General features: G+C 49.0%; 3 protein-coding genes, 1 long non-coding RNA gene and 1 other non-coding gene across 10 annotated transcripts; 3 read left to right on the top strand and 2 right to left on the bottom strand.

The window, feature by feature from the left end:
* Window positions 1–5,086: 5,086 nt before the first annotated feature.
* LOC141567433 (uncharacterized) lies at window positions 5,087–10,184 on the bottom strand. Its single transcript, XR_012490016.1, has 4 exons — window positions 9,694–10,184; window positions 9,558–9,611; window positions 7,590–7,805; window positions 5,087–5,989 (listed from the first exon to the last, which is right to left on the bottom strand). It is a non-coding gene; the product is annotated as an uncharacterized LOC141567433 (long non-coding RNA).
* A 13,924-nt stretch (window positions 10,185–24,108) lies between these two features.
* Window positions 24,109–26,796, top strand: LOC109459900 (optic atrophy 3 protein). Its single transcript, XM_074315880.1, has 2 exons — window positions 24,109–24,178; window positions 26,375–26,796. The coding sequence occupies exons 1-2, from the start codon at window positions 24,109–24,111 to the stop codon at window positions 26,794–26,796; spliced, it is 492 nt and encodes a 163-aa protein (XP_074171981.1).
* Window positions 26,797–28,925: 2,129 nt separating this feature from the next.
* On the bottom strand, window positions 28,926–41,370 carry VASP (vasodilator stimulated phosphoprotein). 4 transcript variants are annotated; one of them, XM_074314140.1, is made up of 13 exons: window positions 41,019–41,370; window positions 34,331–34,502; window positions 34,077–34,242; window positions 32,919–33,024; window positions 32,379–32,422; window positions 32,016–32,254; window positions 31,777–31,874; window positions 31,201–31,252; window positions 31,008–31,041; window positions 30,751–30,796; window positions 30,516–30,606; window positions 29,906–29,963; window positions 28,926–29,780 (listed from the first exon to the last, which is right to left on the bottom strand). In XM_074314140.1, exons 1-13 carry the CDS (start codon window positions 41,021–41,023, stop codon window positions 29,743–29,745), a joined length of 1,149 nt encoding a protein of 382 aa, XP_074170241.1. In that variant the 5' UTR covers window positions 41,024–41,370; the 3' UTR covers window positions 28,926–29,742. The 4 variants fall into 4 exon arrangements, with proteins under 4 accessions (XP_074170241.1, XP_074170240.1, XP_074170239.1 ...); XM_074314139.1 differs by having other exon boundaries at window positions 31,008–31,044; XM_074314138.1 differs by having other exon boundaries at window positions 31,777–31,877; window positions 41,019–41,369.
* A 7,306-nt stretch (window positions 41,371–48,676) lies between these two features.
* Window positions 48,677–56,832, top strand: RTN2 (reticulon 2). Of its 3 annotated transcripts, none has more exons than XM_019754850.2 (10): window positions 48,677–48,955; window positions 50,562–50,606; window positions 50,730–51,194; window positions 51,300–51,557; window positions 53,768–53,975; window positions 54,312–54,450; window positions 54,589–54,658; window positions 54,784–54,830; window positions 56,003–56,061; window positions 56,337–56,832. In XM_019754850.2, the coding sequence occupies exons 1-10, from the start codon at window positions 48,922–48,924 to the stop codon at window positions 56,416–56,418; spliced, it is 1,407 nt and encodes a 468-aa protein (XP_019610409.2). In that variant the 5' UTR covers window positions 48,677–48,921; the 3' UTR covers window positions 56,419–56,832. The 3 variants fall into 3 exon arrangements, with proteins under 3 accessions (XP_019610409.2, XP_019610407.2, XP_074170238.1); XM_019754848.2 differs by lacking the exon at window positions 48,677–48,955 and adding an exon at window positions 50,024–50,112; XM_074314137.1 differs by lacking the exons at window positions 48,677–48,955; window positions 50,562–50,606; window positions 50,730–51,194; window positions 51,300–51,557 and adding an exon at window positions 52,139–52,260.
* A 2,855-nt stretch (window positions 56,833–59,687) lies between these two features.
* Window positions 59,688–59,774, top strand: TRNASTOP-UCA (transfer RNA opal suppressor (anticodon UCA)). Its single transcript has one exon. It is a non-coding gene; the product is annotated as a tRNA-Sec (tRNA).
* Window positions 59,775–60,948: the final 1,174 nt, after the last annotated feature.

Below are 60,948 nucleotides of genomic sequence, written 5' to 3' on the forward strand. Positions count from 1 at the left end.
GCTGGTGCTCGGCTCGTCGTGCACAGAGCAGGGACAGTGGTAGGGGGTGAAGGCTCTGCTCTCTGCAGCTCCTAAATTACGTTCCCACTGTGTAATAGCACAGGCATGCGGGGTCCTTGAGAAAAGTGAGAAGATTTCAGGTGAGGATGAAGTCCCTCAGCGGGCCCAGCTCCAGCCCCAAGCCCCACCCCCTCGCCACATGTGGTAGCTACTGCTCAGATGACTCCAAACTTGAACAACAATGATAAACGTTCGTTATCTCACACGGTTGCTGAGCTTCGCTGGCTGGTTCTGGCTTGAGGTCTCTCAGGAGGTTTGGGCTGGGGCTGCAGTCATCCAAAGACTTGACAGGGGCTGGAGGGTCTGCTTGCAAGGAGGTTCACTCACATGGCTGGCATGTTGGTTGGGCTGTTGGCCAGGGACCACTCTGTCATGGAGCCTATGTCACTCAGACATGCCTTCATTCGCTGAGTCAGTGAACCCATGACAGTCACAAGTTACTTGGCCAAATCCCAGCCAGCTTGTAGCCTCCAGGCCCTTCCACCCTGTAGCTGGCTGAATGGTGAGTGACCTCCAAAGAGCTCACGTCTTAATCCCTGGCACCTGTGACTGTGGCCTTACATGATAAAAAGTTTTGCAGATGTGATGAAGTTAAAGATCTTGAGATGAAGAGATTTTTCTGCATTATGCAGCTGGGTCCTAAAAGCTGTCACAGTGTGGTCCTGGGGGAGGGAGATTACCCACACACAGGAGAAGGTGATGTGAAGATGGCGGCAGAGATTGGAGTGATGTAGACACCAGCCAAGGAGTGCCAGCAGCCACCAGAAGCTGGAAGAGGCAAGCTGAAAGAAGGGACTTTCCCTTGAGCTCTTGGAGGAAGCGTGGCCCAGCTGACACCTTGGTTTTGGCCCAACAATGCTGATTTTGGACTTCTGTCCTCCAAAACTATGAGAGGATAGCTTTCTGTGATTTTAAGCCATCAAGTTCATGGTAATATGTTACAGTAGGTACAGGAAACTAACACACTCCCACAATCTCTCTGATGGCTTATCTTGAGTAACTGTGATCTCCCAGTTAAAGAAAGGACAAAACTGGGATGGCCAGTTAGCTCAGTTGGTTAGAGTGTGTGCTAATAACACCAAGGTTGCCAGTTTGATCTGATCCCCACATGGGGCACTATGAGCTGTGCCCTCCTTAAAAAAAAAAAAAAAAAAAAAAAAGAAAGGCCAAACCTACTTCACTTTGCTGGGGGTGTGGAGGGCCTGGATTTTCCAGAGACTTCTCGTGGCTTTCTGCAATGTTGCCTGGGGAAAAAAAGTAATTTCTCGGGGCTGGCCGGGTGGCTCAGGCGGTTAGAGCTCCATGCTCCTAACTCCGAAGGCTGCCGGTTCGATTCCCACATGGGCCAGTGGGCTCTCAACCACAAGGTTGCCGGTTCAACTCCTCGAGTCCCACAAGGGATGGTGGGCTCTGCCCCCTGCAACTAAGATTGAACACAGCACCTTGAGCTGAGCTGCCTCCTGGATGGCTCAGTTGGTTGGAGCCTGTCCTCTCAACCACAAGGTTGCTGGTTCCACTCCCACAAGGGATGGTGGGTTGTGCCCCCTGCAACTAGCAACAGCAACTGGACCTGGAGCTGAGCTGTGCCCTCCACAACTAAGACTGAGAGGACAACAACTTGACTTGAAAAAAAAGAGGCCTGGAAGTGCACACTGCTCCCCAATAAAGTCCTTTTCCCCTTCCCCAATTAAAAAAAAAAAGTAATTTCTCAATTCTGGACGTGGGTATTTTGACAGAACGTTTAAGTAGTTTGTGTCCAAAGAGTAATCACACCTTTACTAGTTCACATTTTATTAAGCAATTTATTTTTTCCAGATTGTTAAAGCTGTTTCTCACCTTGAGTCATTTTCCTTATTGGATATTTCCTTTTTCTTCTAATTTTTTTTTCTTGATTGGGATAAAACAGACATACAGTGAAGTACCTAAACTGAATGAATTCTCACAGAGGGGCATGCACATGTAACCAACGCCTAGATCCAGACAGACAACATTCCAGGGCTCCAGAAGTCTCCCTCCTGCTTCTTCCCAGGCAGCACCCCTCCCAGGTAAACTGCTATTCTGAAATCTATCTCTGTAGATTGGATTTGCCTGTTCCTGGACTTAGTATCACTGGACTCGTATGCAATGTTGTTTTGGACCTGGCTTCTTTTGCTCAGCATAAGATCTGAGAGATCCATCTGTGCTGTTCTGTTCTCTTTTGTTGCCGTGTAATGTTCCATTGTCGACTGTAACACACTTTGTTTACCAATTAACTGATCAAGCAATACTAGCTTGTCTCCAGGCTTTGGCTGTTGTGAGCAAAGCTGCTGGGACGACCCTGGTGCAAGGCTTTGGTGGGCACTGTGTGCATTTCTCTTGGGACTATCTAGGTGTGGCATTGCTGGGTCATGGGAAGAGGGTATGTTTACCCTTAGGAGAAACTGCCGGTGTTTTTTGAAGTGACTGTGCCACATGACACTCTCCTCCCGCTCCCTCCCTCGCCCCCAACCCCACTGGTGTGAAAGTTCCACCAGTTCTGCATCCCTGACACTGCTCCGTATTGACAGTCTTCTCTTTTCTCTCTCTTTTCTTTTGAATTGTAACCATTCTGGTAAGTAGGTAGTGGTATCTTATTGTGGGTTTAATTTGTCTCTCTCTGATAAATAATGACGCCCAGCATCTTATAAGTGCTTATTGGTCATCCTTCTTACCTTCTTTTGTGAAGATAATAATTGCATCTGTTCAAGTCTTTTTGTCCATTGTATTAGTTTCCTGTGGCTGATGTAACAAATGACCCCCAACTTGGTGGCTGAACAACAATACATTTATTCTCTTAACAGTTCCAGCGGCCAGAAAACTGAAGTCAGTGTCACTGGGCTGAAATCCACGCGTGGGCAGGGCCGGCTCCCTCTGACTGCTCTAGGGGATGGTCCTTCCTGCCTCTCCCAGCTCACTGTCATCTGTGCCTCCCGCTTCACATGGCCTCTCTGTGTCGGTGTCTTCTCCTCTTCTGTCTCTTATAAAGACACTGTCGCTGGATCCAGGGCCTACCTGGGTAATGTAGGGTGATCTCATCTTGAGATCCTTAAATGAATGACATCTGCAAAGACCCTTTTGCCAAATAAGGCAACACTCAATATGGTCTAGGGATTTATTTGGGTGTGGACATTTCTTCTTCCTTGCCACCTGTCAACTGAAAAAATAATATCGTCTAGGTAGTCTGTCACCAAAAGTTTTATTCGGGAAAAGGAATAAGAAAAAGGAAAAAGCGCTGGCACTCAGCACCTGCACGTGCAGATCTGACAAACTATGTGCACACATTGGCCTGTGTCAGGGAGTCAGGAACCATAGAGTTTTATGAAAAGGAAGTTAGGACCATAGAGTTGGGCTAGGTGGGCTCATGAACTTCCATGAGCTCAGCTCCACCTGAGCCCTCCCAGCCTGATCAGTTTCCTTAAAGTCCCACTTCGTCTTTATGACACCCTTCTACCTACTACAGTAATCAAGTCTCGCCCTGGCCGCCCTGCCTCCCTCTACTGAGGACACTTTAGGTTGCATTTAGGACCCACCTCGATAATCCAAGACAATCTCCCCATCTCCAGATCCTTAATTTAATCACATCTGCAAAGACCCTTTTGCCGTGTAAAGTGAGATTCACGGGTGCTGGGGACTGGGATGTGGACATATTTGGGGCCCACTGTGTAATGTATCACATCCACTTTTTTTCAGGGTGTTCAGTCTTTCTCCCAGTGCTTGTAGGTGATCTTTGCAGAATCTGTGTACAGTCCCTTTCTTTGAGGCGGGGATACTTTCTGGGAAGCCTCTCTTTGGAGCCTTGGGGTGAGAAGATTGGCATGGGGGTTGTGGTCTGTGCTTCCCTGGAGGTCCCTAGTCTGCTCAGTGAATTGTCAGCTGTTTGCTGGACGTTTGAATTCCTGTGAGTAAAGCCTGCTTTTCTTGTCCTTAATGCTTGTTTGTGGTGTCTTCTGTCCTACAAAAGTTTTCCCATTTTAACAAACCAGATTTTCCCATCTTTTCCTTTATGGCTCTTACTTTCCCTCACTTGTTCAGGAAGAGCTACTTCACCCCAAGTTATAAGCATCCCCACCCTAAGAGTAGGGTGATTATGATTCCTAGTTTGCAGAGGAGGAAACTGAGGCACAGAGGAAATGAATCGCTTCCATTTCATATTTCTTACGTTCCAGGCACTGTGTGAAGGATTTTACATATCGTTGAGTCCTTGAACCTCCTTGTGTTGCGGAGGGTCCCCCAAACCACCCTCAGGTTCAACAATTTGCTAGAAGAACTCATAGGACTTAGAAAGTCTGATGTGCATATGTCGCATCCAGCACAACATGGGCAGTGAGGGTGCGAGAAGGGGCGGCTTTGGGTTAAGTTTTAAGAAACATACAGAGACTTAGTGCAGTTAAATCTCAGAAGGCCAGGGGTCTCACAGTTCTCAGAGACTGGAGCCCAGAATAAAGCCAACTGGAGGATTTTATTGATAGGGAGTAGTAGTGTTTTTCTGGCATGGTCTGTGAGACTCACTTATCACATTATAGTGTCGGGATGGTTTTTTTCCGGCAGGCCCCCGCTAAGAGCTCCATCCCCCTCCTATAGGAGCTGTCTCCGGCGGGCACTATAGTTAGAGGCCTCCCCGTCAAAACAATGTTGAACAATCACAGCTGTTAGGGACAGACCTCCCGGCACCCTGGTCAGATTTAACCAATCCATAGCGTCGCAATAGCAATAGCGCGTATCCTCCCAAACCCGGAGGCCTAACCCTATAAAACAAAGCACCCGACCCCAGTAAGTCCCCGGAACAATCCCCCTGAGTCCGCCGGCGTAATAAAGCTGTGTTCTCCCTGATCTCTGCGTGCCGCTTGAGTCTCTCGGTCCTCGTCATTTCTCCGCAACAATAGAAACAACCCAAACCAATTTTTTTATTTTATTAGTTTCAGGTGCACAAGACAAAGCAAAACTTAGACATTTATCATTTATATCCCTCACTCTGTGTGAACCCCCCTCCCCCATCCACTATCCCTCTGTACGTTCCCCAAATTAATTTTCAAACCCCCATGACCATCTTGTGAACCCAAACCAATTTTGTTGATCTTCAGACAGCTGAAGCAGAAAGTCCTTGAGGTGAGGTATGCAACTCTTTTAAGGGACATATATCATATGTTGAAATTGTTTCACAGAGCTGAGCAGAGAAAGCTTAATCTTACCACTCTCAAGACTTTTCCCCCAATTAGGTGAGAGGGAAGAAAAGTCAGAGCCAGCAGTAGCTTTTCCCAGGCAGGAGGAAGGGGAGACAAGGGCCCTTCCCAAATCTTTCTAAGGTAGCTCATCGGGGGTCTCCATGGGGTTCCGTCTGTCTTGAGTTGTCCCCCTCGTGGGGAATCTTACTCGTCATTGGCCGCAAACCCTCTTTTGGAGACTAAATAGAGAGAAATATACAGTCCCAGAGATGCACAGTCTCACAGACTCTTCTTTCCTTAAGGAATGACATGGGGGGACAGTCTGCTAGACTGTTGTGTGACAACATGCATATAGTTAAAATTTATCACAGTGAAAGGATACAGATTAAAATCAGCAAAGGGAAAAGGCACATGGAGTGAAGTCCAGGAGAGACCAGGTACAGAGGGGAAAACAGTACATGCAAAGGCCCAGAGATGAGAGTGAGAAGGGTATGTGCAAAAGAAAGAAATTTAACGTCCCAGTACTGGAACATACGGGGGTGACAAGATCACCCAAGGCCTGGGGCCACGGAAAGGAGGGTATGGCCCCAGGTCCCTGCATGACTGACAACTGACGACACCGAACAGCCTGGAGTTGGAGAAGTCAGTATGGAAAGGAATTCCATTCCGATCATTTCTTTGTTTCCCAATCATCGTTTTCTACATATTTCAAGGCAGAGCAGACTCATTACGAGAAAACTCAGCAAACACTGAAAAACATAAAATGGAGTGAAAAAAATCATCTGTAATCCCAGTACCCAGAAATAATCATTGTTACCTTTTAGCTGTTTCATGTCCTAAATGTGTATGTACAGAGAAAGAGTTATGCACTATATATAAGTTACACCTATGTACAAAGCAGGAATCAATCCTCTGATGAAGCATTCTGTATTGGTCTTTTAAGCGATCGATAAGGGGTCTCAGAGAGCTTCGTTTAAGCAGCAGTTCCGGAAGGGAGGTGTCCTAGAAAAGGGCACAGCGTGTGCAAAGACCCCCCTGGCCCAGGAAGTGGTGGGAGTGGTAGGAGCAGAGCAGGAGTGGGGCTAGGATGAGCTGGGGGGTGGGGGGCAGATTTGTGCAGGGCCTGAAGGGCCAGGCTAACGCCCCCTTGAGAGCCCTGGGGAGATGTGGGAGGTTTTTCTTTTGTTTGCTTTGTTAGTGGTGTTTCCTGAAGAGAGTTCAGTGCAGATGGCAGTGTGGGCAGGTGTGGGTAGGGTGAAGGGATCTAGGGAGGGGCGCTGAGGCCCCACCCAGCCCGGGACTGGACACAGCAGAACTGATACCACCCCCAGGTCGCAGAGGGGCACCAGAAGCAGGTCCCAGATGAGCACGTGTAAGAACTGCGTCCTTAGGTCAAGGGTAAGCCCGTTGTGGCTCAGCTAAGGAGGGGGCAGGGGAGACAAGCCCCACCTCTACCTTCTCTCATCCCACCTCTTGCGGGCGCTTCTCTGGAAGGAGATCGCTGTTCTTACTTCTTTCTGCCTGCTCGTTTAAAATATAATCAGCCAATAGGAAAAGAAGGAACAAGAAAGGCCCACATTTCTAGCCTGTTAATGGTACAATTTGCTTTTCATCAAAACCAGATCATAATGTGTGCCTTTCAGTATCATGCTGGTTGCATCTCTGCGTGCGAATGCACACAAATCTAGTCAGCAATTTTCATTTTGTTCTGTAATACATAGAGAAGAAGAAACGAAATACACAGGTCACCACCAACCTAGGTTCAGCCCAGCTTCTCCCAACCTTGCAAATGACCTTGTGAGACCTTTGAAGGGTATGGTGACCCTCGCGTGACTGCCATCTGGTGACTTCTAACCCAGAGAGGAGCCTCTTTCTTTGCTCCCACCCCCAACCCTGCACGTGTTCTTGTGGGATACCTAGGGGACTTCCCATCACACACAGAGATCGGGGCCTAGGAGCGGGTACGGGCTCAGAAGAGGGCAGAATACAAAGGAGCTGCCCCTGATGACTTGCAAAGGGAGAGAACACCCCCTCCCCAGACATGTCACTGTGGGAGCGAGGGGAAGGGACCACAAAACTACAGCCTCCCTCTGGATGAGAACTGTTGTGCATACCCCTCACCTGGTGACAGATAGACTCGGCCCAGAGAGGGCAGGACACTTGTCTGAGGTCACACAGTGGGAAGTTGGGACGAAGCTAAGTTGATGGCACAGAACCCCCTGTCCGGTAGCAGGCCTGCCCCTCCATGGAACTCAGAGCTCCCAGGAAGAAGGGAGAGAAGAACGTGTCTCTGTGGTCCCTGAGCTCAGGTGGACCAGAAGGGGAGCTGCCAGCGGGGCTGGGACCTACCTAGGGTTCCCTAGGTGTATGTCCTGCAGTCTTCAGCCTCTGACTTTTTGGGGTTCATGGGGATGACAAAAAACTTCCCCTTGATTTGGCAGCACCTCTGTGTGGGGCGGTGGAAGGGGTAGAAGTCTCTGCAGCAGCTCCACTTGGAGTCGTTGGGGTCCAGGGCCACACTGCCACACGGTCGCCACCTCTCTTCTCTCAGCACCAACAACTCACCTGGGGCCAGATAGCTCAGCGTGAGGCCTGGACAGTCCTGGGCGGAGAGCCTTCTCCTGTGCCTTATCTCCCTTGCATCCATTCCTCTCTTGTTTTTAATACCTTTCTTAAGCTAGATTTCACATATCAGACAATTAACACATTTATAGTGTACAGTTCAGTCGTTCTTAGTTGAAGGCTTGTGCCATTATCACAGTCAATTCTAGAACATTATCATCCTAAAAAAAAAACCTGTATCCATTAGCAGTCACTCCCCATTTCTCCCAACCTCGCCCCACCCCAGCCCTGGGCAACCACCAATCTACTTACTATGTGTATAGATCTGCCTATTCTGGATACTGACTGCACCATTTTCCATTCCCGCCAGCAGCACATAAGAGTGCTGGTCTTCACCAACATTTGTTATCTGACTTTTTTATTATAACCACCCTATTGTGTGGGAAGTGGTATCTCCTTGTGGTTTTTTATTTCCATTTTCCTTCATCCATTGATCATTGACCCAGAACCTATGTCAGATGTCCGGTTTGCCTAAGTGCCAAAGCAGTCCTGCCCCCTTTCCTCTGGCTGCCTCCTTTCTCACCCACCTTCTTTCTGGCGCAGGGGGTGGGATTTGCACTCAGTTCCCAGGCCCTCAGTGGGCTCCTGACCTTGTGGGCAGCATTACCAACCACTCACCTTGGGCACTGCCCAGGTCACAGCCAAAGAAATGCATATAACCTGTAGTCCTAAAAGGGATCAACCTCACTCAGGTTACCAAATGACAGTGAGTGGGACAGTGAGATGGCCCTGTCTACTACCCATGAGATGGCCAAAATAATCAAGTCGATTCCAGGCCCCAGGAACTGAGGGTGTGGACACCCTCCTGTGACAGAACAGATCAGGGTGTGCAGGCATGAGGTCAAGCATATTTCAGTAGGCAGCGCACATCCGCTGCGGGGGCAGGCGGCAAGCTTCCAGGGCAAGCGGCGAATTCCAGGGCAAGGAGACACTTGTCCCTGCCAATTTCCATTCTTGCTCACACTATCCGAGGTGAATTAGCGTCACCTCCCTCACTTAGAGTTCTCAGCCCCAGGATTTGGAGCTGGTTCACCTCTTCTTGGTTCGTTCTATTCTTTTCATCCCTCACGCCCTCACTGTACTTACCTGGTCCTCGGGCTCCTGTCAGGGCTGAAACTAATCACCTCATGTTAGGAGTTTGCTTCAAAAATTAGAAGACAGAGGACTCCTCAGCTACAGGTAAGAAGAGTTCAAGCTCCTTTCTCCCTCGCCTGTGCTGTGTGGCCTCAGGCAATGAACTTCACCCCTCTGAGCCACACTTTTTCCATCCCTAAAAGGGCCTCTTCTGCTTCATGGGGGTGTCACTCAGCCTGAGGGTGGCTCTAAGGTGGGGGGTACCAAGTGGTGTTGACAGAAGGGAGTTTTAACAGAAACCTTCTCCAGCTGGGCCTACGGTGAGATGGGACTCTTGACTTTGGCTTTTGACTCAGCCAATTACTCCTCCCTCCCAGCCCAGCAGATGCCCCATTTCTGCTCCCTCCCTATGCCCCAGCACCCACATTCAGCACAAGGGGCTGGCACGGGATCCTCACAGGGCCCCCTCCCCCAAATCCCCAGAGGTGGGAAATGAGTCAGAATGCAGCCCTGAGGCTGGCATTTCAGCTGAGCAGGAGCACAGAAGTGGAAGTTTTGCCCCTCACTACTGCCCGGCCACCTCAGAGGCCAGACTTCCCTGTACGCCACACCCATACTCACCTTTGAAGGGATGGGGACTTCCGTGCACCAATGAGAATGGCAGGAGGACGAAAACTGTAGGGGAGAGAGGTGTGAGGGTTGGGGTCCCAGCTGGAGGAGGCGGATGGTGGGAGGCCCCGGGGTGTGGGAGGTGTACCTGACAAGGTAAGGAGTCCGGGTACTCCCTGCTGGCACTGGTCCTGGGCTCTGGCCTGCATCTTGCTGCCTCTGGCTGGCACACGTTTATGAAGGCCACAGTGCCTGGGGAAGACAGTTTATAAATCCTGCAGTATGCTAATGAGGTAACTGCGTGGGATGGGACTGGCAAAAATTTAGACAGGGTTGTGATCAGACTTTCCCAACTCTCTGGGAGGGGAGATATCTGGAGAAAGCATTCAGTCCTGTAGCCAGTGATTTCATTATTCTCACCTGCTTGACACACTCCCTGGCAGGCCGGCACAGTTGAAGGGCCAGAGAATGAAACGGTGGTTTGTTTTATTTTGTTTGACATTAACAGGTGGAAGAAATTTATTCAAATTAAATGTTTTAAGTGAGAGGGCTGAAAATGAGAAGGATAAAAAATAAGTGCCATTTCTGGGGCGGTGGGTTAGCTCAGCTGGTTAGAGCGCGGTGCTCTTAACAACAACGTTGCCGGATCGATCCCCACGTGGGCCAGTGTGAGCTGCACCCTCCACAACTAGATTGAAACAACTATGTGACTTGGAGCTGAGGGGTCCTGGAAAAACACAGATAAATAAATAAATAAAATTTTTAAAAGTGCCATTTCAATATGAGCGACTTAGATGTGTACCCTCAAAAGCTCAGAAGGCTACAGGTGGCTTTCTTCATTTAGTGGATAACTGAGAATAGAACAGATAGAGTGCAACCTACAACCTGCATTTTTAACTAACTACTCTGGGTATTAGACTTAGATGGGAAAAGAGAGCACTAATGAACAAAAACAAGTCTATTAATGGGTTGGGAGGGGGAGCGGGGGATCATGATTTTCTGTTTAAAGCAGTTAAAGCAAAAGTTGACTTATGTGACTTAAAAGGGAAATACTGTAAAACTCTGGCTTCAAGATTTCTCTCTACGTCATCAGATTTTAGATACTTGACTTTCATGACAATTCAAAGGGGATAATTTTTAACAGTAGTTGTGGGGACAGAGTCCCGGACCTCCCAGGCTCTGGGCGGCGGCGTGATAGTGAATGACCGTCAACTGTGATTGGTTTGCCATCAGCTGTAACTGGTTAGCCAATTGGCTACTGATGTAAGTGCCAGGGCTGCGTTGATTGGTTGGTTGGTTGGCAGGCAGAGAAGTGAATGGCGGACTGCGTTCGTCTTGCCCGGCAGTCAGAGAGAATATAGTGGTGTGACTCCCCTATACATGGCTCCGTGAGTGTTTCTTTTTGGCCTAGCCGTGTCCTACGTTCTTACGTGGGGAGCGGGACCAGAGGCCCCACAGGCCTGCCCGCACGACAGTAGTTCTGATTACATTCAGGAAATAATCACATGTGTAAACTTTTAGTCAGTAGCAGCAAAACTGTCCCCTCCCTCATGGGAGACGTGGGTGCAAAGGGACGTGGTCCCTTTCTCAGCTTTCTCTGGAAACGCGTTCTGATTCATACAGAAAGAATAGAATCTCTGTACTCCCTTCTAGACCTCGCCCTCTTGGTAACTTTTATAATGAAACTGTAATAACATTTTCTGGGCATTCTGTGAGTCCTTCTGGCAAATTATTGAACCTGAGGGGGTTGTGGGAGTCCCTGGATTTGTAGCCAGTCTGTCAGAAGTGCATGTGGCCTGGGAGCCCCACTTGTGGCTGCTGTCTGGGATGGGAGGCAGTCTTGTGGGACTAAGCCTTTACCTTGGGGAGTCTGTACCTACTCGGGTGATTATGGTCAGAATTGCATTATAGTACACCCAGTTGGGGGTGAAACAGAGCTATACCTAAGCTAATTTCTCCAAATTAGCTTTTCTTTTTAAATTGTGGCAAGAAATACTTAATATAAATTGATTATTTTAACTATTTTAAGTGTACAGTTCAGTGGCATTTAATACATTCACAATGTTGTGCAACTGTCACCACCATCTATTTCCAGAACTTTTTCATCATCCCAAACAGAAACTCTGACCTCCTTAAACAATCTAGTTACCTTTTTCTGCAATTATTTTTAACCTTTTAAACCGCAATTACTTTTGCACCAACATGATAAAACACTTAGGAAGTGCAATTGGGGTTCTTTGTTCTTTTGATTATGGTTTATTCTAGTGGATGTGAAATGGTATCTCATTGTATTTTTTAAACAAGATTTTTATTAGGGCCGGCCCAGTGGCTTAGGCGGTTGGAGCTCCGTGCTCCTAACTCCGAAGGCTGCCGGTTCAATTCCCACATAGGCCAGTGGGCTCTCAACCACAAGGTTGCTGGTTCAATTCCTGGACTCTGGCAGGGGATGTTGGGCTCCGCCCCCTGCAACTAACAACTGGCAACTGGACCTGGAGCTGAGCTGCACCCTCCACCACTAAGACTGAAAGGACAACAACTTGACTTAGGGGGAAAAAAAGTCCTGGAAGTACACACTGTTCCCCAGTAAAGTCCTGTTCCCCTTCCCCAATTAAATTAAATTAAATTTAAAAAAAAGATTTTTACTAAAATACAGCTAACATACAATATTATATTAGTTTCAGGTGTACATCATAGTTATTCAACAGTACCCACCTGGCACTATACAGTTATTACCACATTACTGATAATATTCCCTGTGCTAAAGTGATCACTATGTTACGTCCAGCAACCACCTGGCACTGTACCCGCTATCACAGTATTATTGACTGTATTTCTATGCTGTATATTACATCTCCAAGACTTACTTGTTTTATATCTGGAACTTTGAACCTCTTATTCTTCTTTGTCTCTTCCCCCTTTTAAATTTTTCAATTAGAGTTGACATTCAATATTATTTTATATTATTTCAGGTATACAGCATAGTGGTTAGACTCGTTGTGGGGTTTTTTTGTTTTGTTTTATTATTGGGGAACAGTGTGTTTCTCCAGGGCCCATCAGCTCCAAGTCATTGTCCTTCAATCTAGTTGTGGAAGGCGCAGCTTAGTTCCAAGTCCAGTTGCCATTTACAATCGTTAGTTGCAGGGGGCACAGCCCACCATCCCATGGGGGAATTGAACCCGCAACCTTGTTGTTGAGAGCTCCTGCTCTAACCAACTGAGCCATCCGGCCACAAGACTCATTGTAATTTTGATTTGCACTTTCCTGATGGCTAATGTGTTGAGCATCTTTTCATGGGCTTATTGACCATTTGTATATCTTCTTTGTTGAAATGTCTATTCAAACCTTCTGCCCATGTTAATTGGGTTATTTATCTTCCTATTGTTGAGTTTTAAGAGCTTTTTGTATGTTATGGTTTCAAGTCCTCTATCAGATACACGATTCACAAATATTTTCTCCCAGTCTGTGGCTTGCTTTCTCAGTTTCTTAATGGTGTAACATTATTTTTCTAAATAACTTTTGAGGTATAATTTACATGCAGTAAACTGTACCTATTTTTGTAAAAAGCTGTACTTATTTTAGGTGTTCAATTTGATAGGTTTTATCAAATCATAGCTTAATTTATAGATTGTGATCACAGGTATACTCCATGAAACCACCACCACTGTCAAGATACAGATATTTTCATCACCCCCCAAATTTCCTTGTGTTCCTTTGCAGCCCATCCCTCCTGCCACCCCTGCACTCAGGGAACCACTGACCTGCTCACTGTGCATTCATCAGAAAAAGTTTTTTCCAAATGGCCAAAAATAATACTCTTTAAAACAATATTTTATGTTGAATTGTGAAATGTTGCAGATATAATATAATGAACACCCATGTATCTACCACTTAGAATTAATAGATATGAACATTTTGCCCTATTTGCTTTGACTTTCTCCCCTTTTTTAGGAGGTAAAGCTAGACACCCCATTCTCCCTCCCTCCCCTCATCTGACCTGAAGTTGCTGAGTATTAGTCCATGTGAAATGTTATACTTTTCCTATATATGTCTATCTATAGTGAATGCATTTTTTTTTGTTTTTATCACCATGTACATATCTTCTGGAACTTGTATTTCTTTACTCCACATTATGTTTTGGGGATTTTTCTGTGTTGAACTACGTAAAACTCACTCATTCTTTTCATTATTTTTCCTTTGCAAACCATGAGATTTATTAGTCAAGAAACATTTCAGAGTTGTTGTCAGTTGGCAAAAGCTTGCCTGTTGGTATGAGACACTGCTGGAGAAGTAAACATGAGTGAGTTCACCATTTTTGCTGTTTTCTTTTAACTATTGTGCTGGACAGTCATAGCTTAATTTATAGATTGTGATACGAAAATCCTCCTCAATTTTAGGCTGACTTTTCCTTTTGAGCCTTGACCTTTAAGGGACTGTTTAGATGTATGGACATAATTGACTTATGGAATTTGACTTTTCAAAAAAAAATATGGTATAAAAACACAGACTATAAAATTGTATTATAAAAATATAAAAGACACTATTAACCATTCATCAAATTTTGTTTTTTGAATAAGAAAGAAATGTGCTGTTGTTGTATCTTTGAGTCTCCTTAACAAGGCCATGGTCGTGCCCCTCCCTCTCCGATTTTGAGTGGGGACTGGACTTTCTCGGGCCTGGATCCTGAATCCATTTATCTTCTGACTGACCCTCAGTGACCTCTTGGAGAGTTGGAATAGAGAGTTCAAGATTCCATCACTTGATGTAAACTGATTTCCATGGAACTTGGATTCATATTTTTTATCTTCATTGGTTTGTTTGTTTTCTCCTTTCTTCTGCTTAAAGAAGTCATTTTAGGGGCCGGCCCGGTGGCTCAGGCGCTTGGAGCGCCTAACTCTGAAAGCTGCTGGTTCGATTCCCACATGGGCCAGTGGGCTCTCAACCACAAGGTTGCTGGCTGGACTCCCACAAGGGATGGTGGGGCTGTGCCCCCTGCAACTAGCAATGGCAACTGGACCTGGAGCTGAGCTGCGGCCTCCACTACTAAGACAACAACTTGACTTGGGAAAAAGTCCTAAAAATACACACTGTTCCCCAATAAAGTTCTGTTCCCCCTCCCCAATAAAATCTTTTTTTAAAAAAAGCTAATAGACCAAAGCTCACATCAACCAATGAAGGCAAGTTTTCTTCAACATCTTCCCCCCAGGGCTAGACAAGCCATGCTGCAGCTGAGCAGTTTTAAAGCTGGCGTGGGGGGAGGTAGGAAGCCTCGTGCCTCCTCATCCCTGGGAGGCAGCAAGGAGCACGTTCTTAGGGCGGCATCCCTGCAAGACAGATAAGCAGTGAGAACAACTTCATGGCGGTTCTTCATAAGCCTCCTGTGCTCTCCTGGCCCAGAGGATAAGCGTGTTCCACCACAACTGACGTTCGCTGCACTTAACTCTTGCTGTGTGTCCCAGGCGGAGACGTGAAAGTACCAGGGAACTTGAAGCATCTCCGTAAACCTACCAAACATAAAAAATAAAAATAGCTCCTGGAACTAATCATTGACTTTGGAAAGACTGTAGGATGCAAACGCAACATGCAAACAATCAAGTGTTTCTTTACACTGACATTAACAATTAGAAATTGAAATTTAAAAGAAGAATCCCATTTACCCCCAGCCCCCATTGAAATACTTAGGGATGAGTCAATAAAACATGTACAGGACGTACATGCAGGAAACTACAATGGATGAGAGAAATCAAAGAGGAAATAAATAAATAAGGAGACTTATTTACATAGTGACTTAAATTGAGGTATAAATATAATTAAAATGTCATTTTTCCCTAAATTGATCTACAGATTTAACATAATTGCCATCAAGATCCCAGCAGGAATTTTTGGTGATTCAGACAAGCTAATTCTAAAATTTTTATTGAAAGGCAAAGCATACTACAATAGCCAAAACAATTTTGGAAAAAAAAAACAATTGGGGGACCCATGCTACCAATTTAAAGAATTACTATAAAGCCACAGTAGTCAAGACAATGTAGTGTTGGCAAATGGATAGACAGATAGATCAGCAGAATGGAATATAGGCTAGAAATAGACCCACACAAATATACACAAAGATGCCAAGGGAATTGGAGAATTAGAGTCTTTTCAATAAATGGAAGTAGAAGCATTAGGCATTCATATATTGGGGGGGGGTGAGAATCTATAATTATACCTCACATTTTATATTAATACAATGTTTAACTCCAAATGGATCCAAATGTAAAATCAAAACTACAAGTATTCTAGAAGAAAATCATGGAGAAAATATTAGTGGTCCTGAGACATGACATCAGAAACAGAATCCATAATGGAAAATATTGATAAATTGCACTTGTCAAAATTTAAAATATTTTGGGGGAAATATTTGCACATCACCTATCTGCCATAGGACTTGTATCCTGAATACGCAAGACTATGAAAAGTAGATATCAGGATATACAAGGACATGAAAAACTCTCAAAAGTAAACAGTAAGAACACAAAGAATGAGCACAGATGGGGAAAGGTGAGCAGCACTTTGCAGAGGATTACAGATGGCAGATGAGCACACGAAAGATGCTCAAGTTCGTTAGCCATCAGGGAACTGCAAGTTAAGACCACAATGAAATGCCTCCTCCCATCTATCAGAATGGTTAAAATTAACAAAATATTGACAATACTAAGTGCTGACAAGGGTGCCGAGACACCGGACCTCTCACACGTTACTGCTGGAAATGCAAAATGGTCCAGCACTCAGAAAAACAGTTCGGCAGTTTCTTATGGTAACTTTTCTAACCATATTGGGGCTTTCCTACCCCGATAAACTTTAATTTAAAAAAATTAAAGATTCACTTATCATATGACTCAGCACTCACACTCCTGGGCACTTATCCCAGGGAAACAAAAACTGATATTCTCACAAAATATTTACATGAATAGTCATCACAGTTTTATTTGTAATAGCCCCAAACTATAAACAACCCAAATGTCCATCAATAGATGAATTGCTAGAGAAGTTGTGAACTATCCATACGATGAAACACTCCTCAGCAATTCAAGGAACGAAATACTGACAACATCCAACACTTGGATCACAAGGTCATTTTCCCTGGTGAAAGAAGCTAGTCTCAAAAGATTATGTGTGGAGTACTTCCATTTATGTAACAATCTGGGAAAGGAGAATCTATAAAGATAGAGAATAGACTGTGGTTGCCAGGGCTTAAGTGAAGATGCGGGGGGGAGGTGTGACCACAAAAAGACCTCATCAGGGTGTGTGTGTGTGTGTGTGTTTGTTTGTTTGTTTGTTTGTTTTTGGGGGGTGAAGGAACTGTTCTGAGGAGAAACGATGTCTATAGAGTCTGACAACCAGAAGGGCTTTGTACACGTGGACTATTGTTATTGCCCGTAGTCGTCACTTTTACCTTCCATCTAGAAACCTCAAATAACCAGTCCATTTATGAAGTTAAATGAATTTCTCTCTCAGTTTACAGGGCACTGGTATTCCTCACTATGTAAATTTATACAATGAATATATTTGATAGACACACTTGACATTGTTGAGCCAAAAGAGATAACGTGAATCACTGTTGTCATGTACAAGCGTGTGAGAGTTTTGAGTTGGGCAGGAGTCCTGGTAGGAGGCTGATGGGTCCTGTGTCAGCTGTTCCTCTGACTGAATTCCGTCTTGGGCTTGTCTATACGTGTGGCGCATTCTGTGTCACCTTCCCTGCACTTCCCTGAGTGGTTAACCCTGCAAGGATCCCAGGGGTGCATCTGTCGTACCTGGTGGCACCAACTGCACACTCGGGTCCAATTTAGAAATAGGTTATGGGCAACTCTAAGTCTCTTACCTAAGTAGCACTATGGGAAGTTACAGTGTTGACCAAAAGAACACACAGGTTTCTCATTAAACTTTTCTTCTGAAGGTTTTACGATGTGTGCAAAAGTCACCTGGATCTTTTCTCATCAACATGTGGGAATTGTCTCCACCCAGAACAAACTCCTAGGAAATGTCTGATTATGCTCATTACTGCACTGCAGAACCAAAATGTTCAATTTTAAAATGTAGTCAGCAAAATAAATAAATAAATAAATAAGAAAAATAACTGAATTGTACACTTTTTCTTTCAACTTCCAAGATCATTTTTCCTAGAATCTGGATACAATTAACTGTAGCAAGACAGTGCTCAATATTCCTTAAACCCCGTTTTAGGTTCTTTGAACTCCCTCAGTATTTGTAAATGTGAAAATCACATTCTAGTAACTGGAAAACTAAAATTTGATATACCAACAAATTTACTTAATATTGATGTAACAATACAAAATTTTATATGCAACACTCAGACTTTAATATTACAGAACCTGGCCTTTGTAAACTACCTTACACATCAACAAAGTTACTCTTTGCTTATCTGTCCTAACTTACGAAGTGCTGCACCAACAGACCCCCTCCCATAGCTTTTTACTGTGTAAACAGATGATTCCTCCCCTCAAGACAAGGAGAAAAAACCCAACGTTCCCACCCAGAAAAAAACGTTAACCCGAAATCATCATATCCTATAGTTTCAGCGGATGTAACACCAGAAATATTACGATGCATTGTAATCATTAACAGTGGGTTGCATTATAGGAGAAGAACCACAAAGTCGGGAAACCCCAATCTTTCTTCATTGTGTTAATTTTACCAACTCAGTCAGTCACTGAGAGACTCTTTGAATTTTCATTTGAAGGCGTCTAGACTAGCACTATCCTCTAGAACTTTCTGCAATGGCCCTTTATCTGCACTGTACAATATGGGAGCCACCAGCCACACGGGGCTACTGAACATTTGAAATGCAGTCAGTGAAACTGAGGCATTTTATTCATTTTATTTAATTTTAATTAATTAAAATAGCCAGTGTGTCCAGTGCCTGCAGTATTGGACAGTATATTAGGAGAGAATCTCAGGGTTCTTGACCAGGCCCCAAGGTCCTCCAAGATCTGCTCACCTGGAAAACAGTTCTGAGCTACGGCTGAAGTCGGCAGGTCCTGGGAGAGCTCTGGGTTCCAGGGACTCATTTGGTTCCAATCTCTCGGGCTCTTCCAAGGTGTATTTTTTCGAAACTTCAGCTGCACCTGTCCCAGGTGATCCAAGCAGTGAGGTGCCCCTGGATCAGACCTCACGACCCCAAAGGCCTCACTAGGTTCCTTCTCCTAAGGGGTGACTACGACCATCACAGACCCGACAGATGGGGCGAGTCCATCCTACAGCTGTAACTTGCCCCATTACATCCAACTCCCCCTGCAGTGCACGATTGTCATACTATTATAAAGCCTTTAAATAGCCCCCAACATTGCAGGGGATTTTTGTGCTAGTCATTTTTTTAAATATGGGCATTTAAAATAAAGCATGATTTTGAAAACTCTTTTTGCCTTGCTTTATTTTTCAATATGCAGCTTCCTTAGAAGACAGAAAAGAGGCAAACACTTCTGGGCTCTGTGAAGTAAACCATATTGCAATGCGGCAATGAGCCTCGATCTCCTCACCTGTAGAAGATGCAGTGACTGTGCTTCTTACTGGTGACCATTCCGTGTGCCATGTTTTGACCTGATTAATAGTCTGGGAAGTAGTTTTAGTATCAGTTAGGAGCCCTGCCTACTGGACCAAGCCTTGGGAAAATTGAAGCAAGTCTTCTGTCAAGTAGTGCCTGGGACGGATGTGTTCCTTGAATGTAAATTGTGCACCATGGAGATGGTGGTGAGATATGTACTTTACGCTACTTAGAAGGAACAAGGGTGTTCAGCCAGTTTACTCTGATAAGCATAGAGCCACCACCTACTGCTCAAGGGCCGAGTGATCTATAATTTCCCACTTACTTCAGAGGATAACCACTGCTGGTGCCAGGTTAAAGTACCTGGTTAAAGTGTGTGTGTATATATATATATATAGTCACAGGATGTGGAGTACAGCATAGGGAATAGAGTCAATGGAATTGTAACAGCTACATATGATTTCAGAGGGGTAGTAGATTGCTGGTAGATTGAGTTATCACTTTGTGTAACTGTCTAACTATTACATAGTTTTGTACGCCTGAAACTAATTTTAAAAAAAAGAGAGACATAAACCATATGGTATTGGCTGGGGACTGGGTGGTGGGCAGACACTGCAAGATCCTACAAGGGACAGTTCATGAAAGTTAGATGGGCCTCAATATGACTCCTGGTGCAAGCTGGGAGGACGGGGGGAAATTATAATGGAAGCTGAGAAAAAGTATATCATATAGTAGCAAAACTTTGGTGGCACTGATTCCTGAGGGAACATTTACAATAGTAAATATACCTAACAAACTGGTAGATTTGAGTTAAGACTATTTCTAGAGAGAATATTGAATGTACCAGTTGGGTATTTTTAGCCACTGTCGACTAAAATATAATATTGACTAGGTGTTTCATCACCAAAGAAGATTTATTCAGGAAAAAGAAAGGTTGCAACCCAGTGCATGCAGACATGGCAAGTCACTATGGCCTGCATTTCAAGATGGAGGGGTATTTATAGAAGAGACATGGAAGTTAGAACCGTAGAGCGTTATTGTAAACAGAGTTCTTCCTGTAGGGCTCTCACGATTTAGTAGAGCTAGAGAACTTCCCTAAGCCCTTCTTCTTCCCATAAACCCTCCGGACTGATTATGTTTGCTTAAAGTTTTAGTTTATCTTTATCACCACATATGATAAGAGTAAATATATGAGATGTAGGGAGAGAGAGAGAGTTCAGTTTTCAAGCAAATTTTAGGTTATGTATCTAGAACTACCAGGACGAACTGAGTTCAAAAATAAAACTGCCTCTTCAAATTGCAAGATTCCCAAATTGAAACCAGATTCCTGGCAAAGATCAAATCCAGGGTGAGGCTGTTATATTCTCTTTAAGACCTCAGAAATATCCATGGTGATGCCACATAAAACCCTCAACAAAACAGAATGCCCTCTAAGTATCTCAAGGTCATACCTCTTGGACCCGGCCAAATAAACTAAAGGGCATTTCTCTTAAGATTCACAGGAGATCTTTGCATGTCCTGAATCTGAGTTCTTGGTCAGATAGGTGATTGCAAGTGGTTTCTCACAATCTAGAACTTGCCTTTTCTTGCTCTTGCTGGTGTCTTTTGAGGAATGAAAGTTCTTAATTTCAGTGTATTCCACTGTGTCAAACTTTTTCTTTATACCTACTCCTTTTTATGTTTTGTTTAACAAATACCACCCAGCTCAAAGTTGTGATGATATTTTTCTCTGTTTTTTTAAATAAAAGTGTTATTTTTGTGCCTCTCACATTTTGATCTGTAATCCCTATGGAATTGACTTTTGTGTAAAATGTGAGGTAAGCGTCAAGATTTATTTATTTTTCTCTATGGAAAAAGGAATTTGCTTAGACTTTGATTGGTATTGTATCAAATCAGTGGATGAATTCAAGGAAAATTGATATTTTTACAACACAGTTGATTCCAATCCACTACAAATTTTTCATGCAGAGATTTAAGAAATTAGCAACACACCCCAACCTGCATTATGAAGCCAGTATCACTATGACACCCAAACCCGACAAGAACTTTGCAAGAATGAAAGTCCAACTCTCTCACGCACAAAGACATAAATGTCCATAATAAAACAAGCAAATCAAATCCAACAATATCCAACAATATATAAAAAAGAAAATATATTATTTCAGAAATCCAAGTGTGTCTTAACATTTTGAAAAATTAGTCCATGTAATTCACTATATTTACAGGAATAAAAAGAAAAAATGACTTATCCTTTAGATAGGTTAAGAAAAGTAATTAATAAAAATCAACACCAATTCATAAAAGTAAAACTAAACTCTCAGAAATCTAGGAATAGATGGGACTTCCTTAATTTGATAAAATTCTAAAGCAATTATCATGCTTTCTTCCTTGATAACAAAAGGAGCCAAGGAATAAAGGGCAAAAGAATTGGGAAGGAAAAAAATGGTTCTAAGTTGCAGCTTATCAGGTATGTACAGTTTAAAGAATCTGTAGACAAATTATAAGAACTAATAAGAATAAGAATTTATCGAGGTCCCCGGATTTAAGGTCAATATATAGAAATCAATTTATTCCTATCATCAGTACCAGTAACAAACAAACAGAAAAAGAAATTTTACAATGATGCCATCAAAATGGTATAAAACAATATCTAATACATGCAAATTAACTGAACTAAATATATACAAAACCTCTATTCAGTGAACTACAAAACATTATTGGGATAAATTTGAAAAGACCTAAATAGAGATACCATGTTCATGGATTTGAAGATTCAATATTATGAAGATGTCAGATCTTACTAAACTGATTTATAGACTCAACTAATCCCAATTATAATCTCAAAAGCTGTGTGTGTATCTGTATGTGTGTATGTGTGAATTAACGAATTGATTATAAAGTTCACATAGATTAAATCTGACTGTGTCCAGGCCACAGTCAGAGGATACCCTGCCTGCTGTTTAATAGTGGCATTTGTTGAACCTTGTGAAACCAGCTCCAGGGTTTTTACCTTGACCTTGATCATGCAGAGCAGCCAGTAGGGCCCCTCCCACCAAAAGTGTTGGAATGAATTCCAACACTTCATTGCCATTTTCACTCAACTAATGGAAGCTTGTCCTGGCCTGCCCTGGAGTAGGGATTTCCCAGTGAACTGACCTCTCTGAAGTCTCCTAGATTAGCATCCTGCCAATGGTTAACGTACCTGCACCAAGGGTGCAGGGGGAAAGGAACCGGCATATACCTCTATCATGAGAGATATCTGATCATTTAAAAATTAAATACAGAGAAAGTCTTTATGAAACAACAGTCTTGGGGGCATGAGGGGAGTTCTTTCCAAGATGAGCCAGGAAAGATGTTCAGAGACCTTAAAAATCATGCTAAGGATTTTGGTCATTCTCCTGAGGGTACTGAGTCATAGCAGGTTCTGAGCAGGGGTAGGTCCTGGTCAGATTTATGCTTTAGAAAGCCTCCTCTGGCTGCCTCATGGGGGCTGGGTTGCGGGGGGAGAGACTGAGGAAGAAATACCATGGAGGAAGCTGGGGCAAGAGTTGGGTGAGAGAGGAGAGGCCTGGATCCGAAAATGAGCTACGGGATGGGAAAGGAGGGAGTAGGAGGCCCCAGGAGAGCTACTTCGTGAGTCAGCCCCTGGTGCCAGTCCAGCCTTGATTTTGGCATTGGCTGGGTGGGGCCTGCCCTCCTGTTCCCTGCACCACAACTTCAAGTGCAGCTGTCAGTTAACATGATGGACCCATATTCTCAGAGTTTTCAGTTTCACTTATCAAGATGTAGATTTGATAAAGCTGAATGGAGATCTAAACTTGTCTCTATGTTTGGATCTTTTAAATACCTTTTTTTTTTTTTTAAATAAAGACTAGGAAAATCACAAATAGGATTCCAAAAAAAATCCAAACTGATAGATGTTATGGAAGGAAAAGTGGATGAAAGTTCCCAGAATATGGAACAAAAAGGAGTGATGAAAGAAACAGGAAAGTCTAGAGACCAGGGCAGGGCAGCTTTCCAGACTGGGAAGTGTTTCATAAGAGTATAAAGATAAAATAGAGAGGAGGAAATGCAGAATGTATACAAATGAAACTGGAGGGCAACTGAGTCCGGGGCTCCTGCTGCCTGCGCCGCTCAGCCAATAGCCCGACACAGGGCTTGGGTCATAGAAGAAGCGTTTATTCTCAGAGCACCGGGGGTCCGAGAAGACAGCGGGTTAACACCTCCAAAAGCTGCCTTAACATTCTCAGACTGGCTTGGGGAATCTAAGGGAAAATCTGGGCATTCCTCCAGAGGCTACTTGATGGTTTTGGGGGTCTGCATGGAGCCTGCCCTTTGGCAATGTGGTTCTCTGGTGGCATCCCCAACCCAGAAAAAATGACGGGAGTAGCCTGGAAAGAATGCTAGACCATAGAGATCATGATCAATACGCCTAAGGGCGTAAGTTAATCATAAGTTTCAGGGTAATTTTGTAAAACTGGGAACTCAGTGCGACAAGGTCCCAAGCTCAAGCCCCAGGGAGATGATCTGTTAAACTATAGGTAGGTCAAGAAAGGTGAGGCTGGGGACATGGTGAGGCCTCTGCTATGGGAGTGCTAACCAGGCCCTGCTTCAAAACTTAGGGGTTTGTCAAGACCATCCTCACTCTGATAACAACTGCGAGTTCCAGGGGCCCCAATTTCAATAATTTGATAGGAGGACTCACAAGACTCACTGATTGTTATAGTCCCAGTTATAGTTTATTACAGAGAGAGGATACAGATTAAAATCAGCCACGGGAAGAGGTACATGGGGCAGAATTCAAGAGAGTGTCAACTAGCTTGTAGTTGTCCTCTCCCAGGGGACAGCCTCAACTTCTCCCAGCAACAGTGAGTGACAAATGCATGGAGTATTGCCAACCAGGGAAGCTCACCTGAGCCATGGTATCTAGGGTTTTTATAATGGGGAGGGGTCATGTAGACAAGGTGTACCGTGTGGCTGATCTTAGTTTCTCGCCCTTCCAGAGGTTGAGCTGATACCATGGGGCTCAAAGCCCTCAACAGAAATCATGTTTCTTGTATAGATTACCTGGCACAGCACAAGGGCCCAGGTAAACAAAGACACTCTTATCAGGCAGGACATTCCAAGGACTTCAACATTTACCTCTCTGGACCTGACGGCAAAGACCACGCCCCTATTTGGGTACACTTAATCCTTTACTGCGCAGACAAGAAAAATTCCCAGGACTAAAGAGAGAAACAAGGTTCAGACAGAAGAGTGTAAAATAATGAAACAAGAAACTCACTCATAAAGCCATCCTGGTGCAATGTGAGAGCCACAGGAATGACAAAAAAACCCCTCTGTCCATTACAAGTAATGGCATCAGGACGCCAAACTGCTGAGGAATATAACTTTGAACCAGTAATTCTGGGCCTAGAAACTATCATCTAGTCTAGTGTGAAAGTGGAAAAAGATATTTCAAATATGCAGAGATTACTTACCTATGGAGCACCCTTTCTGAAAAAAGGTACTTAGGGATATACTTCAGCAAAACTAAAATGGAATTCAACAAAAAAGAGGACGCAGGTTCCTCAAGAGAAAGAACAGTATGAAGGAGGGCAATGTGAAGACACGGTGGGAGGGCAGCCATGCAGCAGCCCAGAAAACAACCAATGGGTCCACGTATTAAGCTGATGACTTAATAAAGAGAATAGGAGCAAAAAAACTGGATGATCTTGGTCATATGGTGAGTTAGCCATTTGTGGGTCACATCTGGCAGGTTGAGGAACACCACTGTAGGGAAAACTGAAAGTTTCATACAGTAAAATCAAGGTCTAAATAGGAGAAAGCTAAAATATGGCATGACATGAAGCAATGTGTAGAGCCGCCAGTTAATATTAATGCTTCAGATAGCATGGGTTTAGTGAAATAAAATGACATCTCCATTATGGATCCACAGTGATTAGTATTTACATAACCTTAATATTATACATGCACTATATTTCATTTCAGACTCAGCCTATGTACAAAGCACAGTGAACACTTATTATAACTCAGGAAAATACCTTCATAATATAAAAATAATAGTATGGTAGACAGACCATTGGAGGTGGAGAGGGTGGAGAGTAAAGTCAGAGTAGGGCAGTTAATATACACGTATACATCAGGAAGTTGAGGCAATAGGCATGTTCTTTACAATTACAAAGTTTACCAAGGAATAGTAGCAAATAAAATAAGAATCACTTGCAAAGATCGAGAGAGGAAAGGACATCGAATGTGTTAAATTCACACAATGGGGGGGGGGTGGCAGTGGAAAATCAAGTCATAATACATATTTTTAATTCAATCTAGTAAATTAAGAAATAGATTTATAAGCTTGTAATTTGGCATCATAGGGTTAATGTGGAAGAAATAAATGTAGAAAAGATTAAAGGTGGTTAACCTTTGAGGAGTAGGAATAAAGCTGCAGGTGGGAAGATGGACTTCCTTTTTCAATATACCCCTTTCTATGTAATCTAAATAATCCCTACCCCCTCATGTGCATGTTATTAACGAAAAGGAAGAAAAGGTAATTAGCTCAGCCTGGGAAGCTGGATAGTTGGAAGGGGTGAAGTATAAAATGTTTTCAGGAATTCATCTCTTAATGAGCCTGAAGAGGCTTATTTTCCCCCATTAATTCATTAATTCATGTGCCTATGCATGAAGATTATTACTTCATGAGTGAGGTTTCAGCATCAACTCTATGTCTGTGTTATATATATAAACAATACAATACTGATAATCCTTATTCACGTGAATAAGTGATTAGGTTAAGAAGTTGTCGTTAGAGCAGCGTTGCTCAAGCCGAGCTCCTTCCAAAGCCCCAAACCGCGTAGTGAACACACTTCAGGAGCTCAGAACTGTCAGCTCCACCTTTTGGGGAGGAGGGAAGGAGCCTTGATGGCCCAGAGCGGGAGGGCGTTAGGATCAGAGGGAGCAAGCTTTACGCCTGCCTTGGACCTGTGACCACCCCAGAGGTGCGGCCCCCACTCAGGACCTCCCGTCCAGGGCAGCATTTCTCATCCTCAATTGCTCTCTACAATCTTCTGGACACTCAAAAGATGCGCTCCTGGCTACCCCAGCCCAGATAACTAATTCCCCATTCCACGTGCGAAGCTCAGCGCGCGCAGGTCTTTATCGCGCCCAATCACAGAGATCCGGGCTGTCGTGTCCCCAAGGCTCTCCCACCAGGACACCGAGGAGTCGAGGGGCGGGGCTGGCAAGGGGCTCCCCAGCAAAAGATCCCTGACCCGTCTCTTCCCCGCAGTGTACCACTGGGTGGAGATGCGGACCAAGATGCGTATCCTGGGCTTCAACGCCGAAGCCGTCAAGCCGCTGAACGAGGAGGTGGCCACCCAGCTGGGCTCCGAGTTGCTGGGCGAGGCCACCATCTTTGTGGTGGCCGGCGGCTGTCTGGTGCTGGAGTACTGGCGCCAAAAGGCGCAGCAGCGTCGCAAGGAGAGGGAGAAGCGCGTCGCCTGGGACTCGATGCGGGACGAGGTGAACCACCTGGAGCTAGCGCTGGAGGCGCTGCAGACGCAAATGCAGGCGGTGGCGCCGCTGAGCGCCCTGGTGGAGCTGCGGGAACAGATACAGGAAGTGCGCGCCCAGCTCTGCGACCCGGACAGGGACGCCTCGGACAGGGATGCGCCGTCGGCGCCCCAGGCGGAGCCCACGCCCGAGGAATAGGAGGCTGCAAGGCCCTGGTCTTGGACGTGACCATTGTCCTGCTTGCGATTCCTCCGACGTAGCCTTCGTTCCACACTGTCCCTTTCTGAACCGGCCTAATACCACCCGGTATTTTTAGGGGCAGAAGGTAGTCTAGACGGGCTGATCCATCAGGCTTTCGGTCACTTCCTGCCACTGGGTGGGCCAGCAGGACACATGGCCCTATCCAACTCTCATTCTGTCACTCACACCTCCACTTACCTGAAGAGTGGCCTTTCCCTGAGGGCCCTCATCCATTACACCAGAATACCCGTTGCCCTTTTTTCATTGGTACAGACCATTGTAATGAGAATGTATTCGGCTGGTGCAAAAGCAATTGTGGTTTGAAAGGTTAAAAATAATTGTAAAAACCGCCATTACTTTTGCACCAACCTAAGGTCCTTCCAAAGAACTTCCATCTACCTCACCTTGTGGGAATGCGTTTGCTGCAATAAGTCACCTTGTGGCACCTATCTTTAGTCTACCTTTACTGGGGTCCTCCCAAGTGGATCGTCCCAACAGAACTACACCCTTAGTCTGTGGCACAACCCATTGGAAAGGCTATGCAGGGTCCCCACATGCAATTCCACCAAATCTCCTACCTCCTCCTCGCCCCCCACCCTTCTGTGATCTGTTTCAGGAGGACATCACCCTTTGGGGTGGAAAAATTGATCCTGCCTAAGGCTGAACAATTCTGTTTTGGCCAAAGCCCCTTTTTACCTGTCCTGAAGTTCTGGACCTACTGCTGTTGGTACCCACCATCCTCCCTTGCTGCCCTCATAAGGACCCACCTATTCCCCTACTACATGGGTAACTGTCATATTCCCCCATCTTCCATCTAAAACTGCTCTTCAGAGTACTCAGGGATTCCCTGTCCTTGCCTTTGGACTGGGCACACCCAACCTCCATGCAAAGCCTTCCTCCATGGGAACACTGGCCTCTCAGCCCTTAAGTTCCCCATCCCCATCCAAAGAGACTATTCCACCAGGCAGTGTTGCCCACCCAACCTACTCCCTGCCAACCCACTGAACCACTGAAGGTGTGTGTGAGCTCTGTGACTACTGAATTCCATTTTTCTGGACTGTAAATGTTTTATAATTAAAGGAGCTCTGGGGTAAAGGAGTCACCTTAAGAACGTGTCTGAGAACCATGATGTACGTCTGTAAAGTGGGTACAAGTTTCATTAAAATTACGAGAGAAAGGCCAGCCTGGTGGCTCAGGTGGTTGGAGCGCCGTGCTCCTAAAGCTGAAGTTGCAGGTTCGATTCCCACATGGGCCAGTGAGCTGCACCCTCTACAGCCACGATGTGAACAGCTCTCCCTGGAGCTGGGCTGCTGTGAGCAGCTGGAAGTTGCCGTGGGCTGCTGTGGGACTGCCGGCTGCCGAGGCTGCTGTGTTGCTGTGGGCTACTGTGTGCTGCCAGGAGCAGCCAGTGACCAGCGTGAGTGGCCGCCAGCCATCCTGGGAGGCCGCCAGCCAGCGCGAGTTGCCATGACCTGCTGAGAATGGTTGTCTGATGACCAGCGACCAACTGCCTCAGCAGGGGGGAGCACAAGGCTCATAACACCAGCACGGGCCAGGGAGCTGTGTCCTACACAACTAGACTGAGAAACAACGGTTTGAACCAAAGGGGTGGGGGGTGGGGAGGGAGAGATGGAAGGGGGAAAAAATTAGAGAAGCTGGGAGGGTTCTTGTGGGAAGTGGGCAGTCAGTCATCCTACGAGCCCAAATGGGAAAACTGAGGTCCAGGGGAAGCAAAGGGACTTGCCAAAGGCCACACAGTCCATGAGGAACTGCCACCCTGGCTTTCTCTATAGTGGTGAATTGGTTGGGGGGGGTGGGTGGAAAGGAGTGAGGAAGTGGCCTGGTAAGAGGCAGGGGAAGGAGGGAGGTCTGCTGAGAGGTCCAGAGGGGCCAGAGAGCACCCTGGCTGCAGGATCCTGAGGGAACTGGAATGGGTACAGGGTGAGAAGAAGGAAAATGGTGTAGGGTGGGAAGAAGGAAAATGAGAGGCAGGTAGATTACTGGGGGGTGGGAGAGTGGGGGAGGGGCGGACATGACACCTGCTCCCCATCCTCATCAGAGCACCCCTTCAAATCACTCCAGAAATCTTAGCATTTATAAAAATTGGCAGATTTATTCTCAAGGGGCCCATTTTCAAGAAGCTAAAGGTGAAGGTGGGAGAGGGGAGCTTTCCTTCCCCTTTCCTTTCTCCCCCATTTTAATTTTCCCCTAAGAGGGTACAAATGGCCTGGACCCCAAAACCTACCCAAATAAAAAACAAAAAAACTGAGGTTCCAAAAAGTTACAGCATCTTAATTCCTCATAGAAAAGGGGAAGGAGCCAGAGGGAAGGGAGGTCCCTGGGGGAGGGGGAGGCACCCCCAGCCCAGTGGAACTTCCCCCCCCCTTAAATAGTTGCCCCAAATGGGACAAGCCTGGGGCTATGGCATTTAAAAACTCCCCACACCCCATTTTATCAAAACCAAAGAGAAAAAAAATTTCCCTTTCCCCCCCAAACCTAAATATATATATATATTTTCTTAAAAAAAACAAAAATTCAAAGGCATTAAGCGTTAAAGTGAATCTAGAACAAGGGAATGTGAAATTCCCTCCTTCCTTCACCCTTACCGTGGGGTTCATTGGTACATCCCCAGCAGAGGAACCAGCCCCAAGGGGATGGCAGAGGGGAAGGACCAAAGGGAGCAAAGGGTGGGGACCTCCCCAGCTAATCAGCAGCCAGTATGGGCGCGTGGACATGGTGCCAGGGAAGCCACACCCCCTTGGAATTTTCCAAGTGGGATGGGGAGTGGGGAAGATGCATTCCTGTGTAGTCTTCAGCCAATTCCAAGTCAAGTAGAGGCAGGGAAAGCAGGGTGACAGGCGGGGTGTGCGGGAAGGAGAAACGGGATCTTCTGGGGCCCTGTGGTCAGGGGGAACCCCGCTTCCTCAGCTCCTGGACAAAGGCTGGAAGGAAACAAGGGGCAGAGATCAGGGGCAGAGCCTCTTCCCCCTTCCCTTCCAAAACAAGGCTCTTTCCAAGGGACACGATGCCTCCAAAACAAATAAATGTTTAAAATAAAAAACCTCACCTTCAATTATTTCCTCTTTCATTTTCTGCAGTTCCTTCCTCACCTCTTCCAGAAGCTCCTGAAAATAATGGGGTGCAACCCATCAGGAAGAGTGCCTAGACCTGAAGAAATGAATCTCCTTTCTTAATGACTGAAGGGCCAGAGGAAGGAGGTTCAAGCTCCTCCCACCCACCCACACACGATGACATCACTGACATGGTCACAGAGGGACTGGAGAAACCTAGGGGAGAATTCTGGATCCTTGGGGCAGGAAGAAAAGTACTGGAGAAGATCCAGTACCAGGGTTGGCAAGTAAGTTCTAGTCTCCTGCCAACTCCAGTTGGTGATGTATGTCTGGGGCCAGTGTGCTGAAGAGGATTCTGGGTACTCATCAGGAATGTGAGCAGTGATATTAGTAAGGTCCATCAAGGGCACTGGAAAAGGAGGTTGGTGTCTGTGCCATCCCTGATGCGATCCAATCTCCATTTTTCAGACTTGGAAAAGTGTGCGTTTCCAAGGCCTTTTCTAGAATCACACCGCAGGTCAGTGGCAGTTTGGACTCACATCCCCTTCCTTCCTGGGGCCCCTTGGTAGCTCCCAAACCTCACCTCCAGCCCCCTCCCCAGGCTACCTGTTTCACCCTCTCCAAGTCTGACTCATCAGCAGAGCTGGGTGTAGAGGGCTGGGCCTCGGAAGTGATCAATGAAGATGACGACTTCATCCTACGAGACAGGGTGCGGTTTGGGACAGAAACGAGGTTAGAGAGAGCCTGCCTCCCTTTCCAGGGGTCAACGTTATGTTCCTCCCTACAAATTTGGCAAATCCAACCACTTTGGGTAGGTGGGGCCCCAGTACTGATAGCCCACCTTGGCAAGGTTGTGCTGTTCTTCTCCCAGGGTCTCCGTACAGGCTCTGGGGGACAGGCAACAAATTAGAAAGATTAGGAGCAAAGCATGCCTCGCCTCAATCTTTCTCCCACAGCCTCATTAGCCCCTGTTCAAAGAACCATCTCAGAGACTATCTCCAGCATTATTTGCGCACACTCTCTCAGAAGGGTGCTTTATGTGTGAGAACCGGGCATCCTGAGACTTGTAGTTCCTGTGGCTGGACTGCTCTCACTCACCACTGTGGGCTGGGACTCTGGCCTCTGGCTCCTCCTGCTGGTGAGAAATAAAAGTGTCACGAGCCAGCCCCTGCCACCCCTCTGGCTCTTTTCCAGGTTCAACCCAACCCATCCCTGTCACATCACCTCCCCAATATCTCTACCCAAATGGTAAAGTTGAAGGTATATACAGCAGGAAGAGCCCCTCACTCACATTGGCAGATTCATCCTTGGGGGGTTTCTCCCCAACTAGTGTGGCTTTCCTTCTGCAGGAGGGAAACGCAAAAAACAGATGACTTCAGTCCACCCTCAGCCATTCAACAATTCCCCTTCCCAAACTCCAGAAAGGTGGATTTTAGGGTACAGAGCTCTGGAATTCATGAAGGCTAAGACAACTTCAGTTTTAGCAGTTAAAGAGAATACTGTTCTCGAAGTAGGGTGGGGGGATTATGCTTCTCACATTTGGGCATCACAAAATTCTAAAGGCTCTGGGTTCTATTTTAGATGCTGGGATTCTAGGAACCGAGGCAGTAATTTCTAAAGTCCTAGAATCCTGGGTGAGGCTACTAGCTAGCTGCAACCTCGGCCATCTCAGGAGAATGCAATCTCCGGCATATCCCAAAGCTGGCTATCAAAGGGGGAAATTTCACCCAAAAAAACAAAGGCGGGAATCTTGAGCCCTCCCTCCACCTCGCCCTACTGAGCAGGAATCTCCTGGTGCTAACTGCAGGTCTGAGGGTTTGTTTCCAGAGTTTTCCACAGGCACTGAGGGCTCCAGGCTCAGGCTCACCTCCGGGCCAGCATAGCATTCATCTCTTCCATGAGCCCCCCACCTGTGCTTCGAGTGCTCTCAGCTTTGGGGGCCGACAGCCCCCCTGAGGTCTCCTCCTGCTGGAGAAATTACAAAGAGGAGGAGGCTTTATGGCCTCCCAGCCACTCCCATGATGCTCCAGGCAACTCTGGTCTCATTTCCCATTATTCCATCAGGGCCCCAGTCACCCCACAGCCAGCCATGCCTGGCCCCCTCACCTTGCTGACTTTCCTGAGTTTGGCTCCGGCAATGGCTGCGGCCAGGCCAGGGGCCCCGGTCCCTCCACCACTGGGGCCTGCTGTAGGGAGAGGGGGCGGAGGGGGCGGGCCTCCCCCTGCTCCATGCCCCACAGCTGAGACCCCCGAGGGGGGCAGGCCAGGGGGTGGGGGGGGACCCGGAGGAGGGGGAGGTCCTGGAGGTGGTGGTGGTCCCCCAGCTGGGGGAGCAGGTGGGCCTCCTGAAACAAACACAAAAAAGGAGGGGTGCTGAGAGAGAAGCCTCATTCTTTGTTGTCTAACTGGCCCACCCCTTCCTCTGGGAAGATCCCCTGATTCGATTCCCGAGGCTAGTTGAACAATCACCTGCATTGGAGACTCGGCGCTCCCGCTCCACGTGCTCTGGCTGCCTGAGGAGGGATGATGGAGCTACCATCACTCCGGGCCCCAAGAATGGCCAGCAACCTCTGGCCTGTCTCTGAGGTCTCCAGTGATGCTGGCTCCTAACCCCAACCCGTGCCTTTCTTCCTTGGGGGCTCAGGAAATGGGGGTGGGGGGGAGGGCAGGGACAGGGTAAGACCAAGATGCAAGCATTCTAGTCATCAGACTGTCAAGAACATTTGAATTACAACACGCCCAAGATCCTTTAAACAACCAAATTTTGGACTCTGGGAATCTGGAGAACCAGGACTTGAAGGGTCAGAAGGTTTGCAACTCTGGGTGTCAGAGGACTTTCGCAAACCCCAGGAGACGGGAGTTTCTGAAAGCTGTCAATTTCTAGTCCCCTGGGAGCTGGAACACTCTGGAAACTAAAAAGTTGGAGTTCTGAACTCTAGGAGTCAGGGGTTCTGGAACATCCTAGAACTCTGGCAGTGGTAAGGTTCCCCACCCAGGGACTGGCCCCACCTTTTCTGTTGCTCCACCTCCTCTGGGGAGGGACCATTCTGGACAGACCAGATGGGAGGTGCTGCCGGCGGCTGCGATGGTGGTAGTGGTGCTGGAGACCCACCTCCTGGAAGGTGAGAGTAAAAAAGGGTGACGAATCAACCCCAGGACTCTGCCCCAGCCCTTGTCACTTTCCCCCAGCTCTCCCAGGCCTCCGAGGAATCCTGCTGAGGTGCCACTTCCTTCTTCCTCTGGGACTCTGACACTCTGGGCTGGGGTGTGGGCACCTGGTGCTATGGTGATGCCCAAGTGACAGGTGGGACAACAAAGGCCCAGAGGGAGCAGTCACTTGCCCCAAGTCCTACGACCAGGATTTGCAGGGACAACACTTGAATTCAGGCTGACTCCAGCATCCACTCTTAATCACTAGCCCAGCCACTCAGATCCCCAGCCCGAGAACCCGAGAAAGGTTGAGAGTCTCTTCCTCACCAATCCCCAAGTCTCTGGCTCCCAGGGACCTGAGCTGCCCACCATATTGTTCTCTATGCCCCCAGACAAGCAATCCCTTCCCCACTGGTGCTGAGGTTGCTCTAGGAGGCAAACACCTCTGTCGTTTGGTGATCTGAAGTTCCACAGCAGCTCCTGGATACTCAGTGGTCATCTAAAGCCTCACTGTCCATGCACCCGGCATCAGCCAGGAGCTTATTAGAAAAGCAGAGGCTCAAGCCCCACCCCAGCCCAATCCAACAAGAACCTGCATTTTATCCAGATGTCCAGATGATTTGTAGGCACATTCAAGTTAAGAACTACCAACTGGATGTTTTTTTCTTAATATTGATGCCTGAAAATTCACTGATGATGACATAAGCCAGTACAATGGTTGCCTGGCAAAAGGGCACAGAAGGAGCTTTCTGGGGGCTGGAAATACCTATATCTTGATCTGGGAGTTGGTCACAGGAGAGTGTATGTGTGTGCAAAACTTCACAGAACGTACTATACCCTTGAAATCAGGTGCACAGGGAACACATGGGAACCCACACAAAATTGTCAGAATAATTCGCCATAGTAGCAATGCATTAACCTCCTTTTCAGATGAGTAAACTGAGGCCCCAAGTGGTAAAGTGTCTGCCCCTGGACACATGGCAGGGCTCGGTGTCCCCTCTGCCCACTGTTTCTAACCTTCCAACGCCTCTAGGGCACTGGCCATGCCAGTGGCGAACTGTGCGGCATCCTCCTTGCTGCCAAAGTTGAGGCCCCAGACCTGGCGGGCGTCACGCCACTGGTGGAAGTTGGGGGTGGCCTGGTTATACTTGAGACCCCGGATGATGGCACAGTTGATGACCACCTGGCAGGAGGAGCAAGGTAGGTGAGGGGTGGTGGGCACGGGGGTAGGCAGCACAGCCCACAGAAGGAGAGGCAGAGGGAGGCTTCACCTGCTGGTCTGGCTGCATTTTCCGGCCGACCACCCGGAAGGATTTGGCCGTGGGATTGTGATAGATCTGGACTCGGCTGAAGGCCTGGGGGCCTGTGCCAGCAGGCATCCACCGCTTGTTGCTGTCATCGTAAAGCATCACGGTGGCCCGGCTGGAGCAAATAACTGTCTCGCTGCCAGGAAGGAGAGAGAAAGGGACAGAAGCCGGTTAGCCGAGGGGAGAATGGCACCCTCCTTCCAGGGCTGGTCACATTCTCCGTCTAGGTCCCCCTGGAAGATTCAGAGACAATGTGAGAGGATGAGAGAGACACACCATAAGGCTACGGGAGACAGACCCTTGAGGAGATCAACAGACAGACTGGGAAGGAAAAACAGACAGGTGGGACAGAGCAAGACAGACAGACTGGGAGACAAAGAGACAAACTGGGGATGTGAGAAAGATGAGGAAAGAGACAGGGAGAAAGGGGCAGGGAGAGAAGTCGGATAGACAGGTTGAAAAGGGACAAACACGCAGGCTGATATGGAGAGAGAAGTGAGGGAGGGAGGGAGAGTCAGACTCACAAAAGGGAGACAGACAGACAAGGTGAAGGGAAAACAGATGGAAAAGCAGCACAGTAGAGAAAGAGATAGGCAGATGGAGAAAGACAGAGATGGACAGTCAGGAGAGATGCAGGTAAGGGCGGAGTAAGAGCTGGAAGTGGGCACAGGGCAGGAACTCTAGGTGGCACTGGGAACCAGCCCCTGCCCAGAGCCTCAGTTTCCTTATCTCTGCCAGGGACCACTCCCCGTCCCCACTCCCCACTCAGGTCAGAGGAGGAAGCTAAGGCTCAGGGAGAAGGGTCAGGCTTGTAGCAAGCTGGGGGCCCATGCTACATCCTAGTCGTTTCCACTTCCTGCTGCCCCCCCATCTCATCCATCTGTCCCCCCACCCCAGCCCGAGGCTTCAATGGCCATCAGCAGACACTCCCCACTCTGTCAGACCCATGTTTTGGGCAGTGACCCAGACAGCCCCAGCCCCACCCTCCACTGCAAGAGACAGTCCAGTGCCCAGACAGTGACAACCCAGGGCTAGGCCCAGGATGCCCAGGAGCACCTGCCCTGGCCTGGGTGTCACAGAGGACTTCCTGGAGCAGGTGACATCTGACTCAGCCTTGGGAGGAGGGGTCAAGAAATTGGTTCAGAGTTCAGGATCTGATATCCAGGGACCTGGGTTCAAATCCCCACTGAGCCATCTACTCCATGTGACTCAGGCAAGTGACTCTCCCCCTCAAGAACTGCAAACTGGGGAAATGGCAGTCCCCACCTCCCAGGCAGTGGAAGGAGTGAGTCTGGGCACATAAAGCACTTGGCACAGTGCCTGGCATGTACTGACCACTTGGTAACTGTCAGCATCCTTCACAGGCACCCTAACATTCCTTTGGAACCATCCCCCAGCAGTCGTGAGGAGGTTTAATCTCCCCTCCCCCAATGAGGAAACTCAGGCTCCCAGACAGGAAGTGACTTGCCCAAGGTCCCACACAGACAAGGGGGAAGTGCTAGTCCTCGCCCCACCCCGCCCCACCCCACCCCCATCAAACTTTTTCCTGAAAAGAGGAAGTTGGTGGTCAGAGGTTTCCGGGGAGAGAAATTATACCCCACTATGTCTCTGGTCTGCGGGTGCTGGGGGCTGGGGTGTGACGACGATGCTGTGGAAGACAGGGCAGGGAAAGCCCCTCAGCAGACCCAGCTCTGGGTTCCCAGGCCAGGAGGCTGAGCCCCTGACACTCCCAAGTTTACATAATTGTGGCACCTCCTTCCAGGCACTTCCACTGGTCAGGAGTCCTAAGCCTTCTCCTGTCATTTTATTCTCACTACAGTCCTTCAAAGTGGGCACTATTTTATCCTCATTTCGCAAGTGAGGAATGCAAATGGAGGCCCAGACAGGTTGAGTGACTTGCCCCCCTCCCCAGGGTCACAGAGCTAGTAAGTAGCAGAGCGAGGATTTGAACCCAGGCCACCTGGCTCCCAAGCCCATAGTCTTAACCACCAGGGACTGCGTGGGCCCTACCCCAACACCAGGTGCTGTTTCCAGACAAGCTCAGCCTCAGGGGCCATTTCTGGCTCCCACTACTGCCCCTGGCAGGGCAGGGTTAAGGCCTCGCCCACACCTGCCACCCACACCCAGGGCAGACTCTGGCCAGGTGCCAGGGTTGTCTTTGCTACCCCACCCTGGCTGCACTTTGCTCTCCCAAGCAGAGAGCTCTGGCCTGCTCAGGCCCTGGTCTGGCCTGAAGGTGCCTGCTGAGTGACCCCAGGCTGGTCCTACCCCTCCCCAGGCCATAGTGTCCCCATGACAGCAAAAGGACCCTGTGAAAACACCAGTCAGATCAAGTCCCTCCTCTTCTCGGAAGCTCCCCTGGCTCCCCTGGCTCGTGGTGATCTGTGGCTTTCTGCTCTGTGTGATCTGGATCTCATCCCTTCCGTCCCCCCAGCTCGCTGTTCCAGCCCCTCCGGCCTCCACGCTGCTCCTTCCACAAGCCAGGCCATTCCTGCCTGGGGCCTATGCACTTGTCCTTCCTTGACCTGGAGCCTCACCTTCCTCTGGGTGCTGTCTAAGTGGAGACCCATCTGTAAAGTTCCTCTCCCTCTCATCGAATGTCCCACATGTCGTAGCAGCTGTCCCTGCCTAACTGATCCCTGTCTCCTCTACCAAAATGTCAGGACCATGAGGGCAGGGATTTTTGTCCTTATTGTTCACTGCTCTTTCCCCAGAACCTAGAATTCTACCCAGCCCACAGGAGGTATTCAACAGTTGTTAAATCAGCCACGTTTAAAAAAAAGGAAAACTCAGCTGATAGTAACGGATTGGTGTGCATCCCAGACACTTTTCTAGGCACTCAGCTCCAGTTTCCACAAAGAACCTTGCAATGTCAAGAGAGATGAAGACACTTGTCCCAGGTCACACAGCAAGTAAGCAGAGGGGCTCCCATTTGAACCTAAGCCCGCCCAAGTTCTTAACCTCATTTAAAGATGAGGGAACAGCTAAGCTGAAATTTGAAAAGCCAAGGCCTAAAGTGGTATCAGAGGTTTTAAAAAAAGGTGGGGAGGATATAACTACATCCGCACCGCAGTGGTGATATATGCAGAGGCTGCTTCTCAGAAGACTAACCGTGCTCTGAGGGGGGTCCTGGGGACCCGAGGAAGGAGAAAATGGACACATCTCACGGTTTACTCTTTAGAACTGCTTGATTCTTTTTTTTTTCAGCATGGGCTGGTATTACCTATAAAAAACTCATTCATCACTTAAGTTCAAAAAACAAAACTATAAACCAGGCAAAAGCTGCAACGGAAAATCCCACAGCCAGGAAGCTGGGGAGTAAGGTTCAAACAGGGTTTGCTTGATTCCAGGGGTTCCCTGGGGTCTCACACACTTGATTTGACATGAGAGAACCTTAATCCCCAGCCAGCCTAGCACCCACCCCTCCCCACAAGTCCCCATATTCTGGAAAACTCTAGCATGAGGTAGATGAGAGAGCATTCAAGTCACTCCCTTGCTGTGTGGCTTTACCTCTATGGTTTCCAGCCCTGGAAACCATAACTCACTGGGTTTGTTGTAAGGATTCAAAGAGATAAGAAAAGCCCTAAAGCTCAGGACCTGGAATTTAGCACAGGGTCCATACAAGGAAGCTGAAAGTCAAAACAGGAGGGAGAAAGCTTGCCATCACTGGAGGCAATCAAGCATAGTCACTCCGGTTTACGTAAACCTTCCAGATTAGAGGCTTGCCCTTCGCTTCACCCCTCACTCCTACCCCAAGACTTAACCTATAGCTTCCTTAAATTATAAAACTTGTGACCCACAATCACCCCCACACATACACAACATTTCCAAACTATAAATCTTTGCAACAACCCTGCAGAGGAAACCAGATCTAGGGTCTGTGGGGCTTGTTTGGCTCACTCTAGTCCCTCCTCCCTGACCAAACTCAGTTTCCCGAAAGTAAACAGGAAGGTAAAGGTTTCCACCTGGGTTTTTGTGTATCTCCATTATCTTAACTATTCGTACAATGAAAGCATGTATTTTATTTGTAAAGCTCATTAAAGGTTTTATTTTTATTTTTCTTTAACAGCATAATAGTCTGGAGACAGTCCTAGGTTCGAATTCAGCCTTGCCCACTTCCAAACTCTTTTGGCTGTAATAGGCAATTTGCTTAATTTGTCTGTGCCTTGGTTTTTCCATCTGTAAACTGGCAGGCGGTGGGGCGCCGTCAAAATAGTCAATCTCTTAGAATTGCTGAATTGCTGTGAGGATTAAACTGAATCAGGCTCCTACTACAACGCCTGGCACAAAGTAGATGCTTGATTAAATTGTCTCTTATTATTTTTAAAATAAAATAATTACTATTACTGGAAGAAGAAAGAAACGGATCCAAATTCTTCAGAATCCCTTCTGCCCTGAGATTCTCAGACCTTTGCCCAACTTTCCCGCCTTCCCAGAATCCCTGCTCAGAGTACCGGACACAGCAGACACTCAACAAATATTTGTCAAACTAGGAGAAAAAAGAACTATTATCTTGTAATTTTCCATCTTAACATGTTCTCTTCCAACTGCCCCCAAGGCTGTCCTCAGCTAAACCAGCCAGAAATCAAAGGATCCCAGTCCCCTCCCCTCCCTCAATATTGCCTAGGAATTTCTGAGGGATCTTGTGCCAATCCTTTCTCTTTGAGCCTCAGTTTCCCCAGCTGCATACAGGGGCTTGGGTCAATATGAATCCTAGCTGTCTTTGGAGAAGGGGCACAGCTCAGGTAGTCGGGTGTGACTACTGGCAGGGAAGACCCCTCAGAAGGTGGGAGTAACCTTCTTGTGGGACAGGGAACAGTGCAACTTCTGCCCACCCCCCAGGAAGTGGGAGGTTTGGCCACGGCCATTAGTAGGGGGCCTGTGGGAGGGCCGGGGCCTCCGGGACTGGGCTAAGGGGGGGGCGGGAGGCCGGCCCAGACACTGCTCCTGCCCTTTTACGGTCTCAGTGAGTGAGGCAGCACTAACTCGGACATCCGCCATCCGCCTTCCACCGTCCCTGGGACCGGAAACGCGGGGGGGTGGGGGCGAGGGGCGAGGCTGGGGGCTGTGGGTTGTGGGAGAAGAGTCCCCCCACCTACCTCCGGGAAGAGGGTGAAGAGAGCCTGGCTCCTGAAAACTGCCCCCTGTCCAGACAGACCTTGAAGGGACTGTTGCTATAATGGGAGAAAGGGTAGGCAGGAAGTCTTGAGGGTGTCTCTAGGTGCCCCCTTGCTCTAAATTTTCCAACCATTCCTTCACATCAGAAGAAACAAATACGGGAGGGGGATTCTCTCACGGTCATAAAAAGGAATGCCACCCTCATGTCAGAGGGCAGAGGTATGGGGAACGTGGGGGAAGTGGGAGGATGTAGGCACCAGGGGGTTAATCCCCAGCCGTCCCCAGAGGCCGCCTCCTCAAACTGGGGGCTTTGGGGCAGGAAGTCCCTGAGAGAGTAAAGGAAGGGAGATAGTATTGTCAGGCTCTGGCCCCAAGGGAGAGATTATGGGGGGTCAAGGGGAGGAGAGAATGAGGGGATCCAGTCGTGTGTCCCAGCCCGCACTGGCCCCGCCCTCAGGTGCGCCCAGGAGTTTTGAGGGAGGCCTGGATAAGACAAAATCCTTAGGTACCTGGGCCCCCCCCCCCTCCCGCAGGATTAAATTCCTGGGAAGATAGCTGAAACTATCTGGGAAGCCTGGGTCTCGGGAGGAGAGGACTATGACCTTGAAGCTTTCCGGCGCCCCCTCCTCCAACCCCAGAGCTCCGATGGCTGGAGAGTTGGGGTAGCGAGAAGGGGGAGGCGCCGTGGTGGGGAAAGCAGCCTGCCCACAGCGCTCCTGGCCCGCCCCCCACACACCAGCTGTCTCGACAGGTGAGTCAGTAAGACAAAGGCCCCCCTTTCCACAGCTGCCGCACCCCCTCCCTCCCAGGGCCGCGCAGGTGGGGTAGAGGGGCCGCCCTTCTCTGGCCCAGAGCCGGGGAGCCGCCCTCCGCATAGAGCACTCCCTCGGTCCTAGGCACTGCCTGTTTTAAACAGATGGGGAGTGCGGAGCGGCGGGGGAGGGGCGTCCTAAGCAGACCCTGTAGGCTACGTCTGTCTCCGTCCGCAACAACCTCTTCCATTGGATGAGAGCCCCTCCAAATTTAGGGGGTTAAGTACCCTCGAAGTTAAGGAGCGAGGTCCCACATGGTAAGACTTTCCAGCGTCACGTAAAGAGGAACCCTGCAAACCAATGTCTACGTCTCAATCTCTCAGGTGCCAGGGACCCTCAGACTGGCCCCCCACAATCCGTCTCTGAGTCCGAGTTTAGATTTGGGGGGAGTCTGAGCCCTGACTAAATCCTGACCTCCCTACAGGGAGTATCTGCCAACTTGGAGGTCTTTTGAAGAAGTCTTTAAGAAATTCGGGAGTCCTCCGAGCGCCCCAAATCTGAGGGCTCCCTGGAGAGCTTCACCGGCACCACCTCGAGCCTTGGGAGTCATGGGGAAATGGGCAATATTTGGAGCTCATCCAAGCAGGTTCGGCCTCAAATCCAAGGCTCCGAGTGGCCGGTCCCCAAATTTCAGCCCGGAGCGAGCTGGGGGGAGGGGGACAAAGGCGGGGCGGGGAACCCGCCCCGGGTGGAGAAGGGTCTGTAGGAAGTTGGAGGCTCACCTCATGGCTGCTCGGCAGGCGGGCAGCGCACCCACTGGGTGGGTGCTGCCGGGGAGCCCCTGGCTCGAGGTTCAGAGGTTCGGGGTTGGATCCAGGTTCTGCTCAGTCTCCCCCAGGGTCCCGCCCCATAGAGTCCGGCTTCCTGAGGGGAACGTGGACGCGGCCCGGGCGGGTCTTCGGGCGCCTCCTGCCTGTGGGGGTTTGATCGGGGGTCCCTGCGGCGGAAAGGGCGTGCGGCGTCCCCTCCCCGGCGCGCCCCCTCGGCCAGCGGCAGCTACAATGTTACTCTTACTACTGTACTTCTCTTCGCTACATTTCGTTCCAAAATTCCACTCCCCACACCCACAATGCCCTGCGCCTTAAAGGGGCCGCGGACTACTCAAGGTGGAGAGGGGAGTGGAGGGCGCTTAAAAGGGCAACGCGGAACCCTAGACCCGCTATTTCCCTCTCCCCCATCATTATTGCAGGGATGCAAGCTGGGGTCACCCCCAAATTAGGGAGCAAGCTTGGTGGACGGGAAGGGATCCTTCCTTGATCCCTAGTTCTCTCCCATGATAGGAGTTCTTAGGGGGATCTCAATGGGGGCAGTTTCTTCTCACCTTCTTCCCTATCGACCTCTCCATTTCTTTACATTCTGTTCAATTAGGGGGTTGGGGGGCGAGGAGGACCCTCTGGTTTAGCATAGGTTCTTTCAAATTTTCTCCCTTATATCCTCTCTTCGGACCCAGTGTCTCTCTTGGCCAATTTATAAAAGGTTACTAGGAATGAACCGTCTCCCCCTCCACAGGAGGGGGATGGGTGGGCAGGGCCCCACCCCCATCACTGCCCCCCGCCCAGCCCGGGAAGGTGAGGAGGAAGTGGGCCGAGGGGGCGCGGCCGGCCGCTGACTCACAGCCGCAGGGGGGTGGGGGTTGGACTCCGGGATAAAACCCTTGGCCCCTTCCCCACGCACGCCCCGCTGTGACTCAGTTTCGCCCGCGGAGGATGGCGGGATCATCCCACAACTGGAGGGCACCGAAGCAGGGAGATACTCCCTAGTGGTGGCTCTCGCGAGCCCCTTCCCCCACAGGCCAGCTCCAAGCTTAGCCCGCACACCCTCCAAGGCTTCCGCAGTGGTTCCCGCAGGCTCCGCCCCACGTGACGTCACTTCTGCGATCCCGCCTCTCCCGTAGAGCGCCACCTGTCCTGGGTAAGGTGCCCTAGCCAGGGGCCAGAGCCTGGGAAATCATCAGTTTGACGTTTCCAAATGTGTAAACTGAGGCCTGGAGGCAGGGAATACATCTGGGCTATAAGCCCTCTTGCCTGAACCCCCAGAACTCCAGTGATACTTGGGTGCAAGGTATGAGTGTAAAACCAACAATTCTTAAGGCCCAGTTGACTAGGTTAAGGAGTCAACCTTCCCAGCCTTTGTCCAAGAAGAATCCTCTGCCTGGATGCTGTCCTGACCTCATCTCATACTTCTAGGACATGTTCTAACATTAATTCTTCTCTGCAGAATTGAATAATCCTTTCCCCTACTCTACCCCACCCTGGGAGACCTTGAACCCTGATCCACCTGGGTTATAATTGTTTCTCTGTGTGTCTTCTCAGGCTGTGAGTTCTTTGGGGGCACAGGTAGACTTCATCGATTTCTGTGTTTCACTAAGCCAGCCAAGCCCAGAACAACAGTGCAATACACATTTATCCAACTGAATGAGAACCCCAGTTTCTGTGTGACCTTGGGCAAATCCTTTCTTCTCTCTGGGTCTCAGCTTTCCCATCTGTGAAATGGGAGGTGTGGTGTCTCTGTGTGCCACCTGCACTGCAGTCAGCAAACTTTTTCTACAAAGGTCCAAATAGGAAATATCTTAGGCATATTCGATATAGGGTCTCTTTTACACATTCTTTTTTTACAACTCCTACAAAATGTAAAAACCATTCTTAGCTCAAGTGCTATGCAAAACAGCAAGATCCCTGCATTAGAGAAACCCTTGCATATATACACAAGGAGCCTGACCAAGGATCTTTATGTCAGCAATGATGTGAGGGCAAGAAATTGAAAATAGCCTGTCCATCAAGAAGAGGATGGATAGGAAAACCATTGCACATCTTCTTGTCTGAAGCACTGGGCAGCAGCTAAAAAGAATGAGGTGTGTAAGTGGCATGAAAGAAGTCCCCAACATATTACTGAGTGAAAAAAATTGCCAAATGAGGGCGGCCGGTTAGTTCAGTTGGTTAGAGCGCGGTGCTTTTAACAAGGTTGCCGGTTGGATCCCCACATGGGCCACTGTGAGCTGTGCCCTCCACAACTAGATTGAAACAACTACTTGACTTGGAACTAGTGGGTCCTGGAAAAACGCACTTAAACAAACAAAAGTCAAAAAGAAATTTGCCAAGGGCAGCCAGATGGCTCAGTTGGTTGGAGCGTGAGCTCTAAACAACAGAGTTGTTGGTTCAATTCCCCCATGGGATGCTGGGCTGCACCCCCTGCAACTAAAGATTGAAAACTGCAACTGGACTTGGAGCTGAGCTGCGCCCTCCACAACTAGATTGAAGGACAACGACTTGGAGTTGATGGGCTCTGGAGGAACACACTGTTCCCAATATTCCCCAATAAATTTTTTTTTAAGAATTGCCAAATGATAGAGTATGAAAAAAAAAATCAAGGAAACAACTGGGGTGTACATGCAGAGTAAAAGTTCTGGAAAAATCCACTCCAAACTCATTGCAGTGGTTACCAATAGGATAGGGAATGGGATTGTGGGGAATTCGATGGTGATTGAGATCTTAAGCCTCCTCTTGAAAATGCCAAGCTCGATCCTGCCTCTAGGCTATTGCACTGGCTGTTCCTTCTGTCTTGAGACACTCTTCTCAGGGCTATTTGCATGGCTGGCTGCTTCTCTGTCAGGTCTCTGCTCAATTGTCCCCTCCTCAGAGATCTTCCTTGATACCCCTGTCTAAAGCATCCATCCCCGGGTGGAAAATTGAGTGGCTGAGGGACAGGGGATGGAGAAAGACCTCCTTGTACACCATTTTGTACCCTTTGAATTTTGAACCAACTGAACTTATTACCACTCAAAAGATAAATGAATAACAATTTAAAAAACCAAAGTAGATTTACTTATCGCATCCCGTTTTATTCTCTTTGAGACACTTGTCAGTGTCTGAGATGACCTTATTTATCGGTTCTCTTGTTTGCTCTTTCCTCACACACATACTAGGTGGGCCCCTACAATAGGCACGAATCTCAGTGAGTCCCCCCGGTTGATGGCCACGAACAGTGCTCCATACGTATTTGCAAATGACTGGGTAAATAATGTTTGCGGGTTTATTTTTCTACAAGAAAAATGTATTTTGAGTCATGTAATTAACATTTAATAATAAAAATTCTGTCCTACTTCTCCCAAAACAGATGAAAAATGGAAAGAGAAGGTTATTGAACTGGTTGAACTCTCTCAGGTCCATGGTTTGGGGTTTCCTCCCCCTCTCCCCCTCCCCCCTGTAGATGGTGGGAGGAACTTCTCCTCCTAAGACTTTCTGTGACAGGAAAGTAGGAGAAGGGGAAATAGGCGTTCTGGGGTTCCTCCATCGGCTCGTCTTCCTTCCGCTGGTCTGTAGCTGGGGAAGGGGAGTTTTCTTAGTTCCGTTGGGGCCCCAGCTGGGCAGAGGGTTCCCAAAAGACAACAGCTGTCAGGCCTCCAAGTCTAAGGCAGAGCTTGAATGAGTGCCAATGGCCTTCCCATTCCCATTCTGCCCCTTCTGTAACAGAAAATGTAAGAGACGGTACATTTCTTTTCCTCTCAGTATCTACTCCCCTATATTCTGGAAGCATCACTCCTATTTTTCTTTGAGGGACCACAATTCCCCCTCTCTAAAACCATCAAGTTTGGATGCAGTGAATCCCAACCATAAGCACTAAGAATGGACATATGACCCTAGCCTGGCCAGTCAGAGACAACAGTGACTTGAGCAGACATGTGACCCAGTGCTGCCAAGGAGAACCAGCTCTGAAACTACTGCTGCAACTACTGGGGAACTGGTACATTCTCTCCATTGAGGATGTTAGGTTTGGGGGATGTGAGGCTGGAGCTGCAACTCTCTGCTACCTCATGAAGAGACTCTGCCTGGGAACGAAGCCAACTCAGAGGAAATAAAACTACATCTGACAACTCGATGTAGTCATGCCTTAAGTCCCTGAACTCTTCAATTAACATGGCCCAGTAAATTGTTTTGTTTTTCCAGGTTGAACTGGGTTTCCTTCCCTCACAAATACCTCCTTCTGCTGCTGAGTACTATCAACAATAGCCCTCCTTCAAGTGCGAATAACAAAACTGTCTTCTCTACTATGCAAAGGCCTTTGGGTTCTGGCCCCAGCTTTCTCCCTCCCATTTCCCCCAAGTCCCACCTTACACACTTTCTTTATACCTCACCCACCACATATTTGGACCTCTCCAAATGCCCCCAAACTATCTGGGTCCAGTTCACAACCTCTCTCCAAGATCCAGACCATCCTCAGAGATTACCTAGTGTCTGCAGTGTATCCAGGCCTGGGGACTGGTTAGCAACATTCTTTGAATTTTTCTGCCTTATTCCTGGATGGAGGGGGTCGTGCTTGGAATGACGGGGCTTTACAGAGCATTGCTGGGGGCACATTTCTTGAAGGGGAAGCACAGTCTGCTTCTGCTGCCCCACCAACAGTGCTTCAGGCCAGGAGTGAGAATTTATTTTAATATACTAGCCAAGTCCCTTGTTCCCTCTGGCCTCAGTTTCCTCATCACTAAAGAAGGTAGGGTGTGCTGGATTACATGTTTCTAAGAGAAACATTCAAGAACACAGGGTCCTTACCTCCCAGTGCTCCCCTGAGGCCTGGCAGAGCTGAGAATAACCTTCAGCCATGACAGAGGCCCTGGAGAGCAGAGGAAGACCCTCAGGAGGGGACCCTCCTCCTGCCACCCCTCTCCCCATTCTACCCCCATCCTACCCTGACTCACTTGCCATACAGCCCTCCCCCAGGAGGTAAATCCGGGATGTCCTCTGAGGCCACCCAGAGTCTTGAAAACCGTGTTCAATCTGGGAGGCTCCTAGGCAGAGGAACACAGTTCTGAGAAGGAGGCAAGAGTTACTCGGGTGCCCTGCTTGTCGACTACCCTTCCCGCTGAGCTCCTAAAGCTTGCCTACCGGCGACCCTGCAGCCCAGAGCTACGTCCAGTGCTTGCTCCTTCCAGATTGCCTCCTCACAAGGCCTTGGGGCCCCCGAGAAACAGACCGGGACCAGGTCATGTTGTCCAGGCTGCCTTAGAGAAGGTGGAGAAAGGAGAGCCTGGTTGAATGCCCCAGCACAAGGCTCCATGCCCTTGGAAGCTGAGCTCCCCAACAATCCCGGTGTTCTTTTGCTCCTTTCCCTAATTGGGTTTTGTCCATTTCTCTCAAGTCCTGCCCATCTGCCAGTCTAAACCAATCCCTCTCACTAGGACCAATCCCTTAGATGACTCCCCTTCACTTCTCACCCTGCTCTCAGAGAACCACGCCCCTTCTCCAAAGCCCCTCCCACTCTGCTGTTTAGCTGCTCCTGCTTCTGGTACTAATTATACCTCAGGGCCCACTCCTGTGTCCCAGAGCCTATCCTTGCCCTTTCTCTTAAATCCCTCCCACTTATCTAACACTTCACTTTGCCATCTTGCCGCAAGGCCTCCATCAGGCTCCACCCTCTCCGTATTTTGGCCCCTCCCCATTTCATCAGGCCACGCCCTTTTCGTGGAGCCCCAACCTCTCCTCTAGTTTTACTCTAGCCTTTGATTAAAATTCCTGCCTCCTAAATCCCTTAAGTTCGTCCCCTCAGTGGTCCCAAGCCCTGCCCCCAGGACCTTGCACAGACACGTGTTCAACAGCTGAGCGCAGAGAAGTTCTGGGGCAAGGCCCAAGCAGAGGCGTGATGCCACCAGTCCCACCAGGTCCACTCCAGACTTCGCGTCCCACACGCCATCCTTGGCCCGCCGTTCCAGGACGGTCACCTCAGGCTCCGCGGAAAAGAGCTGCAGCTCAGGGGGCCTTTCAGGAGCCTTTTTGTAGGCAGTCTCCCTGTGCTCTCAACACTGCCAGAGAGCCCTCCAGGCGCCGGCGGCAGATGCTGCCGCCCAAGTCATGGATGCGCTCGCGTTTCGGAGGCCCGAGGGGCCTACGGTCCTCGGGGCTGAACGCCACAGCGCCTAGTACAGAAAGCTCGGGAAGATGAGCAACGCCACCGCGGTGGAGCCGCCCGGCTCGAGGTGGGGCCAGAGCGAGCGGAGGCGTGCGTCTGCACTCAGAAAGGCGAGGCGAAGCGCCCGGCACACGCCCTGCGGCTCACCAGGAGCTGGGCCCAACACCTCCAGCACGTGGCCCGGCAGGTGGCGCGCGCCAAAGAGGGAGGCTCGCGCCCCACCGTGGCCTTCGAGGACAGCGGAGAAAGCCCATCTCGGGGGGCAGCCCAGGTAGCGCGAGCCAAGCGTAATGTGCGTGCGCCAGCCCTGCGCAGCGCTCGCCGGGAAGCGCTGGCCGCACCCCCGGTGCGGCCTCTGGGCACAACGTGGTGCGTCCAGGAGGGACCGAGGCCCGTAGGGAGCTCTGCGTCCCTCCTCTTTCTCCTCCTCCTCCGCCTCCTCTTCCTTACGAGCTGGCCAGAGAAGACACTCTAGCAGACGGGCAAGGCCCACCACCTTTGGCCCTAGGATCAGGAAATGTCCACCTCTGCACCTGCCTCTCCCTCTACTGTGAGATTTTAAACCACCGAAATCTCCTTCCTATGCCCTTGCCTTGCACTCAAGTCAAGTCACTAGAAGAGATTGGACTCCTGTGTCTCCTCTCTCCTGCTCTTTCAAAGAGAGTTTTGGGATCAGGGTCAGGGAAAAATAATAGTAGCAAACTAGCGTTTACCACTATTTTACATCCTCATCTCCTACTTACCGAAGGAGAAACTGAGTCACAGAACAAGCAAGGACACGAACTCTATAATCCGTGTTCTCAACCCTACACTCTTGGCTTCCAGTCCCCAGCCCGGCTAGGTCCAAGCTCCGCCCACTTCAGTGGTCCCGCCCCCGTTTTCAAAATCTTTCAATCCGTTATTTTTTTGGTTCAACCCCTCCCCTCTGGGTCTCGCCCCCCTTCCCTGCATCTTCTTTTCCAGATCCCGCCCACCCATTCAAGTCTACAGCCTCAACTTCTTATAATGTTCCCAGTCTGGCCTCGCCTCTAGCTCCTGTCTGATTAGCCCCGCCCAACTGTCTGATACGTAATTCTAAATTGGTTTAAGCTCCACCCACGTCTGAGCTCCTCCCCTTGTCTCAATACTTTCTAGGTCCTTTCTTCCCGCCCCTCTTTCCACTCCCTCTGAGAATCTAGACTTAGATCCCACCTCAGAGAAGTAGAATCTTTATATCCTCTCCTCAATACCTCCTCTAGCCCCAATCCACTCTGAGGTCCACGCCCCCATCCTCTCCGCCTGGGCACCTTCACCATTCTCTCCCAGAGGTCTTCACCTTACCCTGAGCTTCACCCTACTCTCCTTCTGACAGCCTTCCAAGCCTTCTCAGCCCCTTAGCCTACTCTTCTAGCCCCGCCCCTCTGGTAGAAAAGCCACGCCCCTCAACGCGAGCCCCAGGGTGTTTCCCCGCCCCCTGCCCTCCCTCAGGTTCCGCCCCGCTTTCCTCTGTCCCCGCCCCCAGCTTCGCGCTGCAGTGCCTTCCCCACCGCGGCCCCGCCCGCCCCCTCCAAGCCGAACTGAGGACGGCGGCGGCGGCGGCGACTGCTGCTGGAACAGACCAGGAGGAGGAGGCGGCGAGGATGGCGGCAGCGTCGTGGGCGCGGCGGAGATGAGTGCTCGCGGCCCCAGGCCCAGGGCGGCGTGGCCGGAGTGGGCGGGGGTCCCGATGCAGGCCCAAGGGGGGCCATGGGGCAGGTCCTGCCGGTCTTCGCCCACTGCAGTGAGTAGGGGGAGACTCAGGCCTGGTGTGGGTCTCAGAGGCCCGGTTAGGCTCCTCCCCGGAATCCTCTCGTCCCGCGGTGTGAGAGCCGGGATGGGGGAGGAGGCAGAGGAGACAAAGAAAGCTCTCCCCTCCCCCCCGCGTTCTAGCGGCGACGGGGGCGACCTGACCCGAAGGACCTGAGTGAGACCGGGCGGAGTTGGGGGGCACTGAGATAGCTGGCGTGGGGGCGCGCTGGGAGCTGGGATGTGCGGCAGGCCCCGCCGGGGGATGAGGACACGCGGGGAGCTGTCCCCTCGCCCTGGTGCTGGCCGCAGCCGGCGGGGAGGGCAGTTGAATGGAGGGGTAGAGCCATGGTGGAGAAGAGGAGTCTGATACCCCCATCACCCACCTTCGCATCCCACCTCTATTTTCTGCCCTGACTCACAGGCAGCCTAGACCTCGCCCAAAATGTCCAACCTTCTGTCCCTGGGAAACAGCCATCCCTGGGTTGGAGCCAAGACTCCTGGCTCCTTAGTGGGCTTTACCACTGATTATTAGTAATCCTGGAGGAGACCCACTCTATTCAGGGCCTCTGACTCCCAGCCTCCGATTCTCCAGCTGAGGAAATGAGGTAGGGGTGTGGGGCGTCAGATTTCAATTTCCAAACGGTGTTGAGCATCTCTGCTAGGCAAAGCCCAAAGCTAGCTCTGAGGGGCTAGATTCTACAATTGGGAACGCTGTGTCTAATCCTCGCGATCTCTGACCCCAGGGCTCTAAGAATCCTTGCCTAACATTCTCTGCCCCACACTCCCATGGTTCTGACAGCTGGGGATTTCAACACTTTCAGATCTAGCCACTTGCATATCTGGGGAGTCCAGATGCCAAATTTCTAAAAATTGTTATTTCAACATTTTAGAGTACCATCTCAACATTCTAAGATACTGTCCTTACCTCAGCTTACAAAGGATGACCCTACATGATCTCCACCCACTTTATCTCTCTTTCCTCATCTCCCACCCCCTTCCCCTCAGTCACTCAGCTCCAGTCACACCTTCACACCTTTCTGTTCCACAATGTTCCAAACAGTGCCTGCCTCATGGCCTTTACACTGAGCTTTTCCGTCTGCCTGGAAGACTCTTCTCTATATATCTGCATGGATTCCTCACTTCATTCAGGTCTCTGTTCAAATGTCACCTTATCAGAGAAGTCTTTCTGACCACCCTGTCTGAAATAACACCCTCTCACTTTCTCTTCCCTTACCCTGCTTTATTTTTCTCCATATGTTTAGCACCCAACACCATATATTTGTTTATTATCTCCCTCAGAGAGTGTAAGCTCTATGAGGGCGGGGATTTTTGTCTGTTTTGTTCGCAGTTGTATCCTCAGGGTCTAAAACAGTGCCTGGTACATAGGCTCGATAAATGGTTGTTAAAAGAATGAACAGAAACCTAAAAAATCCTAATTTGAAGAGTCTAAGATTAAGGTTCTTGGATTTGAACTTCTAAGATAAAGCAGTGACATTCTAAGATTCCTTAATTCGGACCATCCAAGTTCCCAGGACTGGCACACTTCAGTGTCTCTAACAGGAAGCTTCTAAGAATCTTCGATTCTTTCCCTCTCGCAGAAGAAGCTCCCTCTACAGCCTCCTCTACCCCTGACTCCACGGAAGGTAAGTGGAGGGCAAGGATGTGAGAGTGAGACTTGAAGGGGGCTCACAGCTAGGTAGGGGGTTTGAGGAGAGTGCGTCAGGGTCCTGCTTGGAGGAGCTAATGCCCTCCTTTGCTCACTAAAGGAGGAAACGACGACTCGGATTTTCGGGAGCTGCATACAGCCCGGGAATTCTCGGAGGACGACGAGGAAGAAACCACGTCCCAGGACTGGAGCACCCCCCGGGAGCTCACCTTCTCCTACATCGCCTTTGACGGCGGCGTGGTGGGCGCCGGGGCGCGCCGGGATTCAGCTGCACGCCGCCCCCGGCCCCAGGGCCGTTCTGTCTCGGAACCGCGAGATCTGCCCCCGCAACCTGGCTTGGGCGACAGTTTGGAGAGCATCCCCAGCTTGAGCCAGTCCCCGGAGCCCCGGCGCCGCGGTGACCCTGACACTGCCCCTCGGGCTGAGCGTCCACTGGAGGACCTGGGGCTCCAGCTAGACCAGCTGGGCTGGGCGGCCCCGGGAGCCGGGGAGCCGGAGGACTCTGCCACCAGTAGTTCCACCCCGCTGGAAGACGAGGAGCCCAACGGATCAGAGGCTAGGAAAGGTGAGATGTCCGAGGTACTGGGACCAAAGTCACCAGGGGTGGGTGGTCTCTTTGCAGAGCACCTCCAAGATGAAATCTCACTGCCTTATCTCTCTAATGCACCAGAACTGGACCTACAACTCGGACTCGCTCAGCCCTCCCAGCCCGAAGTCTTGACTGCACAGCCCACTCCTGGCTTTGGGACCCCCCAGACTCATACTCCAACCCCACCTGAATCCCGGGATTCGAACTCTTGGCCTGATGAGCCCTCGCTGGACGAGAAAGAAGAAGAGCCGTGGCGGCAGCTGGAGCGGGAGCCAATCACGGGGCAGTGCCTCGTTAGCACGGACCAATCAGAATTCACATTGGAACTACACCTTCTAGGTAAACTGCTTGAGTGAAGATGCTCTTTTGGACCACAGCAAGGGTGGGAGGATTGCCAATTTAAAGGGACCAACCAACCTTGCCAAGGAACAAGGAGAATGGAGAAGGGAGGAGGTATTGCTGTTGGCTAGACATAAATTCCACCCTTTAAAAAATGTTCCCCATAATCTAAATTGCCCTTGGCTCTTTTTATATACTAGTCCCCCCCCACCCCCACCCCCTCGCCACATGAGAAGTTAGCTCCCCTGCGAGCATTAGGATTGGCTGATTGCTAAAAATCTATCCCTCTTTTGGAGTCCTCCCCCTAGAGACTGATTTTGGACAGGCCAAATCCCTGAAGAAATAAGGTTCTCTTCTGGATGTGGCCCTGGGACATTTATAAGTAAACTCTACGCCTTTTAAAAACTCTCCTCTTCCTTGACCGCATCAATTAACCGGTGACAAATAGACCCCGCCTTACTTTAAAATACTCTCAGCCTTCACGAACGGCCAAGGGTTGGTTATAGGCATCACTGCTTTTGGCTGTTTACAAAGAGAGCCACCCCTTTTTGGAAGTGACCCCACCTCTATGGAGAGCCATTGGCTGGGTACAAAGGGGCCCGCCCCGCTACTCCCTCCCTCCGGGTTCCACTGAAGTGGGCGAAATCCCCGAGAAGCAGCGGTGTCCGCAGCCTCTCACTCGGAGCAGAGATGGGGAGTAAAGGTGGGATTGCGGGGCGGGCTGGAACGGGAGCTGGGGGACAGCGGAAAGGGAACCAGATTCGTTATCTCTCTGGGGGGGGATGTTTCATATGGGTCCCAGATTCCCTAGAGCTGCAGATTGGGGTTGGGGGCTTTGGGGGTGTCTAGGGAGGGCGTGGAGGGAGCGTGGGGTGCCCTCTCCCCCCAGGATGGGGCTTTGGGGCCTAAGAGCAGGGAGGCCCCTCCCCCATCTTCAGGCCCAGGCGGTGCTGTCACTCAGGAGCAGGACGCGCCAGCACAGCTGCAGGCGAGGCCCCCTCCCCCCAGCGTGCCTAAACTTAGCCCCCGCCTCAGGCGACCCGGCCCCTCCCCCACCCTCTGGCGCGTGCCTCGGGGAGCCTGCAGGGCAGGGCCCTGCGCTTTGGGGTGGAGGGGAGGCCTGCCCTAGTTAGAGGTAGATGGGAAAGTGTATATAGGGAAGATACAGACGTGAGGGAAGTCAGACTCTGTAGAGGACCGGTCGGGATGGGTTAGAGTTTGGAGAGGGTCTGGAAAGAAATGGAAGGGTACTACTGGCCTGGTTCAGGGTTCAGATGGGTGCGGATTATTGGGAGGGCTATTAAAGTTTAGATGGATGAGATGAAATGCTGGAATGGGAAGGTCACTAATCAGGGCTCGGTTTGGGCTTGGGAGGTGAGTTTAGGGTCTCAGAAAAGGATTAGAAATTTGAATTAGGGCTTAAGAAGGAGGATGGTGTTATTAACACATTTAGTACTGAGAAAAATGTGTTGGTAGGGGTATCAAGGAGATACCACTTCACACCTGTCAGATTGGCCAAAAATAAAATGAACAATAACACCCATTGCTGGGCAGGATGCTGGGAAAAGATCACCACCTTCACTTTGCACATGGAAATAAACATTGTTAGTCTTGCTAGTAAGCATTCTGGGAATATTTATGACATTCCACCCCTGGAATTCTATCTCAGAAATAGAACCTCCAGGAGGTAAGAATATATGTAGAAGGCTGATGCTTGTGGCACTGTTGGGGAAAAGAGAGTAGGAAACAAAGTGAATGGCTCAACAATAGATACACAGTTGAATAAAATGAATGATGGTGTAGCCACACTACAGAATATCATGGTGCCCTTAAAAAGAATGAATTAAGAGCTATTCCTGATGACTAGCAGGGAATTCTAGGAGGGAAAGTAGAGTGAGATATGCGTGATGTAGAAAAGTGTATCTATGATTCCATTTTTCATAAATAATGACCAAAAAGTGTGTCCACACGTAATCTATGGGTAAGGGTTAAGATTAAGGGAACTTGCTAGATGCTTAACTTGAGTTTTCTAGTTAGAGGAGAGGGGAAGCAAACACAGAATAAAAGAAGACACTAAAATTTTGGAGATCAGGTAAAGGCTGAGAGGTGTGTCATGGGGTCATGGTTCAGCCCTGAGACAGGAAATGGGAGGTCAAGAGGTCAGCCAGGCCAGGTCCAAACCCCAGCCTGATCGCCTGCCTCCTCCACAGTGGTGGACCTGCTGTACTGGAAGGACACAAGGACATCAGGAGTGATCTTCACAGGCCTCATGGTCTCCCTGCTGTGCCTCCTGCACTTTAGCATCGTGTCTGTGGCAGCCCATGTCGCCCTGTTGCTGCTCTGTGGCACCATCTCTCTCAGGGTTTACCGAAAAGTGCTGCATGCTGTGCACCGGGGGGACGGTGCCAACCCCTTTCAGTGAGAACCCAGGCCCCTAACCATGACTCTGTCGAGATGCTAGTGCTGACCCTAAGTCATGATCCTGGCCCCGACCCATCCTATTTCTCTTTCTGACTCCAACCCGATCCCAATCCTGACTATAAACTGCTCTCTGATGCTTCACTTCCAGCCCTAACCTCTGATCCTAACCTCTTACCCTTAATCCTTGATCCCATCGACTGACCCTGACCTTGACCTTAACCCTCTACATCTGGCCTTCGCCCAACCCCCATTTATTGCCCTCATCCCAGCCATACCCCTTAGCCTGGGCCCCATCCACCCACTGAGTCACCTCACATCTTTTTGTCCTCTCAGGGCCTACTTGGATGTGGACCTGACCCTGACTCGGGAACAGACAGAACGTTTGTCCCAGCAGATTGCCTCTCAAGTGGTCTCTGCAGCTACCCAGCTGCGGCATTTCTTCCTGGTAGAAGACCTCGTGGACTCCCTCAAGGTGCCCTGAATCCCCCACTCCTTCCTGGGTTCCCAACATTCACCTTCCTGCCCCTGGGGGTAGGACGGTCATTTCTGGGTAAGTTCACAGCCTGGGGAATGCCCTGTAGGCTCTGCTGACCTTGACCCTCACCCCCAGCTGGCCCTTCTATTCTACATCTTGACCTTCGTGGGTGCCGTCTTCAATGGTTTGACTCTTCTCATTCTGGGTGAGCTGGGAAGACTGCGGAGGGTTGGGTGAGGAGGTGGGTCATCGGGGTTGGTGGTGGACGGGGCTCTAAATGGAACTGTTAATCTCTTGGGAGAACCTTGATCCCTGTCTCTGTGCTCACAGGAGTGATTGGTTTATTCACCGTCCCCTTGCTGTATCGGCAGCACCAGGTGAGTATGACAGGGCCTCAGTTGGCAGTATTTCAGCCAAACATGGGTGGCCTACCCTCTACAGTCAGGGTCCCATTGATGGATGTCCCAGCCAGAGACAGAAGCACCAACTGGTGTTTCCACTCCTGAAAGAGTCAGGGTCTGACTGACATATGTCCCAGCCAGGCACAGGTGGTCTGGCTGCTGCCTCCACCTCAATGCAGCTAGAGTGTAACTAATATGTTTCAACAGCCAGAGACAGGCTGTTTGATTGGTGTCCCGTGACAGAGCCAGGATCTGACTGCCATGCCCCAACCCAAGGCAGGTGGACTAACTGATGCTTCTCCCTGACAGTGGATCCAAGGTCTGACAGACATGTACTAGCTATAGAGAGTCAGTCTGACTGATGTTGTCTTTCCCTGACATAGCCTGAAATGGAACAACACTCATCCTAGCCAGAAACAGGCAGACAGATGAATGCCTTCTCCCCCTATACCACCGGAAACTGATAAACACATATTCCTGTTACAGACAGACACATGGACAGACTGATGCCATCTATCCTTACACATAGTCTGGGTCTGATGGACACTATCCCAGCCAAACAAGTGAACTGACTGAAACTGCCAGAGACTGGCATCTCAGTGAAAATCAGGTGGATGACTATTGCCCAAAACACTGACAGAAATGTCAAGTGACATATATCCTATCCAGAGACAGACAGATGGACTGATGTTCCCTTTTCCAGTACAGCCGAGAACCAAATGATACATGTCCCTGCCAGAGAGATAGTCCTAACTTCCTCACATGCTCAAAGTCAACTAACACTGAATTAAACTAATATTTAAATCAATGACAGCCAACACTAATGGCCTCCACCCTCACCACACCCCTAAACACACACACACACACACACACCACTCAAAGATTAACAGTCATGCCCAGGACACAGACTCACCAGCAAATTATTGTGTGTCTACCTGACATCATTCCCCACACAGAGCATGGCCCGAATGACACTGCAACTTGAATTTCTGAGTTCCAAGGGTATTTTATTAGGTTTAAAGTTGAAAGTGAAGTGGTGGGCCACTCCCCCCAACTCCTGATTTGGAGGTTAGGGAGGAAGCAGCCTCCTGAATTAGGCAGAGGAACCCCCTCTAATCTCTCCTTTCACCCCTTCTTGGTCTCCCCAGGCCCAGATCGACCAGTATGTGGGATTGGTGACCAATCAGTTGAGCCACATCAAAGCTAAGTAAGGTCATAGTGTGGCAATGGATGCGATGAGAAAGAGGGAAACTTGGGAACTACCCCCCCACATTCCACCACCATTCTGTCCTTAAATATCCTGAGGCTGAATGCCCCTTTCTCGAAGAAGGGTGCCAAACAATTCCTACGCAGGCCATTAGGTGGAGGGCAGGGGCTGGCTTGGGGCACTCAGCTAGTTCCTCCATCTAGCTTTCCCTTCAGTTTTCAGATACCTACCCTGTCTCTTTCCCCACCTCCTGACTCCACCTGTTTCTCCCTCAGGATTCGAGCTAAGATCCCAGGGACCGGAGCCCTTGCCTCAGCAGCAGCTGCAGTCTCCGGATCCAAAACCAAAGCTGAATGAAAAGGGTGTCTACCTGCGGGACGCCTGCCCCCACCCCTGCAACCCTCTGCCTTCCGCCACCACCCTTCCATTCCCGCCCTCCTCCCGCCTCGGCCTGAGCCATTTCCTGGCGGGTGTCCGGATCACTCACACCAGGGAGTTGGCGCAAATTGCCTGAGCGGCCAGGACTACATTTCCCATGAGGCTCTGCTCTAGGAATCCAGGAAAGACGAGGCACCTTGGCCACGGGGCCTGCTGGGGCTTGTAGTTACCTAGCTAGGGCACCCGCCCTGTACTTACGTGACCCCGCCGCTGGAGGCGCTGTGAGGGGTTGGTGTCTCTGGGACGCCACTAGCCCCAACGCGGGGGCTTTGCATGGGGCCCAGGGGAGGCCTGAGCTTGGATTTACACTGTAATAAAGACTTCTGTGAAAAACCCAAAGCTTCTTGTGCTTCCAGCCCCCTCCAGCTTTCACTTTTCCTCACCGAAAAGCACCTATGTGACATTCAAGGAGGAACCTTCCCCATCTCTGCAGAAGCCCCATCAACCATCTGTTTAGATTATGAAATGATTGAGGGGAGGACGGTAAGAGACTGCCCATACCAGAGCTAACCAAGACTTGGCAGCCCCCTTCAATATTGTGCTCAAGGCAGACATCACTAGTCTATTACTACACTGCCTGCTATGCAGCCATCTCACCAGCGTCCTAGACTCTTGTGTCCAACTGCGTTCTGAATGACTGCCCCCGCAAACACACCCAAACCTCTTACTTGTCTTACCTGATTTCCAACTCAGGGATGTCCTCTCTGCCCACATTGTCACCAGGCCTGAGACCCAGGTCTGGCTCTGGACTTCCATTCCCTCACCCCTACATCTAATCAATAACGAAGCCAGGTCTCTTCTATCTCCCAAACGTCTGTCATCCACCCACTTCTCTCCAATTGCCTTGGGACCATCATGGCCTCTCTGGGCCTCAGGTTCCTAAACTATAAACTGAGGGAGGAACCTGAGGCCCAGAGAGACCATGAGGTCTAAAGATCCACAAACCTGGATTTGAATCCCAGCTTTACTACCTGCCGGCTGTGTGACGTTGAGCGACTTCACCTCTTGAAGCCTGTTTCCTCAAACGGAAAAGTGTCGCTGTAACCATACCTACATGTAAACCTGTTGGCACAGGGCTTCGCATATAATAAAACAGAAGCTGGTATTGTCATCTATAATGTGCTTTCCCAAATCTCAGTCATTCCCTCACGAGCTTTTTGATCATTATATCACCTGTTCAGCTCTTTACCTAATACTTTTCTTTAAATCGGTTTATTAAAAAGAAATAAAACAAATGTCTTTTTAAAGGAAATATTACTTCACCACTAAGGAAGTTGGTATTGCTTGCCAGAAATAGAAGATAACAGTAAAAATAAACACAAAACTATTCATTTAAAATGTTTGTTTGTGCATCACCTAAAATCATCTCACTTGCCTCTAGCATTGCACATCACATTTTAGGAGATAGAGAATGAAATTATACGAGTAATAGTTACAGCCCCAGAATTTGTATATAGGGATTGCCTAGAAGTAGGTATCTAACTAAAAGAAACAGAGCTCAGGGGCTTCTCTTGAACCTGGATTTGCTAAGCAGAGACACTATTTTAAATTTGCAAATTTTAAAAAAAGAGCAAAATTTCCTAAAGATGTTTTTATTCACATTTTCCATAAGACAAAGTGTCCATTTGTCTATATCAAAGAATGAAAGAAGAGGGACTGGTTAGAATTATGGGTCCAGGAATGGCTAAAGCCCCCAAGCCCATCCTTGCCCCCCACAGGCAGGAAACAGGTTATAGACTGACTTAACCTTTATTGAGTGCGTTGCCTGGCCTCATGCCAGACTTTTATACCTATCTGCTCATTACCATTCCTCCAGCGAAGTCAGTTGTACTAGTCTTACTTTCCAGATGGAGAAACAGGTTCAGTAAATGATAGTAATAACATTCTTTCATTCATCCTACAACATTTACTGAGCATCTGCTATGTGCTCAAGCATTGTTTTAGGCACTAGGTACACAGAAATGAACCAAAACATAGGTCCATAGTTTTATGGAACTAATATTCAAGTGGGAGCAGACAGAGAGTAAACAAACAGACATAGAATATGGCAGGTGGTGATCAGGGTGATGGAGAAAAGGCCAGAAGGGTAAGGAGATAGAGTAACAGGACTTGCTATTTTAAACTGGGTGGTCAGGGAAGTCCTTACTAAGTGGTGATATTCGAGCAGAGACCAGAGTGAAGGGAGGCAGTGAGTCATATGAACATGTAAAGGAAAGGAGATTCAGACAAAGGGGACCAGCAAACGCAATGGCCCTGAGAAGGGAGTATGCCTGGTGTGTGTAGCAGAAGACCTTTATGCCGGAAGTCAAGAATATGAGGCGAGGGGAATAGGAGATGGGGTCAGAGGAGTGAAAGGGTCTAGATTATAGGGATTGTAAGGCCGTGGTGAGAGCTCTGATATGGGAGCTATGGAAAAGTTTCATGTCAGGGAATGATATTGTTGTCAAAGGTTCACTGACTTAGGTTATTAAAGGATCACCTTTTTGGTAATAATTATTATGGCACAGGTTCAATTCCTCCGGGGGAGGGAGGCTTTGTGAAGCGGAGCACAGTACTATCCGTTTCTAAGCCTCAGCTTCCCCGGCCATAAAATTCAGGTGCAGAAATGGATGAGCTCTAGTGTCTCAGGTGAATGAAGACAGAATTTCTGTCATCCCCAGCAGCTAGGACAGTGCCTGGGACTCAGTACGCGCTCAATAAACATTTGAACGTGGAGCTCCGTGGTTCGCTGAAATTCCACAGAAGAACAGCAGGTGTCGCACCAGCCCTACAGTTGCCCGCCGAAGCCTCCGTGAATTGGTTACACCAGACTCTAGCAGGAACCCACTCACTCAAATTCGAATTTTTCAGAGAAGGGGCTACCGAAGGCCGAATTATGAGTCTCTTCTCTTAAAACACTGTTTTCTCACTTGGAAAAATGTGACAGCTACAGGCGAGTGGGCCAGGGTCTCAGGAGCCATTTCCCAGAATGCGCGGCGCTATGCAAATAAGACGGTTTCCAAAGCGAAGATGGTTCATGCCATGCGAGACAAATATAACATTTTGGAGAGTTATATGCCATAATAGACGACTGGAAAAATGTAAATATTGAAATGAACAATCTTACACCCGGGCAAGATATAAAACCATAAGTTAAAAAGATATATATTATTGGATTTTATATAGTTGTATGTGGAAAGCCAAGTTCTGCCCGGATGATCCTCAGTGGTCTGGGGTGCAGGCTTCAAACCTGTAGCTGTCTAGCGACAGAGTGGTTCAATTCCACCTTTCGGGCGGCTTCCTTGTTGTGCTTTTTCACCCCCACAAGGGACATTAGAGTGTGTTGACGCCGGCCCCTGAAGAGTTCGCTGCAGTCCTCTGCATCGCAGTTTATCCCCCACCATGCAGGTCTCTTCCTGTGGTTATATCTTTTCCGCGAATATCAAAGACAACGCCTAAAGATGAAGAAAAACTCATCTACACTCTCAGTTCTAGGATATCTGGTTTGAGAACTATGCTGGGTTTCTCCCCTTCACTTACTTATTCATTCAGTCATTTGCTCACTCATGTATTTAATCACACATGTACTTTATTTTTTATTTTTTGTTTGTTTTTTATTAAAGTTTATTGGGGTGACAATTGTTAGTAAAGTTACATAGATTTCAGGTGTACAATTCTGTATCATCTGTAAATCACATTGTGTGTTCACCACGCAGAGTCAATTCTCCTTCCATCACCATATATTTGATCCCCTTGACGCATGTACTTTATTAACCAGTCCAATATGTATTCATTTGTTCATTAATTCATTCACTCATTCAAGTATTTGCTCCGAGCCCGTCTCTGCACTGGGTGGTGCTGGGGACACAGTGGTGACTGGCAATCCCGGCCCTGGCCTCATGGTACTCCCAGTCCAGTGGAGCAGACAAATCATTAATTACACAATTAATTAGAAAGGTGATGACTACTGGAAAGGAAAGTACAGATCATATGAGGCCAATTAATCCTTAAGGAGACCCGAGTTCAGGTAGGGTGTCAGGGTAACATCTGAGCACATACTTGAAGGATGAGAAAGGATTAGCCAGCAGCGGGTGGGGGGTGGGGGTGGCTAAGGGAACATTCCTGGCTGGGGATCAGGGTGACTCAAATAATGTCGATAACTGCACCTTCACTCTGCTCAGCGCTGGCACACACGAGCTCACTGACTCTTCACAAAAGCCCCCTTCTGCAACTGAGGAAACAGGTTCAGAAAGATGAAGTCTCTTGTCCAAGGTCACCCAGCTTTGGTAGGACCTCCAGCCCCAAGCTCTCAGACCTCTGGTCCATGCTGTTTACCAGTGCCCTGGTCTGTCTTTCCCAAGCTAGCTACTCACCAAGTATTGTCTGTTTTACCTCCTGAATGACTTTTGAATACTTCCCCTCCTCTCTCTCTCCCATAGCGCTGGCACTGTTCCAGGCCCCCCTCACTCT

Source organism: Rhinolophus sinicus, linkage group LG11, assembly GCF_036562045.2.
Source record: "Rhinolophus sinicus isolate RSC01 linkage group LG11, ASM3656204v1, whole genome shotgun sequence".
In the NCBI taxonomy this organism is placed as follows: Eukaryota; Metazoa; Chordata; class Mammalia; order Chiroptera; family Rhinolophidae; genus Rhinolophus; species Rhinolophus sinicus.

Excerpts from the sequence above, each read along its gene's own strand:
- RTN2 (XM_019754848.2), top strand. The coding sequence starts at position 50,034 with ATGGCCTTTACACTGAGCTTTTCCGTCTGCCTGGAAGACTCTTCTCTA. Across the intron at positions 50,113-50,561 it reads GGATTCCTCACTTCATTCAG|AAGAAGCTCCCTCTACAGCC; the intron begins GTCTCTGTTCAA and ends TCCCTCTCGCAG. Across the intron at positions 50,607-50,729 it reads TACCCCTGACTCCACGGAAG|GAGGAAACGACGACTCGGAT; the intron begins GTAAGTGGAGGG and ends TGCTCACTAAAG.
- VASP (XM_019754851.2), bottom strand. Across the intron at positions 33,025-34,076 it reads TGCCCTAGAGGCGTTGGAAG|GAGGTGGGTCTCCAGCACCA; the intron begins GTTAGAAACAGT and ends CTCACCTTCCAG. Across the intron at positions 32,423-32,918 it reads GAGGTGGAGCAACAGAAAAG|GCAGCCAGAGCACGTGGAGC; the intron begins GTGGGGCCAGTC and ends ATCCCTCCTCAG.
- LOC109459900 (XM_074315880.1), top strand. The coding sequence starts at position 24,109 with ATGGGGCTCAAAGCCCTCAACAGAAATCATGTTTCTTGTATAGATTAC. Across the intron at positions 24,179-26,374 it reads GGCACAGCACAAGGGCCCAG|TGTACCACTGGGTGGAGATG; the intron begins GTAAACAAAGAC and ends TCTTCCCCGCAG.